The sequence below is a fragment of the Schistocerca nitens genome, chromosome 10, assembly GCF_023898315.1.
Source record: "Schistocerca nitens isolate TAMUIC-IGC-003100 chromosome 10, iqSchNite1.1, whole genome shotgun sequence".
NCBI lineage: Eukaryota > Metazoa > Arthropoda > Insecta > Orthoptera > Acrididae > Schistocerca > Schistocerca nitens.
In genome coordinates this window covers 120,370,182-120,442,270 of record NC_064623.1, presented here as the reverse complement: position 1 = coordinate 120,442,270, position 72,089 = coordinate 120,370,182, and the positions used below count along the sequence as shown (strand labels likewise).

The 72,089-nt window shown below is 49.3% G+C and overlaps 1 protein-coding gene, 2 non-coding genes and 1 pseudogene across 3 annotated transcripts; 1 reads left to right on the top strand and 3 right to left on the bottom strand.

Annotated features, from left to right (window-relative positions):
- Positions 1–25,981: 25,981 nt before the first annotated feature.
- Positions 25,982–26,110, bottom strand: LOC126210875 (U4 spliceosomal RNA; annotated as a pseudogene).
- Positions 26,111–38,697: 12,587 nt separating this feature from the next.
- Positions 38,698–67,388, top strand: LOC126209924 (zyxin-like). The gene is made up of 3 exons (XM_049939043.1): positions 38,698–38,721; positions 53,074–53,568; positions 67,194–67,388. Exons 1-3 carry the CDS (start codon positions 38,698–38,700, stop codon positions 67,386–67,388), a joined length of 714 nt encoding a protein of 237 aa, XP_049795000.1.
- LOC126210863 (U4 spliceosomal RNA) lies at positions 41,895–42,034 on the bottom strand. The gene has a single exon (XR_007540827.1). It is a non-coding gene; the product is annotated as a U4 spliceosomal RNA (small nuclear RNA).
- Positions 66,251–66,390, bottom strand: LOC126210860 (U4 spliceosomal RNA). The gene has a single exon (XR_007540824.1). It is a non-coding gene; the product is annotated as a U4 spliceosomal RNA (small nuclear RNA).
- Positions 67,389–72,089: the final 4,701 nt, after the last annotated feature.

Genomic DNA, 72,089 nt, shown 5'->3' with positions numbered 1-72,089 from the left:
TCAAAGTAGTAATTTGGTAATTGTGCATAGGGAAATGGAGCGGGCGGCAAACAATGGCGGGGACAGTGAAACAATTAGTGAAGAGGGAAGCATTATCGATCGATCGGTCGGCAACAGCTCGCCTCAGGAATACGAAATGACAGGACACAATTTTGCAAATACTGTAGATTCAGGTTTTGGATCCTCACCGTTTTCTCAAGTAAGTCAAGACACATTTTCTGCTTGTCAAAATGTGAATGTTTCCGGTGCAAATTCACTGCCGAAAAGCACTGAGGAACATGTTCCAGACACCAGTGCATTGTTATTACAATTAATACAACAAATGGGACAAACACAGCAAAAGTTAGACACAATGGAACAAAATCTTCAAAAGTTAGACGCAATGGAACAAAATCTTCAAAATTTAGACGCAATGGAACAAAATCTTCCAAAGTTAGACGCAATGGAACAAAATCTTCAAAAGTTAGACTCATTGGAGCAAACTCTTGAACAAACACGTGAGGATTTAACTACTGAGTTACATCACATTGAATCGAAATGTCAAAAAGTCTGTAATGACGTAAAAACACAAATTTGTGAGCATTTCCAACCTATTTTTTCGCGTCATGAAAATGCACTACAGAATCACGAAGCAGCCATAAAAGAACTGCAAACTACTGTTCATGAAAATCATGAGACCTTGCAAGCTAAATTTGACTCAGTTGCATCTACCGATTCGGTTACGCAACTTGCAAAAACTCAGGAAAACTCGAAGGACACAGTAGATTCGATTTCAACACAAATGGACACTCTGAAACTTGGTTCAGAAAAACACACTGAGGAAATGTGTTCACTATCGGAGAAAGTAGCCGAACTTTCGGATCAGGTCACTAACTTATCTACAAAGGTAGATGATGATCTGATTGACACAAGACCTGTAGCCTTCACTGACACAGAAGAGTATGAACAAATTAGAAAATTCAAACAACATCAAAATCAAATCAATACACAGTAAAAAAGAGAAATCCGGGAAGTACAAGATCAGTTGACGCAGGTAATACAAGAATTACATATTTCAGAGGACACTCGCGCTCCAGTACAGGAAGAGGGACATAGAAATACGGAACAGCCACAAAATAATAACACAGCGCATTTCGGAAATTATGAAAGAAATTGGCAAGGTGCACCGAATTTTGAAGTGGAACCGCCGACACGATGTAACAATGACTGATATGCTACTCGCCGACACGATGGTTTTGACTATTATTCATTAAAAACAAAAAAAAACAAAAAAAAGAGGGGGGGGGGGGGACAGAATAACTTCAGACGCAACAGTTCAGCGCGCAGTTACGATTCAGGGAGAAATTCTCCACCACTTAACCGACAAGGAAGAAATTATGAAATCTACCGACATACCGACAGACCTGAATTTCATCAGAACTGGCGGGATTTAAACAGGGCTGGGCCCTCTGGGCAACGTGAATTTGTAGAAGCTAGGCCTCCTAATCCCAATAACGACGCGCGCCAACAAAGGGACAGACAATGACGCGCTCCGCAGGCAGCTGCGTGCGCCAGCTGGCTCAGAGAAAAACAACATAGGCGCTAACCTTGAGAAAATCTCCAGTATTCTTTACCGACGTATACCGCACGTTAATTGCATTCAAGTTCACACTGAGTACTATGAAGAGTAAAGGATTGCACCACATTTCACATGTAAAACCGTTTATTGAGAGATGATCTGCTTTTTAACTTAGTCTTTGCCATAAAATTTTTCACTTTACATTACTAGTATGCTTTGTCAGACTTAAGAAACTGTTAACATGCAACAATGTTTGAAGTTAAATATCCAGTCTAGAACCTAGGGAACATTTTTAAACAGAAATTACGAATGCATTGTTATAGTGAACAGACGACACAGTGTTGTATTTGTACATTCTTGCTTGTTAGTTGCACGATTACATAACGACTATCAGGCTTACATACTTAGGACACATACTGGTACTGCTAATGAGATTTTAATGCAACATTTTGGTTTACTTGAAAATACATTCAGGATTTAAAGTACTTTCCGTGAGATACCAGATGACACAGTGGTCAGTTTATGTGACAGCTACACGATTTTATCACGACGCTACTAATGAGTGACAATTTACAATGTTGCTTTTGCAGTGTTTCTGTTTTATATCTGCACAGTTTTCTGAATTCTTCTGGAAAGTAAAACATGTTTTAGTAGTAACTTTTGTGGTATAGCAACAATGAGACAGCCTTTTTCGTGGCACAAGAATACGTTACTGTACAGTACTTTCTTCATCACGCCAATAAGCATAATAACTACGATATCTATACGCAAAGCATTTCACTTTTGTTTATCACGAGGTAAGTACATTGACTTCTGCAGAACTTAGCTTTCGGAGGACGATAATTACGACACTTCCACAGAATTATCTTACAGCAAGATGCACATTTAGCGCTATAGGACACGTATCTGAGTGATTAATTTCGCACTTAAAACATTTAATTTTTTTTAAGATATTTGAAGTACAATGATACAAGGGTTTTCCGTGATATATTTCATTCCATTGCTGTAATCTGTAACACCTGAGGGTATAATTACATTAATCCTCAGCAGGGTAGACGCCTACTTTGTGTACTATGTGTTTGGCAAGCACAAGGGGCCCTAGCTAATATGGTATTTTCTTATACAACTTTACACATCGGTACCATATTTCTCTAACACATAAATTACACAGCTATCTGATTATTTAACAAAGAAACAAACATTTTTTTTACTACCTCAGTGACAGATGTTTACGTAATTATACCGTTGGATAACTTCACACTTACGAAATTGTATTTTGTCTGTACTTTGTGAAATGCTCATATTTTTCTGGAACCATTGTGGTACTATGAGAGCTTTGAATGATGTATTTGGTAAGGAAGCATGATTTTTAAAGTACGTTTGAGGTAAATGACACTACTGACATGAGCAGAGAATTTTTCTTAGGTTTTGAAATTATTGGTGGAAGCTACGACAAGTTTGAGTATTGACTGAGATGTTATGATATTTTTACGATGACGATGTGTATTATGCTGTTGAGGTATGTTTATGATCAATAAGATGATGCTACCGTATATGAGGAAATATTGAAGAAGTGTCGACGAATATGTATATGAATAATGAATGGAAGTTAGGGACTATGGTTTGTAAAAAAAGGTTGTTGGAAACCAAGAATCGTACTTTAAGAGTTATGAAATGTGTGTATATGCGTGAATGTATCACAATGCTGGCGAAAATTTTTTGGACGCTCTTATATTTATAGGATTTTGTTTCTACAGATTTGCAACGCTAATTCTTGACCTGTGAAATATTTTTATATGAGGCTGTCGCTGTAGCGAAAACTGCTGTCGTAAATATTTCGTTAAGAAAGGTAAGTGACCGTGAAGTAATTCGTTGTGAGCGGCCAGGTGTGCCAGCCGCCTTGAGAAAAAGCCATTAGGTGGTAGGAAAAAAAAAAAAGGAGGCCATTATCCTCGCTATTGACATTCCTTTGTAGAAAGCATCGTAAATACGACACGCTAATAATAACTTGGAAACATTTTTACATCTGCACACCTCATTATGACAAGCGTCTTTCTAAGAGAGTTGAGAGATTTTCTGTACTACCTTATGAAATGCCCTATGGCTAATGAATGATGTTTCATGCCTTCCTTTGTACATATTTACTCATTTTGTTTAATATCTAGTTTCTAGCTGCACTGCAGCATTGGTTAAAATTTAATATATGTACTAATATAGTTATTTTATGCCTACAGATCGAGTGAATTTATGATCTACTTCCAAGAAAACGAGGGCACATAAATAGACATTTCCCTTCACAGGAATTGCATAAATAATTTCTTTACGATTTGTTAACTTATCTGCTAGTGTACGTTCTCGTGATGCATCACTCTAGTGTTAAGATGTGACATAGGTATTAGACATGGCCATTTTTAGTGTAATACTTTTTCTGCTTGAACTTTGTCATGTTTAGGTATAAGTTATGCTGTTTGCCAGGCATAGTGCTACTGAATTTTAATTTGTGTTACTCTGCTAAGCCAGATTTATTTTTCTTGTTTGCTGCACATTGCCTTACATAAGGTGTAATATTGCAATTGCTTCGCTAATTTCTAAAATGCTGCTTCCTTTGCAAATCTGCACTTTTTGTCATTGCTGTTTGCGTTAATTGTTTTATGTGCTGCTGCATTGCCTCGTCCCTTAGTTTAGCATCTGAGCTCAGTAGATTTAAGTTAGCTTAAGAGGGGGTAGACTATTTAAGAAACTAGTTGTGATGAATGGAAAGAAATGCATTGAAGGTATATGAAAACGCTTTGGGCCAAAATGAGTATTGTACAATGATCCGTAATTATTTTGAAAGAAATATGGTTAGAATACAGAAAGGAGGTATAGATAGGACTTTTTGAGAATAATGATGAACGAAGGGAGATCTCCAAGAACAAAAAAAAGTTTTGTTCGCAAGATACTGCAGTAAAACAAACCCTGTCCTTTCCCTTTCTGTTATTCCGCTATGTGTTTGTGTACTCTTGTACATTTGTGTTCTTCCTGTCTTTATGTATTTATCTGATGAGTGTTGTAGAATTTTTTCTGATAATATGTTATTTACCTTGTAAAGATGCTTAGACATTATTTATTCTGTTTTGTTTTAATGCTTATGTGTGAAGTTGATGTTCCAAAAGTTATTCTGATATTTTATGTATTTACTTACGTCATAATTCCTGTAACATTGATGTATATGTTTATTTCTGTTCTGTTGTAAAACCTGTACTACAAATGTTATCTGTATTGTTATGTTTTTAATAATGTATTTTGTACCTTTGTAATTGTATTCTCATGTTATAATATTGTAATTGACACCAGTTCTTCAAATTAAGTATCATTTCACTGCACACGTTTCTGTTGGTCATAGTATATGGACAATATGTGAGAAGTAGGGACTGATAGTGTTTGCACGTGTGTTAATAATTCAGCAAGGGACTGGATAAGAGCATTGCTGGTTCTAAGAACAATTCCAAAAACTTTGTCAGTGCACAAGTGGTGGTTATGGACTTGCTATATTATCCGCAAGACTCTTCAATGGTGATTGTGCACCTGCATAGTCACAACAGATGGCTGCTGGCCATCTCTACAAGGACTACAGTGGGTCTGCATCTTTGATGACCCACCAATACCATTATTTCTATAAGGACTACAGTGGGTCTACATCTTTGATGATCCATCAGTACCATTATTTCTACAAGGACTGCAGTGGGTCTGCACCTCTGGTGGCCCACCAATACCATAATCTCTACCAGGACTGCAGTGGGTCTGCTCTGTGATGACCTACCAAACGATATTCTTCAAAACTTCGATTGACTCCGCTGTGGGTATGCTCTGTTGTGGCCCATTACCTGTCAGCATGTCAAGAGTCAGCACTGTCTTTCCGTTGGAAGGACAACACTACTTCTTCAAGACAGCATGGAAATCCACTACTTCCGTGTGCATTTTCTTTTACTGCTCAGACTTTGAGAAAAACACTACAATGTGATGAATGATCAGGACTGTCTTTATGGACTATGAGAAAATTTTAGCTTTTCACCAACATTGTATCAATAAGTGTGTGCATTTGATTTCTTTGTTACTGTAATTACGATTATGAAAAATTTTAACAAATATGTATTGGCCAGTGCCCAAAAAAATTTGTAAAATTTTTTGTGGGGAGCATGGGGGCTATGTAAGTAGGCTGTTTAGGTTTTTTATTGGTAACGCCACCTCTGTATGAAAATCACTGGCTGTGCTGTGTGCAGTCTGTGGCTGCTTTGCATTGTTGTAATACTCGCCATTGTAGTGTTAGGCAGCTGGCTGCGAACAGCGCGTAGCGTTGCGCAGTTGGAGGTGAGCCGCCAGCAGTGGTGGATGTGGGGTGAGAGATGGCGGAGTTTTGAAATTTGTCATGAACTGCTATATATATATATATATATATATATATATATATATATATATATATATATATATATATATATATATATATATATGATGATATCAAGGTAAATACATTGTTTGGTCTCTATTAATATCTCTCATTTGCTAACTATCCCTATCAGTAGTTAGTGCCTTCCATAGTTTGAATCTTTTATTTAGCTGGCAGTAGTGGCGCTGGCTGTATTGCAGTAGTGGGAGTAACCAAGGTTTTTGTGAGGTAAGTGATTTGTTAAAAGTACAGGTTAATGTTAGTCAGGGCCATTCTCTTGTAGAAATTATTGAAAGTCAGATTGCGTTGCGCTAAAAATATTGTGCGTCAGTTTAAGCACAGTCTCATGTAAAATTGTTCAAAAGGGGACGTTCCACCCACAGTTAATGCAGGTGGGAGGCGGAGCACATGGAGCATTAGGATGCGGAGGTCGTCCACAATCACGACACGTGGGGCTGGCAGTGCACCTGGAGGACATGTGTCCGAATTTCCAGCACTGGAAGCATCGCATAGGGGGCGGGACATAGGGCTTGACATCGCACCGGTAGATCATGACCTTGACTTTCTCGGGCTAGCAGTCGCCCTCGAAGGCCAGGATGAAAGCACCGGTAGCGACCCTATTATCCTTCGGCCCCCTAAAGACACGACAGACAAAGTGTACACCTCGTCGTGCCAAGTTCTCACGTAGCTCCTCATCAGACTGTAGCAGAAGATCTTTATGAAAAATAATCCCCTGGACCAAATTTAAGGACTTATGGGGAGTGACAGTAACGGGGATGTCACCGAGCTTCTCACAGGCGAGTAATGCCTGGGACTGTGCAGATGAAGCTGCTTGTTTCAGAATGGCCCCGCTTCTCATTTTGGAAAGAGACGCCACTTCCCCAAACTTATCTTCGAGATTGTGCACAAAGAAAAGAGGCTTAGTCCCCAAAAACGAATCCCCATCAGTGCAGCTGCATACAAGGTATCGTGGCGAATACGGCTCCTGTCTGTCCGCAACCCTACGTTTCTCCCATGGTGTGGCTAGGGAAGGGAACGATTTCGGGTTATATGTCACAGCGTTAAATTCCACCTTACCATGCTTAGAGACATTGGCGATCGGGCGACCACCAGATTGAGATTTCACCCGCTTCATTGCGGGGCATCCGCCCCGATGCCACCTACTCCGACCAGGGGCTCTCCCCACGGGCGCCACCCAGCCTCAGCAAAGGCCACCTGGCAGGATGGCCGTTGCCGGGAGGCCCGATGCCCCAGAGAGACGGGCATCTACTCCTTGGCTTACGTGGGGAGGTGTCAGCTCAGGCATCGGCAGTACGATCCCTGTGTTGTCAGGGGGCTACAACCTAGAGGGTACATGACGACCCCACCACAACGGGCGGGCTACCGTGCTGGATTTTGGGTGATCCATAGTGATCGTGGGTGCAGATGGTGACGCACTAAGGGCGTGACGTACACAACCCATCAGGTGTGTATTCCCAAAATGAGGGATGAAGGGTGCAGTGACGACGCCAAGACGATCAGAGTGCCAAGGCCTTAGGGCACAGAGGACTGATGGTGCATGACGTAAGGTGTCCTTCCCCAAGAGGCTCGTACTTCTGTGGAATTTGGAAAAATGGAGGTCAAACCCTAATGGGGACCATCACATTAAAGGCCGAAACGTTGGAGACTCCTTTTAGTCGCCTCTTACGACAGGCAGGAATACCGCGGGCCTATTCTGATCCCCGAACCCGCAGGGGGGGGGGGATATGAGGTGCAATGAAGTCCATGGTCTTCGTCGGTGCAGGAAACGACACTGTATAGTGCGTGGTGGAAAATGCATCCAGGAAGGTGTTGTCGCCGTATAGATAAAGAATGAGTGGGACTGCAATGCAACGACGAGAAAGATGGCTAAAGACCTCAATGCATGATGGACATGATGAACCATGTAAGGTTCTTCTCCCTAATTGTTTCACTCTTCGGGAAAATTTTGAAGAATGGACAAAACCTACATGGGACCATCACATAAAGGCTGAAACGTATGAGACTCCTTTTAGTAGCCTCTTACAACAAGCAGGAATACTTCAGGCCTATTCTTACCCCTGGATCTGCAAGGAGGGCGGGGGGGGGGGAGGGACAATGTGAGATGAACACATGTAGGGAAACACGAACACAAAGACAAACAAATGGAAAGAAAGGGTTACAAAGTTAAAACAGGGGGGGGGGGGATGGAGGGAGGCCTCAGAGAGAAGGCCAAATGCGCACCGTCAGATGGCATAATATAGAACCCCTTCACGAATAAAACTTGAATCTAAATCTGCTATTGAGGCATTGACACGCAACACCAAAGTTACAGTGCTGGGAAGGTTAAAACTTCTCCACAGAGCAGCTAAAGTTTGGCAGTCCAGCAAGGTGCAGTGAGAAGGGAGCCACAACGACACTGACGTGGGTCCTCGCAGGTATGTTTGCCAGCTCTGCATTGGCCATACATGGCTAAGTACAACATATTCCCTGCAAGTGGCTCTCATAGATGACCCCGCCCCCCCCCCCCCCAACATTCGATGTCTCCTTGGTAGCATGGAGTTTATTCAGTGTATTCAGGGTGCGCCATTTAGTATCCCAGACCTCAAAAACTTTGCTATGTAAGACCGCTCACAAATCGATGTCCAATTGGCCAATCTCCAGAGATGCTTCACTTGTGGCCTGTTAGGCCAGGTGGTGAGCAAGTTCATTGCCCAGTATCCTGACCTGCCCTCGGTTCCAAATGAAGGTCACTATCCACTGGTGCAGAGGGCATAAAGAGACTCCTGGGTTAACAGTACCAAAGGATGCCTAGGGAAGATCTGGTCGACAGTTTTTAGGCTGCTTAAGGAGTCACTAAAAATGACAAACGACTCACCAGAGCCAGAGCAGATATGATCAAGAGCACGATAGATGGCAGCCGACTCTGCAGTGAAAACGCTGCAGCCATCCAGGAAGGAGCATCGTTCAATATGGCAGACATGAGCATAAGCGAAGCCAACAAGACTGTCGACCAGTGATCCATCTATGTAGATTATTTCTGAGCCCTCAAACCCGCCAAGTAGAGAGAGAAAATGCTGGCAGAGGGCCGCAGGTGGGAGTGAGCCTTTGGGACCTTGCAATAGATCCAGCCAAAGCTGTGGCCGAGATATGGACGATGGAGTTGTACAGAAGTGGTCCTGCAGGAGAAGTGGTAAGCGGGAAGCGTCGATTTCATGAAGTGACCAGACAGAGTATGTGGGTGGTATAATTTGCGAGCAATAGTTTCTGGCCGGCCGGTGTGGCCGAGCGGTTCTAGGCGCTTCAGTCTGGAACTGCGCAACCGCTACGGTCACAAGTTCGAATCCAGCATTGGGCATGGATGTTTGTGATCTCCTTAGGTTAGTTAGGTTTAAGTCCCAGAAAGTGGTAAGTCTCCATAACATTTAGTAGTTGGACATCAAAGCAAAGTTCTGGATGTGGGTGGACAGTACATCGGTGACATAAGTGCATCACCAAGGTTCTGCTAAGTAAAAATTGAAAGCCGTGAGTTAGTGCCACGATTGCGAATTCCATATATTTCCTTGCAGCCGGCGTACAGCTACAACACTAGAAGAGGAGCAGAATGAAACACGAAAATCATAGGTGTGTAGGAGGGGAGAGACTGACGATCCTACTGTTAATGCGAGACCATTGATGGCAATTAAAAAGAGTGGGACACTCAGAACAGAGCCCTGCACAACCTCGTTCTCTTGTATATGGGGTGCACTATGGGATGCACCGACACGAACTCAGAAAGTGCGGTGTGGCAAAATGTTCTGTATAAAAATCGGGAGTGGGCCCCAGAGACCCCACTCATGCAGAGTAACGAGGATGTGGTGTCACCAAGTGGAATCCTAGGCCTCCGTCAGATCGAAAAAGACGGCAATAAGGTGCTGTCGCCGGGAAAGGGCTGTTCGAATAGCAGACTCCAGGTACACCAAGTCGTCGATAGTGGAGCGTCCTTGGCGAAAACCGCCCTGGGACAGAGCCCGAAGATTCCGAGACTCAAGGAGCCAACACAACCACCGGCGCACCATATGTTCAAACAGCTCGCACAGAACGTTGGTGAGGCTGATGAGACGATAGCTGTCAACGTCTACTGGGTACCTCCTGGACTGTAGCACTGGAATGATGACACTTTTCCGCCATTGCGATGGGAATTCGCCATCGCTCCAAATGCAGTTTAAGACAGCAAAGAGGCGACGTTGGGAATCCGCTTACAGATGTTTCAGCATTTGCGAATGGACGCGATCTGGGACAGCAGATGTGTCGTGACACCCAGCAAGAGAACTGAGAAACTCCCACTCACTGAAAGGAGCATTATAAGGCTCAGGGTGGCATGGAGCGAAAGATAGGTGAGGTCGCTCCGCCCTCTCTTTGAGGAGAGAAAAGATGGTGTGATAATTCTCTGGCGCAGAGATGCAAGCATAATGTTCAGCAAGATGCTCTAAAGTTATAACTGGATCGGCACATACAGCTCCATTTTTGGAAATTCCAGGTGCACCTGCTGAGTTCTGATAGCCATAAAGTTGGGAAGCTTGGTCCAAACCTTAGAGGGTGAGGTTAGTGTTCCAACAGTGGAGACATAGCGTTCCCAACACTCCTGCTTCCCTTGTTTGATGAGGAGGTGAACCTGTGCTCGGAGCCATTTGAAGGCAATAATGTTCTCCAGGGAGGGGTGGCGTTGGAGGGCCCACCTATGGTCTCTAATGGCTGCACCAATTTACGGTGACCACCAAGGCACTGACTTCCGCCAGGAGCAACCAGAGGAATGAGGGATTGCTGATTCAGGTGTAGAACAATGGTAGTAGTGAAGACATGGATCACTTCATCAATGGTGGCATGCAACGGATACTCAGTGTCTGTAGCGAATATGGAAGTGTTCCAATCAGTCTTGGGAAGAACCCACCTTGGCAAGTGTTGAAATGTGGGACGCTGCGGTAAGACAGGATGAGTGGAAAGTAGTCACTACCACAGAAGTAGTCATCTGCTGTCCAGTGGATAGATGGGAGAAGGCCAGAATTGCAAACTGGCAGATCAATGGCTGAATATGGGCCCTGTGCCACACTGCCTCCTAAATTCAGGTGCCCCCACACATTCCAAAGGCTGAGGTGAATTAGTAGGTCCCTAACATCTTTGTCACAAGCATTAACCCTGGCTCTATCCCACAAAGTGTTACGGGTGTTAAACCACCCAGAAGGAGAAAAAGTGGAGGAGTTGAAAAATGAGTACAGCCAAAATATGGGGTGGTGCTTCACCATCTAGAGGGAGGTAGATGTTACGGATGATAGTTCCCTGTGTTGTCCTCATCCTGTCAGCGACGGCTTCTAAAGGTATTTGAAGGGGTACAGGTTCGCTACAGACAGGGAAACGACGTAAAATATATACTCCACCTGACAGTCTGTCAGAGACAGGACAGTTTTTGTAATATCCCAGTAGCCACAAAGGACAGGGGTCTGCATGGCAGGAAACCATGTCTCTTGAAGGAAAATGTGAAAAGCAGGTGTAAAGCTTAAGACTTGACATAGCCAGGTGGGAGAAAAAGCCGCTGCAGTTCCACTGGAGATTGGTGCTTTCTGTAGTCTGAAGAGCCAATTAGACCTCAACACCAACTGTCGCCACTGGGCATCCAGTCATCCAATACCATTGCATTCGAGGCATCAGCGAGATGTAGGTCCTCAGGGGACACCAGAATCGCCACCACCTCCTCAGATGCGGGGCCGGAGGGGGGGGGGTAGGGACTGCTGGCATAGGAGACACTAGAGACTCCCGTTTCTTAGCGGACTTTTCTTTGAAGTTTTGCCCTCTCGTCATTCCTTAATGGTTTACTGGGAGGGCTTCTCAGAAGTAGCTTCAGGGACGGAGGAAGACCCATTCCACCAGTAGCTAGTGGCTCTTTCAACCAATGGCTGGTGTCCACTGGACCAGTAAGGGGGAACCAAGGATGGTAAAGTCCCAAAGGACATCCTTCTGCATAGGAAGAGCCAGAGGAGGCCATTGCTTCTCTAGATGGGGAAAAGACCGATGTCACTGGCATGTTAGGAGGCAATGCTCCTAAAGTAGAAGCACATCGATTATTCAGTTGCCACGAATGTCCTCAGTGTCCACATGTTGTACTGCAAGGGCAGCAGGAGGAGATGTGCCCAAATTTCCAGTACATAAAGCATTGCATAGGGGGAGGGACATAGGGTTTGACATCACATTGGTTAACCATCAACTTGACCTTTTCAAGATGATGATGATGATGATTATTATTATTATTATTAGTGTTTTAGGGCGCACAACAGCGAGGTTATCAGCGCCCGTTCCCAAAAGTTCAATTCAGAGCCGAATTGTGAGAGAATTGGTATTGTTCAAATTGCAAGATGGGACACAGCACATCAAAACAGGGAGATAAAACTAAAATTAAAATAGCAGTACAAACAGGGAAAAATAATTAACGGTGGCTGAGTGACCACTTACAAATAATGGGTGACCAAACCACTGGACAGCACATTAAGACTTCAATCCCAACATTTTGGGAAGAAGGCCAGACATCACACAAAAATGTAAAACTCTAGCGACACTCGCCTCATTATTAGTTAAAAGAGAGGGTAGGTCTGGTGAGAAACTGAAACCGTCCCTCAAACCCGCGTAGAAAACACACTCAGTTAAAATATGTCGTATCGACAGCTGTGTCCCACATGTCTGACACGTTGGTGGCTCCTCACGACGTAACAGAAAACCATGTTTCAAAGGACAATGTCCTATTCGAAGCCGTGTAAGGGCTACTTCCTCAGCGCGTCGGTGGCGGAAGGAGATGAGCCACGGTCGGACAGAATCCTTCACCGCTCGCAACTTATTATCCCTCACGTCCAGCCACTGAGCCTCCCACCAACGCATGACCTTCCGAGTCACGAAAGACGTAATGGCCTGCAGGGGGACGGAACAGCGAGCAGGAGGTGGGATGGAGCAAGCCTCCTTGGCAGCCGCATCTGCAAGTTCATTGCCAGGAATCCCTATGTGCCTTGGAACCCAGCAGAAAATTACATCCTTACCCAGCTTTTGCAAGAGCAGGTGTGTGTGTCCTGCACTTCTTGCACCATCCGATCTGCTGGGTACATCTGTTCAAGAGCGTGTAGAGCACTTTGGGAATCGGAGCAGATGATGAATTTCGTGCCACGATGTCGGCGCATATGCTCTAATGCTTGCACAATGGCAAACAGTTCTGCATAGTAAACTGAGAACTGCTCTGGGAGCCCTATCCGATGGACAGTATCGGGAAACACAGCAGAGCAGCCCATAAAATCACCCTGTTTAGACCCATCCGTGTAAACAGTAATAAAATCGTAATGGCGTTGTAAAATCTCAGTAAGTTTAATTTTAAAAAGGTGGTCTGGGGTACAATACTTCCTGTAAGTAGCCAGATCAAGAAGTAATCTTGGCCTTTGTAGTCGCCAGGGAGATCCCCTACTCTATCCCTGGTGGAGTACCTTAATGCCCTCCAGGTGTACTAACTCGAGACTCTCCTTCGCACGGATGCCAAACGGCTTTGGTGCCTTCGGACGGTGGCGGAAGAGACGTTCCAATGCCGGCTGGGAAAAAGTGTTGGACGCCAATGAAAGAGGAGTGGACTTCGCCCTGTACACGTGCCGTACCACGAGGAGAAGACGCCGAATGGACAGCGGAGGCTCTCCCGCCTCGACACACAGACTAGCAACCGGACTCGTGCGATAAGCCCCCGTTGAAAGCCTAATACCCTCATGGTGAATCACGTCCAACATTTTGAGGTAGGAAGGTCTGGCAGAGCCATAAGCTTGACATCCGTATTCCAGTCGAGGTCGCACAAAGGCCTTATAAAGTTGGAGCAGACGTGCCCTGTCAGCGCCCCAGGATCTATGACTGACGCATTTAAGGACGTTTAATGCCTTGAAACAGCGGACCTTTAGATCCTTTAAGTGTGGCAACCATGTGAGCTTCTCATCAAAAATAAGCCCGAGATATTTCACTTTTTCCATAAAGGGGAGAACAGTGTCTCCTAGTTTTAAAACAGGGAGATTAAAAAGAGAACGGGAACGGTTAAAATCTACACAAACGGTCTTCTCCAAAGAGAATTTAAAGCCCGTGGTCTTAGACCATTCCTCCAATCGCACGAGTGTCAGCTGTAATTGTCGTGTAGCAGCTGTGAGGGAGGAAGACGCACAGAAAATGGAGAAATCGTCCACAAACAAGGAGCACTGCACGGGCCGTCGTACTGTGGACGCAATACTATTGATGGCAATTGCGAAAGCTGTCACACTGAGGACACTTCCTTGAGGGACACCGTTCTCCTGCTTAAAACGGTCAGACAGGACATTCCCAACCTTATACTTAAAATATCTGTCCGACAGAAAGGATCGGATGAGTGTGGGTAAACGCCCACGGAAACCCCACTCATAAAGCTGCCGCAAAATGGTATGCCTCCAGGTAGTATCGTACGCCTTCTCCAGGTCGAAGAAAACCCCGATAAGGAGTTGCTTACGTAGGAAAGCATCTTGTATCGCTGTTTCGAGTAGGAGCAGGTTATCGAGGGTGGAATGATACCTCCTGAACCCACACTGGCAGCGGGTAAGTAAGGATCTGGATTCGAGAACCCACACCAGGCGCCGATTGACCATACGCTCAAATGTATTTCCGACGCAGCTCGTGAGACTAATGCTACGGTAGCTACTGGGTTCGGTCCGATCCTTCCCTGGTTTTAAAAGGGGAATTAAAATCGATTCTTTCCACGAACTAGGAAAGTCGCACGTCTTCCAAATTTCATTACAAAGTTGAAGGAGGACTTCCTTCGACCGCAGATCCAACTGCTGCTGCAGAATGCTATACGATATCAGATCTGGACCAGGTGCTGTATCCCGAGATACGGACAGAGCAGAGTCCAACTCCCACAAAGAGAAAGGCTGGCTGTATTCCTCAGCGTTCTTTGAACGGAAATCAAAACCAGCCCTCTCCTGTGTACCCCGATAGCGCAGAAATTCTGGGTCCTGGCTAGAATCGGCCGTAATAGTTTGAAAAGATTCTGCCAACGCCCGGGCGATGTCTCTTGGAGATGTTAGGAGACACCCCCGCTCACGTATAGCTGCTATTGGCGGTCGAGAGTATCGCCTTGAGATCCTCCTAATGGCTTCCCATACTTCGCTTGAAGATGTGGACCTATTGATGGAGTTCAGGAACACACGCCAAGACCTCCGTTTACTCTCCCTAACGATTTGTCTCGCCCGCGCCCGTGCTATCCGGAAAGTTGTCAGATGCGCAGCAGTGGGGCACCGACGGAATCTTCTCAAAGCCGCCCGTCTATCTCTGATGGCGGTACGACAGTCGTCATTCCACCAAGGGACAGGCTGCCTCACAGGTGTTCCCTTTGACTTTGGTATGGATACATCAGCGGCATGGTGCATCACCGCCGTAACGTGATCCACCCAATCCTGGACGCCTTCACACCGTTCAAAAACAGCCAACTGCCGGTAGAGCGTCCAGTTTCCCTTCCGGAACAACCATTTCGGCGGCTGTGCGACACGACCCATTTCAACTGGCAGATGAAGCCAGATAGGAAAATGGTCGCTGCCATGAAGGTCGTCGTCTACGACCCACTGAACAATGTCCGCAAGCACAGGCGAACAAATAGAGGGGTCTATGGCAGAAGACGAACCTGAAGCGGTGCTAAAATGTGTGGCCTGACCTGTGTTCAGCAGTATGATGTCGGAAGTCCTGATCAACTGCTCAATCATCTGGCTTCTGGGGCAGGTTTTGTTGGAACCCCATAATGCATTATGAGCATTAAAGTCTCCTAAAATGATAAAGGGTCGGGGTAGCTGATCAATGAGCCGTGCGAGGGCTTCACTGTCAATGTGCTCAGCGGGTGGTAGATACAGGGAGCACACTGTGTCATCAACCTGGGCCAGGATCCGAGCTGCAACCGCTTGTAGCGTTGTGGTTAATGTCACAGGTGAGGAGTGGAACGTGTCCTTAATGAACACGGCCACCCCACCCTGAGCCCTATTACCAGTCAGGTCGTCTTTCCTGTACACGCGATATCCTGGAAGTACAGACGTATCAGTCTCTTTAAAATGTGTCTCTTGCAAAGAGATGCAAAAGGGGTTTGCCTGTACTAACAGCCGCAATTCTGCAAAGCGAGGTCTGACTCCATTCAGATTCCACTGAAGAATGGGAGCCATATCAGCGTTTCGGTTTAGATTTCCCCCTGTCTTTGCGCCGCGCTGGTGAGGCACTTGTAGAGCGAGTGGCAGCAGAGGGGCTGCCAGGTTCTGGGGAAGAGGTATAAAAATCCATGACGATTTCCTCCTCATCAGTCAGGGATGCCATGACGACATCCGATGGCGCCTTCGGCAGGTTTGACGTCAAACGCCGTGCCCCTTTCCCTGGTCCCGTTTTCTTTGTGGAAGTCGGGGATGGGGGAAGTGGAGAGGCACTCTGTTTCTGGAGGGCCTTCGAAGGCTTCACTGGAGCTTTCTCAGCAATAGCGGTTGGTGCAGGTGGAGCAGCCTGAATAGCTATATCGTTAGTGGGAGTGCTCTGGCAGGTACAGGTATTGGTGGAAGATACTGCGACGCTGGACATGGTCTGCGTCGAAGCGTCTACTTGCGACGCACGGTTGTGCACCAAGGAGGCATAGGATGTGGCAAAGACAGGGGGTTTTGTAGCCCTATACTCTTTTTTGGCTTCCACATTAGGTAGCCTCTTTGTCACCTTGATCTCCTGAATTTTCCTTTCTTCCGCAAAGACGGGGCAGTCTCTGCTCCAGACGGGATGGCTCCCAGAGCAGTTGATACACAGCGCTGGAGATGTGCCGTTGGTCCCAGCTTCATGAGCTGCCTTGCCACATATACCGCAGGTCGGTTCACCCCCACAACTCATTGTCGTATGGCCAAATCGCTGACATTTGAAACAGCGCATAGGGTTAGGTATATAAGGCCGAACCCTAAGTCGGAGGAAACCAGCCAGAACGTATTCAGGTAAGACAGGCGAATTGAAAGTCACAATGAAGGTGGCAGATTTCTCAAGAACTCCATTATTCCTACGTGTCCTTTGTTCCACGTCTACAATCCCCTGTGTTGCCCATTCTTGCTTCAGCTCGTCGACATCGATATCCATTAAATCACGGCAGGTGACAACGCCCTTACTGGAGTTGAGGGAATTGTGCAACTCGACAGTAATATCATACTCGCCTAACTTGGTTGACTTTCGAAGCAGCTCCACTTGCTTTGCCCTAGTAGTCTCAACTAACAGGGTACGATTCCTCAGGCGTTTGATAGATTTCAGTGTACCTGCGAGTCCTTTTAAACATTTATGTATGTAGAAAGGAGACACTTTTTCAAATGAGCCCTCCATCTTAATCACGATGAAAACATTGTTATTTATGACTCCATGAGCCCTGTTACTCTGTTCTATCTGCATATCTGAAGGACTAGCCTCCCTCATGCGTTTTACTGATTGCGAAGGTGGTGAGGGGAAATACGTGGTTGCCATGTGCGTCCCACGAGCAGCTAGGGAACGAAACGTCAGCCCAGACAGAGCCCCGCATGCCTGGGTAAGCCTTATACAACTGAGGTGCGGCAGGTTCCTCAGAGGTCGCCCGCTAGCGACTGTTCCACCTCAACAGCCATGCATCTTATCGGCGCGCAGCACACCTTAAGATTGAAGGGTTTTTTATAGAGGTATGTACCATCCTCGCGATCCAGGCAATCAAGCCAAGATCCCCGGTCCCTGCGACACACAACGTTCCACCGTTGCGCCACACGGTGGTCGCTGAAGCATGCCCACAGCTTACGGTGTCAGAGGACTGGCAGCGCACACCAGTCCACAGCTCGGGGATCCCGGGTTCGCCAAGCCCGTACCCAGCAAATAAATGCTGAGTCCCCTGATGGGGACCTTTTCAAGTAATGAATCACCCTCAAACATGATGATGATGATGATGATGATGGTGTTTCGTTTGTGTGGCACTCCACTGCACTGCGTGGTCGTCAGTGCCAGTATGAAGTCTCAATTTTTACACAGTCCATGTTATTTTCACAATCCAATCTAGTCACACTCACAAATTAGGATGATGATGAAATCACAAACACCCAGACCCCAGGAAGAGAACATCCTCAACCCTGCCTGGAATCGAACCCAGGATCCTGTGGTCCAAAGGTGGCAAAGCTAGCCCATAGACCAGAAGCAGTAGACAAAGAATAATATGAAGGCACCGGTGGCAACCCTATTGTCTTTGGCTCCCCTCTAAATGCGCCTGGCGAAAGGAACACCCCACCATTCTAAATTGGCACATAACTCATCATCGGACTGGAACAGGAGGTTATGGTGAAAAGTAATTTCCTGGACCACAATGAGGCTTGTGTCAGGAGTGACCGAAACAGGAATATCACGCTACTTGTCACAGGGGAATAACACTCAGTTCTGGGTTTTGGATGCTGTCTGAATCAAAGCTGACCCTTTGCGCATTTTGAACAGCATTGTCACTTTCCCAAACTTATCCTCCACGTGCTCAACAAAAAACAAACACTTTGTATCCTGAAACGACTTCCCATCACTTCTGTTACACACTTAACATCCAGGTGAATATGGATCTTTTCGTTCTGTAGCCCTACGTTCCCCCCCCCCCCCCCATGGTGTTGCTAGGGAGGGGAATTATTAGGGTCATAGCGATCACCATTATAATCAACCTTCCCTTTGTTAGAGTCTGCTGGGGCTATTTGGTCAACAGTAAAAGGTGATTTGGTCCACTTCATTGTGGGTCATCCGCCCTGATACCATCCACTCAGATTAGCGAGTCTCCGAAAGAGTGCCATCCAGCCACAGCAAAGGCCATCTGTCATGATAACCATTACTGAGAATCCTAATGCCCATAGAAGATGGGCATCTAATCCTTGGCATCTATGGGGAGGTTGTAAGTCTGGCAACAGCAGTGCAATCCCTGTGTCGTAAGGGGGTCACCACCAAATGGGTACATGACGGTTCCACCACAACAGACTCGCCATCATGTTGGATGCTGGGTGCTGAGAGATCCAGTATTGCCATAGGTAAAAGAGGGCAGTGGACTATGGAAGTAGATGATGTACCCCATGTTGCATCCTTACCCAGATAACTGGATTGCTGGTGGAAGATCAGATCCAGGACCATGAGGTGTAAAAGGTCAAACTGCACACTCGATATATGGCGCACCACATAAGGCATCGATCCCCAAGTGGCACACACTTTGGATAATTTTGAAACAGGTGTATGTGAAACACTGAAAGGGGGCCATAACTGACTTGACCGAAAAGTTGGAGACATTTTATGACAGGCAGGAATACCTCACGCCTTTTGTAAGCCTGGACCCACAGGTGGACATGTTGCATTGATGGAGGAAACCTATGTGGAACAGATTAGAAACCCTGGAACCATAATGAAATGCCATTTACAAAACCTCTCATGTCACTGGGTTAGGTTGTTTAAATGAGTTTTCCTTCTAGAAAAGTAAAACTAGAAATCCATCAGTAAATTGGTTCATAGTGCTGGGAACACATGCTGCAGTCTTAAATATACATGATACATGCTTATTCCATATGGTGACAAAAATACCAGCGGAAAAATGTCCAAAAAGGATCAAACATGCATCCAGTGATCAAGACACAAATTACAACACTGATAGTGCTGTGTAAATGAATTTACCCTTTGACCATTGGAGATTTGTAAAGTCGTCATGGCCCGCCCTTCCCCTGGCGTTCCCGACGTGTGTAGGCGCATCCCTTGGTTCTTCTCTACAGCGTTGACGCGCACCGCGCCACCGGCCTTTCCACCGCTAGAGACGAATTTATGCGCACTGCGTCACAGCTATCTGAGCTTTACAGACGTGTAAACATGCAGAGCTGTCTTTCCGCCCTGCTCTTCCAGTAGCTGTTCAGTGTTCTGACTCTATAGTTCGAGAGTGCATATATGTTTGTTGCTGCATTCCCTCTTTGCAGAATTCCACTTCGATTCCCGTATTTTCGTCAGTTATCTTATTCTGAACGTGATAAATGTCACGTCACCATGGTTGCACAGAAAGAAATCGTGGATATGCTCACTAACAGCCACAGTGAGTGTGAACATCTGGCCGGCCTTTGTGGACGAGCGGTTCTAGGCGCTTCAGTCCGGAACCGCGCTGCTGCTACAGTTGCAGGTTCGAATCCTGCATCGGGCATGGATGTGTGTGACGTCCTTAGGTTAGTTAGGTTTAAGTAGTTCTACGTCTATGGGACTGATGACCTCCGATGTTAAGTCCCATAGTGCTCAGACCCATTTGAACCATTTTTATAAACATTTGACGTGACGTTGCGAGCAGTGATGAGTTTTCAACAAAATCTCGAAGCTGTAGTCCTCAGCCCTTTACATCAGAAGGGAGAGCAACAATTACAGTCAGCAGTTTCTCTGAATCCGAGGAATAAAAGTGGCAGTGAAAAGGTTCGGAAAAGAGCGCGCTTAAGTGGCAGATTTGACTGGAAAGTAACGAATTTCCAGCCGTTAAACCATTACTTCGATGAGTTCAGGACACAAATGTCAGTTACATACTGATCCAAGCATTCTTTCAGTTTTTGTGGTATTTATGTCTCAAGAACTGTTTCAATTTATTGCAGGCAAAACTTGTCATTTTTACGTTTACACCAGAGAAAATACTACAGAATCTGAATTCTCGACTGGCAAAGTAGAAAGACACTGGATTTGGTCCAGAGATATACTTTTGGACACACCAGTTTTCAGCGAAATTGTGCCCCGAGACCGTTTTTGTCTACTTATGAGAATCTTACACTTCAATGATAACTCTGGGGGTACTGGAGGCGACAGTCTGTTTAAAATTAGGACGATTGTTGACAATGTTCGTAAGGCGATTCGTAATTCATTTCGCCCACATCACAAGATTTGTATATATGAAACTCTTGCTGTTCAATGGACGATTTTATTTTAAGCAATTTATTCCAACCAAGCGAAGTAGATTCGGAAGAAAGCCATTTGTACTGTGTGACTGTCAGAGTGGGTATGTTTTGGATTTTATTGCATATACAGGCGCAACAACAGAAATCGGTTTCTGCAATTTGGGAAAAGTGGCAACGTAGTTGCATCTCTTACGGGACTGTATTTGGAACAGGGTCATATTCTATTTGTCGATAATTGGTACTCCAGCCGGACCAGCTCCTCTGGCTTCACAAGCATGGAACAGCCGCATGTGACACTGTTCGTAAGAATAGGGGTAATATGCCAAAACTGCAGAAGAAATTAAAACGAGGAGAAACTGAGTTTGCCGGCCGGAGTGGCCGTGCGGTTCTAGGCGCTACAGTCTGGAGCCGAGCTACCGCTACGGTCGCAGGTTCGAATCCTGCCTTGGGCATGGATGTGTGTGATGTCCTTAGGTTAGTTAGGTTTCATTAGTTCTAAGTTCTAGGCGACTGATGACCTCAGAAGTTAAGTCGCATAGTGCTCAGAGCCATTTTAGAAACTGAGTTTAAGTTCTCTGACAACGTCCTTGCTATCAAGTGCTGCGATAAGAGAGAGGTGTGCATGTTGACCACAAGACACATAACAGAAATGGTTGAAACTTAGAAGACTGACAGAAATACCGGCGAAAAAAAACAGGAAAAAGAAAAAAGAAAAGAGGCAATGTATTGTCGATTACAATTCGATTATGGGTGCAGTTAACCGTTGTGACATGTTACTGAGCTCAGTTGGATCAGTGCGTAGGACGGAAATAGTATAAGAAGTATTTTTTTCACATTCTGGACTTGTGCATTCTTAATGCTCATGCTCTCCACTTGCCGGTAACAGGGCGAAAAATGGCACTCGCAGAGTTCCAACTTTCTCTCCTAAGGGAGACTGTAGAAAAATATGCTACAAAACGGAGAAAAGCTGATAGGGGGAGGCGCTACGATCACGAGAATCCTCTGCGGTTCACAGGGGGACATTTTCCGGCTGTTATCGTGAGTGAACATTCGCAGAAAAGTAAACTAATGCCCAGATGCGTGGTTTGCACGAAACAAAGTGCGCCGGGAAACTAGATACCGATGTAAAACTTGCAACATTCCATTATGTGTTGTACCCTGCTTTTAGACATATCATACAAAGAAGCATTACTAATCATTGTAAACTAAATCTGAGAAAATTTATGGATACTTCTGAATGAACTACTAAAAGAAAAACGCAAAAATCTAAAAAAAAATATAAATCTATTTTTAACTTCGCCAGTGTCGATCCAAAGCCCAGATCAAAAAGAAGCATGGGAAACAGATGCAAAAGGTGTAAGATTATTCAGACAGTGTCTGACTTCATTTGTAGCAGTTTACTGGCAAATGAACGGACTTGGTGATTTATTATTTTTTTTTCTCTTCCGTATTGAGTTTCGATTCCCCCCGAAGGGGGCGGCCTGGCAGCAGCTTAGTATGCCGCCCTTCGGCCTACAGACTTTCGTTTAAAAAGATGAAGAGAATAAAGAATCAAAACAGGCGATAAAGTCGGAGACTTAAATGGTAACATGGCGAAAAAATCGTGGAACTTGAAACATAGAACAAGGGGATGATGATGCTAATAAAATACATATGAAGCAGACAGGTAAAATAATAGACAGACAATTAAAAAACACGGTGACAGTCTGGTTTCTGTTCGCAAAAGACATAAAATTCACACCCAGCGACAGCATGGATTCTGTTTGCAACACTTTGGAAAGACGAACGACACTGAACATTCACTTGAACACTACACTAAAAATTAGGCAAATATGACATACTACAGCCGAGACCAGGTAGGGGGAAACTGGACAGATGATGGGAAAATAAAAAGGGAGGAAGGAGAGGAAAAACGAAAGGGGGGAGGGGCGAGAGGAGCCGATGGAGGATGAGGACCCGTAAGAGGGGTGGGGGGAGGGTGCTGGGCACAGGGAGTGGGGAAGGCTGAGGAGGGGAATACAAAAGGACTCGGTGGGTGGGTGGGGTGGGGCAGAAAGGTGGTAGGGAGAGGTTAGGCGGGGAGAAAACAGATTGGAAGGGGGGGGAGGGGGAAGAGGGAGCCCAGGGAAAGGACGGAGGAAAGTGGGGGGGGGGGGTGAGAATCAGAGTTGAGGGCTCGGTGATTCAGATGGCACAACTTCTGCACTGTGGCAAAAGTAATTACGCGGAGTACACTGCGCCAGTGTAACAAAAGCCATATATTAATCTACATACAGTACATTTAAATTATTAAAACGTAACATAGACAGCTACACAAGGGCGAGTCAAATGAAAACCTTAAATTTTTAATAACAAATCAATATTTCACGGCGTTATCCTGTAAGTTGGTAAGTGTGCTGCAAACAGCGTGCAGAATGGCCTATAGGAGGCAGCGTAGTGCAGATGCACACATACCGTCGCAGTATCAGTATAAAGATGGCCGCCCCACTTGCGACTTGCACCAGGGAAGAACAGCGTTCTGTTATTCGGTTTTTGAATAGTGAAGGTGTGAAACCTATAGAAATTCATCGACGAATGAAGGTTAAGTACGGTGATCCATGTCTGTGACAGCACCCAGTCTACGAATGGAGTAGGAAGTTCGCAAATGGTATGACTTCAGTGGAAGATGCTCCTCGTCCAGGTCAGGCACAACGAGTTGTGACTCCACAGAACATTGCACCAGTTGAACCCATAGTGAAGGAAAACCACCTAGTGATACTTAATGACACTTTAGCATGTTTACAGATCAGTCATGGGTCAGCACACCACATTGTGCATGATGTGCTCCAGTTTCACAAAGTGTCTGCAAGATGGGTGCCACGGCAGCTGACTCCTGAAATGAGAGAACGACGTGTTGATGCTTGTGAAGAATTTCTTCGGCGCTTTGAACGAGAAGGTGATGGCTTCCTTGCAAGAAACGTTACTGGGGACGAAACCCGTGTTCACTTCCACCAACCAGAAACGAAGAAAGAGAGCAAGGAATGGCGCCATTCCTCATCATCAGAACCAAAGTAGTTTCGAACAGAGCCATCAGCGGGGAAGGTTATGCTGACCCTTTTGGGAAGAAAAAGGCGTCATTTTGGAGCATTACATGCATAGAGTGATCACTGTTACCAGTGCATCATACACAGATCTCCGAAGTATCATCTGCGGCCTGCAATCAGATCAAAGCGACGTGGATTGCTGTCAACAGGTGTCATTTTGCAACATGAAAATGCAAGGCCCCACACTGTCAGTACAACAGTTGCAGCAACCACAGACCTGCATTTTGAGTGTCTTCCTCATCCACCATACTCACCAGACCTTGGCCCAAGTGATTTCCGTATGTTTGGACCACTCAAAAACGCAATGAGAGGAAATAAGTTCCGTTCTGATGAAGAGGTACGCCACGCGGTGGGTGCATGAGTGGTTGTGCGGACTACTAGAGGAATTTTTTTTCTAATGGAATTTATGCATTTTGTAAGCGCTGGAGGACTTGCATTGAGCGTGCGGGAGATTATGTTGAAATGTGATACAGCTTTGTACCACTTCTGCTCCATAATATTTAAAAAATATTTAAGGTTTTCATTTGACTCACCCTCGTATTCTTTTACCCTTAGTAGTACAAATATAGATCACATTCGATCTACTTGTATAAAACATGTTTTCCATAACTGATTTAAACGCCATTGCTCAACGAACAACAACATGCCAAAGTTAAAACTCTTATCTCACTGCGATTTTACTTGCTATCTTGCCTCTTGTTAGCCAATATTGGAAATTAAACTCATTCTTCTAGGGTGTTTGGGGAGTCGTAAAATTTGTTGCTCGAATGAGACTGGCTTTTAAGCATTAATAGAAAACGGTATTTGTAAAAGAAGTATCGAATATACCCTGCTATCATGTTTACATAAAAATCGACATCTTTTCAACTAATTTGTAGATTACTGGAAAATGGTAAGTGAATAAAAAGTTTTATTCCTTATCGTTGTGCTGTCAATCTATTGCACTCTAAATTTCATTTTCATCGTGCATTCACTCTATTAGATATACGAAACCAAAGTTTACAGTGTTTTCGGGCCTGATTTTCGCGCCCAACTTTCATTCCAGTTATACAGCTTGGTATGTTTTACAGAGCATAGTTTTTTTAGCAAAATCAGAAACAATATACCGCATTTTTTACGCTTTTACAAAATCTTTAATTTTGCGCGCAATTCAGTCACTACTGGAAAGTGCTATGAAAATGACCAGCAAGACGGCAAACTTCCAAATTTATTCGGGTGACTATTTTTTTGGCCGATTTACCTATTACTTTCTGGCTCAATATGGCTACTAAATTTTGTTTCATTATTATTCTTAATAGAACGCAGACAGTTACACAAGATGGCCAAATTCGATTTCTTTGCAAAACTATTGCCCGCAGTATAACAGTTCAAAGTCGCCAAAAATTCACGCTGCCTTCGCACGAGCTGTAATCAGCCGAGCGAAATTCAGCACAGGGTGGGTTGGACAGGGCGGGCCGAGCCGGTCCCGGCGGCGGCTCCGACGGACAGGAAAGCAGCTCAGGTAGCCGGATTACACCGCTGGTCGGGACGCCTCAGCGCTCCCAGCGGATGGTGCGCCTCCAGCAGTCAAAGGGTTAAGTACAACACAAGCCTCCCACACACTCACCAACTCTCACTGTACTGCGCTTGTCTCCTCCACTAAATTCTGACAGAAGTTTTGTCAAATCCTACATTTATCAGTAACCACTGCATGTGTGTACCACAAGCATGCAATGGAACAAGAATTGCCACTAGACAGAACCACATTTCAACTGTCCACATTGGCGCCTTTATTCACACATAGCCGTTGCCCAACATCTTACACTGAGGAGAACGCTTCTCACCAGCTCTCAGAGACCGTATATAATTCATCAGCGAACAGCTAGGTGGTGTGCATGGTCCCTAACAACCATCAGCCAAACACTTCCACAATAACAGACTGAGCTCACAGATAATCACACCTTGAAGCACTGTTTTCATTAGAATTACACCCCATTAGAGGCTGCCAAAATTGCCACAGAGACGGTACTTCACGTCTCTCTGGCGGGTTATTGGTAAAAGGTTTCAACTAGCAATAATCTGCACCTCATTGGTTACGATATTTCCACTGCGCAAAGAGTGTCTACCTTGCTTGTTTTTCCTTTATTGTAATTTCATTCTTATGCCCCATATAGGCAGGAGAGGACTGGCAGTGGCACTGTCCATTGCTCTTCAGCGAAGTGGCTTTAACAAAAATACAAGGGGAACTCTTGCATAGAAGCAGGGGTAAAAAGGTGACAAAAATACAGTAAATGGAGGTGATGCGAATTAAAATACACTAATACAGGGACATTGGGGGACAATTAAAGAATCGAAAAAGGCCGCATTTAAAAGAACACAGCTAGTAATTCGTTACCTACTTAAAATCACTGAAGTCAAGCACAAGTCAAAAGGCCGCAACAGTATAAAAATCTCACAGAGCGAGACACTTAAAAAACAAAACCACTGGAAACGACGGAACACTCACGAAGAATAAAAACCACTATAGGGACCTGCCGACGGACTGGAGGTCGGGGTGGAGGAAAAAAGAGGGGACGGGTGTTGGGGAGTGGGAGGAAGAGGAAAATGGGCAACGAGAGCGCATCTAGACAGGCAGGGTGGTAGATATTGTAGGGGTGTGTGCAGAAACATTGAAGGGGAACACAGGAGATGGAGGGGGCATAGGAGGGGGAAAGGTGCTCATGAGAAGGGAGGGGGAGGAAAGGGAGCTGTGAGGAGGAGGAAGATGGGGTTAGAGTTCGTAGGAAGGGTAGATGTCAGGGTGAAGCTCATCATCTGGGAGGGGTAGATGCTGGAAATGGCATTGGGAAGAGGGTGGGATACAAGTGTAAAGGCATGGTCATGCGCTGGGGGTGAAGAGAGACATCAGTGGTGAGCGGGGTCGAGTCAGCTGACAATATACAGAGTGTGAATGTGTTCAAGGAAAAGGAGACGGAGAGAGTGGGGAAAAGAGATGACATTGTAGAATATGCACGTGGGGGATGGAAAGCGGGTGCAGAAGGCGACGGAGTGCATGGCATTTGAGGACCTTATAGAATCTGGGAGGGGTGGAATCCCAAGCAATGCTGGCATAACAAAAGATGGGGCGGATCAAGGATTTGTAGGTGTGAAGGATGGTGGAAGGATGCAGTCCCCATATCCAGTCAGACAGAAGTTTCAGGAGGCAGAGTCTGTTGAGCTTTGTGATTGATTGTAAGGAGATGGAGTCCAGGTGAGGTGGCAGTCGAGGGTGAGGCCAAGGTATTTGAGGGTAGGAGCGAGGTGGATTGGACGGCTATATATGGTGAGGTGGAAATCATGGAGACGGAAGGACCGGGTGGTGCACCCTATGATGATTGCTTGGGTCTTGGAGGGGTTGATACGGAGGAATCACTCGTTGCACCAAGCAGTGAACTGGTCAAGGTGGGTTTGGATGGTACGTTGGGAATGTTGAAGGGTAGGATAAAGTACTAGTAAGGCGGTGTCATCAGCAAATTGGAGGAGATGAACCGGAAGGGGAGGTTTGGGGATATTAGCAGTGTACAAAAGATAGAGGAGAGAAGAAAGGGTGAAGCCTTAGGGCACGCCGGTGGAGGGATAGAAGGTATGGGATTTGAAATTTTTTGTTATGGTTTTACGGCGCAAAACTGTTACGGTCATCAGCGCCCGGTCTGTGACTTAGGAAAAGGTAAAAAAACCAAACTGGAAACCAGCAGCAATGGGAGCAAAACTAAAAAAAAGTGGAGAAACAAAAAACAGAAAGAAAACTTAAAAAACCACTATAGAAGGGGGTTGTTGGTCACCAAAAAGAGCTTCAAATGTCTGACGTCATCTCACTGACACTAAACAAACTCGTGAACGCGATTGGCTGAGCGCATGTCATCTGCTATAATGGAAATCAGGCGACAGCTGTAGATGGGCGCGTAACTGGGTAAAATAGGGGCACTCAAGTAAAAGGTGTCTCACCGTACACAGTTTCAAGCAGTGGGGACAAAGCGGTGGATGATCAGCACTTAAATGGTGTCTATGGCTAAAAAGACAGTGCCCTATCCAGGGTCTAGTTAAAATTACCTCCTCCCGACGACGAGTTCAGGAGGACGAGGTCCAAGAACAGGGAAGAGCTTTCACGTCCCAAAATTTATTACTGGGAGGTGTCGACCAATGTACGTGACATAAAAGAGCAACACGACGACATAAAGCACTCCATATACCGGCGAAGGTAACCATTCGAACAGCAGGTTGAAGAAGAGAGACTACAGCCTTGGCTGCTATATCGGCCTCCTCGTTTCCACAGATACCAACATGTCCTGGTATCCAGAGGAACGCCACAGAGACGCCTGTCATGTGGAGCAAGTGGATGCAGTCCTGAATCCGGTGGACCAGAGGGTGGACAGGGTAGAGAGCTTGGAGATGAGGAGAGAGCTGAGCGAATCTGAGCATATAATATACTGTATCCACTGATGGCGATGGATGTATTGGACAGCCTGGAGAACAGCGTAAAGCTCCACAGTAAAAACCGAACACTGGTCGGGAAGCCAAAATCGTTTAGGGGTGCCGCCAACAATATAGGCACTCCCAACACCAAACGATGTTTTTGAGCCATTAGTGTAAATAAATGGGGCATGCTTCATTTGTGCGCAGAGAGCAGCAAATGCCCGACAAGTGAAAGGGTACCATCCTTGGGAAACTGACAAAGGTCATGGAGCAGGCAGGTCCGGGGCCGGAACGAGAGCAGTGCTGTACCCCAAGTTGTCAAGAAAGTTTTAGGAATGTGGAAGGAAAGAGAACATAGCAGTGGACGGAAGCGGGTTCCCGGAGGTAGTAGAGAGGAAGGGCAGCCTGCATACCCTAAATCCAAGGAGGCATCGAAAAAATGTCATGGGCCGGATTAGCAGGCATGGAAGACAGATGGATAGCATAACGACTCAGAAGGACAGCTAGCCGATTGGACAGCAGAGGTTCAGCAGTCTCAGGATAAAGGCTTTCCACAGGGCTGGTGTAAAAAGCTCCAGACGCTAAACATAATCCACGGTAGTGAACAGAGACGCCGAAGAATAGACGGCCGAGTAGAGGAGTAAACCATGCTCCCGTAGTCCAACATCGAGCGCACTAAGGTGCGATAGAGGCGGACAAGGACCACTCGGTCCGCTCCCCAGGAGGCACCATTCAGGACACGGAGGGTGCTGATGGATCGCAGACAGCGAGCCGAAAGATAGGAAACGTTGGAAGACCAGCACAGTTTTCTGTCAAACATAAGACCCAAGAATTTAGCGACGTCCGCGAACGGAAGGTTGACAGGGACTAGATGTAAGGAAGGCAAAAGAAACACTGTATGACGCCAAAAATTGACACAAACGGTCTTACTAGGAGAAAGGTGGAAGCTGGTTTCGATGCTCCAAGAGTGGAGGCGATCGGGACATCCTTGAAGACGTCGGTCAAGAAGGCTGGTCGGTTGAGAGCTGTAGTAGATCGCAAAATCGTCCACACAGAGGGAGCCATAATTGGATTTATGGCGATGGCAAACAGTACAACACTTGGCATGGATGGTGGTGGTGGTGGTTGTTGGGAAGTTTAAGTGGGACTAAACAGCTAAGGCCATCAGTCCCCCATTCCAAAAACAGGCGAGACATAAAGTTGCGGAGCAGGTAAAATCCCAAGGTTGGTTGGTTGTTGGGATGTTTAAGGGGGACTAAACAGCGAAGGTCATCAGTCCCCCATTCCAAAATCAGGCGAGCCGAAAATCGACAGAGCAGGTAAAAACCAAAGGGGGAGGAGACGTCCCCCCAGGCGCTAAAAGAACACAAATGTAGCAACAAACACCACAGACAAGAACAGGACAGAGAAACACCAGACAGAAAGAAAGAGAAGAAAGTAAGATGGCCGGAGACTGGTTGGCTGACCACGAGAACAAAAATGGGAAAGAGCCAACCATCTCACGGCACACCAGAACAGCAACAGACAAGGACAAAAGACACAGAAAGGGAAAGGTGCAGGACCCCCCTAAATCGAACCATAAAACGGACTACCACGGATAAAATTTAAAACGTCATCAGCCATGGAGGCATCGTCGCATAAAACCTAAGGCAAAGTGCCCGGGAGATTAAAGGACTGCCGGAGGGTGCGCAGTCGGGGACACTCCAGCAAAATGTGGGCGACCGTCAGCCGAAACCCACACTGACACAGTGGGGGATCCTCCTGATGCAAAAGATGGCCGTGCGTCAGGTAGGTATGGCCGACGCGGAGTCGACACAGGATGACAGAGCCCCTCCGAGAAGCCCGCAGGGACGAGCGCCACACATCGGTCGTCTCCTTAACAGCCCGCAGTTTATTCGGGGATGTCAGGCCACGCCACTCATCAGCCCACATCCCAAGCACCTTACGGTGCAACACCAACTGCTGATCACGAGCCGGGAGGCCGATCTCCAAAGCTGGGGCGTCTATTGCCCCTTTGGCCAGCCTGTCAACACTTTCGTTCCCCGGGATGCCAACGTGACCTGGCGTCCAAACAAAGACCACCGAATGACCAAAGCGGGTAATGGCGGAAACAGACACCCGAATAGAGGATACCAGGCAAGAAGAGGTATAGCAGCGGTCGATGGCCTGGAGGCTGCTCAGGGAGTCACTGCAGATGACGATGGACGTACCTGAGCAGGAACGCATATGCTCAAGAGCGCGCAATATGGCCACAAGCTCTGCAGTAAAAATACTGCAGTAGTAGTAGTAGTAGTAGTAGTAGAGGGGTTTTGTGGGCGCACGACAGCAAGGTCTTCAGCGCCCGTTCAGTATCATAGGGAGACGGGTGTCAAGAAAAAAAACTCAGAACATTGACATAAAACGGGACATAAAACACGGGGAACAATCATTGAAAAATATGTGCTCACCCACACCGAAGCGTGGTATGAAGCAGGGCGTCAGCAGTAAAACATGGACAACACAGGAAGAAAGTGGTAGAGGGAGCTAATACAACATAGCAGGTGGAAGTGGCTGGCTGACCGCAAGGAAAAAAGGGAGGAGTCAGCCACTCTGCAATACACTAAAACCTCCAGCCTAAAAGTTTAGGCCAGAGTCCAGACATCACAAAACTTAAAAACCCTACACACACACGTCTCATCGATAGCTAAAACACAAGGCAGATCCCCATCAACTTGTGCTTCTGCCCGTGCATCACGGTATAAAATGCAGTCTGTTAAAATGTGCCGGACAGAGATTGGCACACCACAAGCATCACAAAACGGAGGATCCTCCCGCCGTAATAAATAGCTATGCGTCAGAGGACAGTGCCCGATCCGAAGACGTGTGAGGGCCACCTCTTCCCGCCTGAGCAACCGGCAGGAGGAACTCCACGGCCGAGTGGTTGACTTTACCAACCGCAGTTTATTGGCCGTCACCGCCAGCCATTCGTCCTCCCACAACTCCATGCACTTCCTGTGGAGTGCAGCGATGACTGACCAAGGGGATAGGACACTGGACCACATCCTGCTCTCTGCAGGCCTCCTTGGCAGCCTGATCAGCCTGTTCATTGCCCCATATGCCGACATGACCAGGCACCCAGCAGAAGGATACCTCTTTACCCCGCCCTTGGAGCAAGTACAGTTGGTCATGTATCAGCTAGACCATCTCCTCAGTTGGGTATAGGTTCTGCAGCGATTGTAAGGCACTAAGAAAATCGGAGCAGAGAAGAAATCGATCGCCCCGAACACGATTCATCTGCTCCAGTGCCTTCAGAATCGCGTGGAGCTCCACTGCGAAAACGGTATATTCAGCAGGGAGGCGAATCCGGGTAACATGATCAGGGAACACCACATAACAGCCAAGGAAATTCTCCTGTTTGGAGCCATCAGTATAAACGACAGTGAAACCGTGATGCACATCTAAAATGTTAAAAAACAGAGATTGGAACGTAAAAGCTGGTGTGCCATCTTTCTGAAAATTAGTCAAATCTAAAATAAGTTTGGGTCTCCGGAGGAGCCAAGGTGGAGATCTGCTCCAACTGCGACGTAAATCACGAAGACCAGCCATAGACATCGCACCGAGGCAATCCTGTGCGCGAATCCCATAGTGCTGCGTCGCACGTTGCCGGTTATGAAACAATCGTAACAGAGGAGGCTGAGCAACGGTGTGGTAAGCAGGGGTGTGTGGTGTGGACAAAGTTTTATACGCCTGGCGCACTGTAAGTAGCCGTCGCCGCATATGAAGTGGCGGTTCACCAGCCTCTGCACAGAGGCTTGGTATGGGGCTAGTTCGGAATGCCCCAGTGGCCAACCGAAGCCCTTCATGGTGCACAACGTCCAAAATCTTTAAATAAGAAAGCCTCGCAGACCCATACACCGTGCACCCATAATCGAGCCGAGATCGCACAAACGCCCTGTAAAACTGGAGCAGACAAGCCCTGTCAGCTCCCCATGTACTGTGGCTAAGACATTTTAAAATACTTAAAGCCTGAAGCGACCGCCGTTTCAGGTCTTTAAGATGAAGTAACCACGTGAGCATCGAGTCAAAAATATGAGCCTCAGAAATCTCACCGTGTCTTTAAAAGTAAGAATAGTGTCCCTCAACCGCAACTCAGGAAAGGTTAAAATCGAACGAGAACGATTAAAAAGAACACATACAGACATCTCGGTGGAAAACTTAATACCACTCTTCAGCGCCCAGTCATCCAAACGCCTAATCGTAAGTTGCAACTGACGAGTTGTCGTTGCAAGGCTTGAAGAAGAGCAGAACAAAGAGAAATCATCCACAAACAAAGATCACTGGACAGGACTTTTCACTATGGACGTAATGCTATTAATAGCGATGGCAAAGAGAGTCACACTTAAATCGCTACCCTGAGGGACACCATTCTCCTGCTCAAAGCGATCAGACAGGACGTCACCAATTCGGTATCTAAAATAACGTGGCGAGAGGAAAGACTGAATAAAAAGAGGAAGACAACCACGAAAACCCCATTCATGAAGCTGCTCCAGGATGAGACGCCTCCAAGTGGTATCGTAGGCCTTCTCGATGTCGAAAAATACACCTAGAAGGTGATGACGGCTCAGGAATGCCTGTTGTATAGCCGCCTCCAGGAGGGCAACGTTATCGAAGGTGGAACGAAACAACCTGAACCCACACTGAAAGCGACTAAGTAGTTGCCGGGATTCTAACATCCAGACAAGGCGGCGGTTGGCCATCCGCTCCAAGGTCTTCCCTATGCAACTAGTGAGGGCAATACAACGGTAGCTACTTGGGCTCGTGCGGTCTTTCCCAGGTTTTAAAAAAGGGATTAAAACTGCCTCACGCCACGCGTCAGGAAAGTGACCCGACGCCAAAATGGCATTAAAAAGTGCGAGGAGGAGTTCTCTGTTGCGCATTGCGAGGTGCCATAGCATACTGTAATGGATCCTGTCGTGACCAGGGGATGTGTCACGAGCACCAGACAATGCAGAATCCAGCTCCCACATAGAAAATGGGCAGCTGTAAACTTCATGAGAGGTGGGCTGGAAGTTCAGACTACACCTCTCAGCAACCGCTCTATGGCGCTGGATACCTGGATCCTGACTGGTTGTTGCAGTAACTGTGCCATAGTCTGGGCAATGTCTCGCGGCTCCGTGTGCAGAGTGCTATTCGTCATTACAGCAGCTATGGGGCACCTCCCTCCTCTGCCAGAAATACACAGTGGTACTTTTGGTGGAACGATTAATGGTGTTCAGGAACGTTTGCCACGACCTCTTCTTGCTCTCACGAATAATGCGGCGACATCTTGCCCTCGCCACCCGAAAGGCGGCAAGATTCTCAGCTGTCGGCCGACACTTGAACCGACGCAGAGCCGCACGCCTGGTCCTGATTGCAGAGCGACATTCGGCACTCCACCAAGGCACAGGTGGCCTCTTCCGGTGGCCTGTGGACAGTGGAATGGATGCTGCAGCGGCGTGGTGGACCGTTTTGGTAATATGATGCACCCACACCTCAACATTCGCACAGTGTTCGAATTGGGCCAACTGGCTATAAAGTGTCCAGTCAGCTCCACTGAGCACCCATCGTGGTGGTCTCCTTTCGGGGCCCACGCCATCTGGCAGGTGAATCCAGATTGGGAAATGATCACTGCCGTGCAAGTCAGCGACCACTTCCCAGTGAGCACTGGCGGCAAGAGCTGGAGAGCAAAGCGAGAGATCAATGGCAGAGAACGACCCAGTCGCCGTGCAGAAATGAGTACTCTGTCCTCCATTGAGCAAGTAGGCACAGGATGACAGGAGAAGCCTCTCAATGGCTCCACCCCTGGGGCAGGTAATTGCAGAGCCCCAAAGCACATTGTGGGCATCAAAATCACCACAAATAATGAATGGCTGGGGGAGCTGTGTAATAAGGTCGGTGAGGGCCGCTTCATCAAGAGCATCATGTGGGGGCAAGTAAAGTGAACATACAGTCAATGGATGACGCACGTGCACGGACACAGCGACGGCCTCTAAAGTCGTCGTAAGTGGGAGAGGCGAGGAGTGGTAGTCCGTCCTGACGAAAATACCTACACCTCCTCTAGCGCTCTCTCTCCACACAGGTCGTCCTTTTTGTGGAGTGTATAGCCTCGTATCTCAGGGGAGTATGATGGATGGAAATACGTCTCCTGGAGACAGAGACACAGTGGTCTACCCTGAGAAAGTAGACGAAGTTCCTCCACATGAGTCCTGAGCCCTTGCAAGTTCCACTGGAGTATGGGAGCCATCTATGTTGGGGGTAGCACCTTCATCCTTTCTCTCCGACGGGGTGGGGAGACCGCAGCAGGTGGAGGGGCAGGCGTGGGACGAGATGATTGCCCCACACATACATCGTACTCCATCAACTCTGGGGAGGAGTCAGATGAAGCCTCGCGTAAAACAACATCCGCATGGTCAGATGGTTTACCACGGGATTTGACTCGCTGTTGCTGCTGCACAGTAGCTTTCTGTGGCTTGGTGGACTTTTGGGGAGCGGATGTGGGAGTGGTAATTGGCGCACTGGGCTTGGGAACAGCCTCAGCTGTTGGAGACGGCAGGGGCTAGCCCAAGTTCGCCACTGTTCCTTTGTCTGCCGTTCGAGTAGGGGCTACTGGCTCTGAAACACTGGCTGCGTTGCAAGTGCACTGACAGCTGCAGGTGTTAGTGCCAACACTCACCACCATAGTCTGTGTTGAGGCATCGACTTTTGGAGTAGTCTTCTGAACCAGGGATGCAAAAGATGTAGCAAATGTGGGAGGCTGCATCGACTTATAAATCTTCTTGGCCTCACCATAGGGGATACGCTTGGTTGTTTTTATTTCTTGGACCTTGCGTTCCTCTAAAAATATGCGGCAGTCCCTACTCCAAATAGGGTGGTTCCCAGAGCAATTAATACATTTAGCCAGAAACGAGCAACCAACTCCTTCATGAGCAGCCTGACCACAGATTCCGCAAGTCGCTTCGCCTTTGCAGCCTAAGGTGGTATGCCCAAAACGCTGCATTTAAAACAGCGCATTGGGGTCGGGAAATAAGGCCTCACACTAAGGCGAAGGAAGCCAGCTTTAACATGTTCAGGAAGTTTTGTGCTACTGAAGGTCAGAATAAAGGAGTCGGATTTGACAAGAGTGCTATCAAATCTTTTCATGATGTGTTGGACATCAACGATACCTTCTGGAGCCCACTCACGTTGCAGTTCTTCCTTGGGGATGTCAACTAGATCCCGGCATGTCACAACACCTTTGCTGTAGTTCAAGGTGCTGTGCAGTTCAGTATCTATGGCATACTCTCCAAGGCATTTAGCAGATTGGAGGTTAGTTGCTTGCTGGGAAGTGGACGTTTCCACTAGCAAGGTCCCATTACGTAAGCGCTTCACCGATTTTATGGAGCAACAGGTTCCCTCCAATCCCTTTTGTATATAGAAGGGCGAAACCTTCTCGAAACTACCCTCCTTCCGTTTCACAATGAGAAACACATTCAGATTACAAGAATGCATTCTGTTACCTAAGACTGGACTTTTCAAAGAAGTGCCGGAGTCAGGGGGACTGACTGAACGGGCCCTCTTAAGAAACTGGGTGTTAGAACCTTCCAGCGGCCCACCCTTTCCGCTGGGAGGAAGAAAAGAGGATTTCGAAGGATCCATCTCTGTCCCACGAGCAGCTAGGGAACTAGAAGTCCCCCTAGACAGAGCCCCGCGTGCCTAGGTATGCCTTATACAACTGAGGTGCGGCAGGTTCCCCAGAGGTTGCCCGCTATCGACTGTTCCACCTCAACAGACATGCATCTCATCAGAGCGCAGCATACTTTGAGATTGAGATTTTTTTTTATAGAGGTTTATTCCATCCTCGCGATCCGGGCAGTCAAGCCAAGATCCCCATTCCCTGAGACACACAACGTTCCACCGACGCGCCGCATGGTGGTCGCTGAAGTACGCTCAGAGGTTACGGTGACGGGGGACTTGCGGCGCTTACCAGTCCCCAGCTCAGGAACCCCGGGGTCGCCAAGCCCGTACCCAGCAAATGAATGCTGAGCCCCTGGGGGCCACAACTTCAAAGAGGTGGCCGTCGAGGTAAAGTTCAGGATGAGGGTGGACTGTCCGACGCCTGCAGAAGTGCGTAACTCAAGTCTTGGCTGCAGAGAACTGAAAACCATGAGTCAGATCCCATGATGCTGCCTTGCGAACGGCGACTTGTAGCCTGCGTTCGGCGACTCCCGTAGTCGTTGAGCTAAATGAGATGCACAAGTCATCGGCATACAAAGAAGGAGACACTGACGACCCCAAGGCTGCAGCCAGATCATTAATGGGCACTAGAAATAGGGAGACGTTCAACACCGAGCCCTGTGGGACCCCATTTTCCTGTATATAAGATGAACTAGAGGCGGCACCGACTTGCACCCGGAAAGAGCAGCGCAATAAAAAGGTTTGAAGAAAAGCTGAGAGCTGACCACGAAGACCCTTACTCATGCAACGTAATAAGGATGTGATGCCTCCATGTGGTGTCACATGCCTTCCGCAGATCAAAAAATACAGCAACGAGATGCTGACGTCGGGCAAAGGCCATACAGATAGCAGATTCCAGCAGCACCAAATCGTCCGCAGCAGACCGGCCCCGACGGAAGCCACCCTGGGATGGAGCGAGAAGACCGCGCGACTCAAGGGCCCAACACAAACGCCGCCCCACCATACGTTCGAGCAATTTGCACAAAACGTTGGTGAGGGTAATGGGACGATAACCGTCCACCGCCAGTGGGTCCGCACCGGGCTTCAAGATGGGGACAATAACACCCTCTCGCCATTGCGACGGAAACATGCCCTCGCTCCAAATGCGGTTAAAGATGGTGAGGACGTGTCTCTGGCAGCCCCTGGAGAGATGCTTCAGCATCTGCGCGTGGATGCAGTCTGGTCCTGGTGCTGTATCTGGGCAATCGGCGAGGGCAGCGAGGAATTCCCTCTCGCTGAAAGGAGCATTGTATTTTTCAGAACGACGCGTGTGGAAGGATAATGGCGTCTGCTCGGCTCGCTCCTTTAGAGAGCGAAAGGCAGGGGGGGTAAGTTGCAGTCGCAGAGCTCGTAGCAAAGTGCGCGGCAAGGTGTTCAGCAATGGCGGCAGCTTCCGTGCAAACAGCGCCGTCCAGGGAGATCCCAGCGACACCCATAGGGGTCCGGTATCCATAAGTCCGCCGGATCCAGGACCACACGAGCGACGGAGAGACACGGGAGCCCAAGGATGAGACATACTTCTCCCAGCACTCCTGCTTACGCCGTGCAATAAGACGACGGGCCAAGGCAGGGATCCTCTTTAAGACGATGAGAGTATCCAGAGACGGGTGCCGCCTATGACGCTGGAGAGCCCGCCTACGGTCTCGAATAGCTTCAGCAATCTCCCTCGACCACCAGGGTACAGCCTTCCTCCGAGGGAGACCAGAAGAGCGGGGGATGGCAGCCTCGGCCGCAGAAATGATTGACGTGGTCAAGACACGGACCACCTCGTCAATGTCACCCTGTGGGGGAGATGCAATGGTGGCAGCAGAAGTAAAAGCCGGCCAGTCAGCCCTGTTGAGAGCCCAGCGGGGCAGGCGCCCAGAAGAATGACACTGGGGCAGTGACTGCACCTTCCTGATGACAAATGCAGGTGGGACAAGATCATCCAGGAGCACAGATAGCTGGGACTGCAGGCGTGTGCCTGCCCTCAGATAATGCAGGCCCTCACGTGGAGACTACTCCTCAACACCATCAGGGGACTGTGCAGTTGCCACGCCAACCCACGTCTGAACCTCCACCAGGGAGCGTCTGTCATTAACACGACGATCTTCGCCTAGGTGTGGTATGTCGCCCAGCGGCTGACAGCCCCGAAACTTCTGGGAAAATTGATTATGCAAGCAGTTTGCTGGCTGCTGTGGCGACACTCCATCTTCACAGTGCGAGCCACCGCCTGCGTCCACTTGGAGGAGACTGGGCCTGATCGACTTCCAGCGGAAGTGCACGGCACTCCTCATCCACCGAACAGCGACGCTGCATACCGACCATCCGAAAGGGTCGACGGCAGCCATATTAGATCGATACCGGCCACAGTCACAATGAGCTCCAGTTTAGGTAGCGGGCACCCCCTTCAAGATGTCCTACGTCAGCAAATTTTATCTAGCACGCAGTTATGTCTAGGAAGCGGCTACAGATCTGAATACAGCTCGACGGATCTATGAAGCTGTTCTAGGCTGTCCACCAGCGCACAAACTGGAAATACGGATGCCAACGGTCGTCTGGAAGCAGGTATGTGCTAATATTAACAACCCATTCCTGCCGCAAGACATCAGTTCGTTGTGGTACCGTGTCGTCAATGGCACTTTTTCCCACTGAGCAGCGTCAAGCAGACATCCACTTCAGCCAAAAAAAATGAGTGCAGCCAGTGTGGAGCTGCCTACACCAGAGACCACCAACCCTATAGAGTGCCGCTACGTGTGACAGTTGTGCTGAATGATGGTGGGGCTTACCAAACAGACTACACCTTCCAGCGTGACACCAATGTAGATTATCCTTCCTGACTTTAAACTGCGCCCAAACAACGCGCAAAGCCATAGACTGGCTACTGGGACACACTGCCTACGCCATTTTTGAGTTACAACTCAGTGACGCCGTGCGGTACACGGCGTACCTGTGGGAATATCATCAACCATTGCATTGTTCAACGAAGTACCGCGAACATTTTGCCAACACTTTATCTGTTGCGTAATTGTATAGATATCAGAGAACACTTCACTTACAGTGAATAATTTCGCTGGAAGTATCCCTTTTGTTTCTCTTTTATCATTTTTGTTTCCCCTTTTAACTTAGTTTCTTAACTGATCCCATACCAATACCCATCGTTGTATTGAGAAATGCTAGTGAGTGTATTATGTTTCAGTGTTCTTTCCGACACTAACTTTATTGGTGTTCAGTTAATTATTTATATTAATTACCTTGTTACCTTTTTATATTATCGCCATCGAGTGTATGCACCATTATATCTTACAGCTTTTCAATTAAACAGAAATGTGCAGAGGTCACTTTACTTTGAAGGGAAAAAAAAGGCGGTTCCTCGGGCGTGGGGGTCTTCCATTGCACTTCGGTCGAGCTGACCCCCACGATTACTCCAAATGCAACTCGGGCGCATTATTTTTGGTAGCTGGGACTGTGTTCGCGCTGTACCGGTGCTTATTTCAATTCCAAACGCAGTATTTTGTGATAGCATTTGGTAACTAGTGCGTCTCAGCACTCGGCCAGCAGCGTGCTCCGCAAGAGACTGCCAAACGCAGCAGCACTCGCGCCAGGTGCGTACTACACGTGTGCGTCGACCTGGCGTCAAACCCAGAGCCAGCACACTGTCTGTTCGATAAGCGTGGGGGACGCGGGCCAGTAGTTGCAGCGGCAGCCGCGAGATGGTCCAAGCGATCTAACTCTGGTACGACATCCCTATTAATGGTCGAGAGGCGCGTTTTGGCTTTCTCTGACCATCAACGGAATGCACAAGAAACGCAATTGGACGGCGCGGGATTCCCTGCACGCACAGCTACCGCGGTGGCGCGAGCCGGCGTACACGTAGCGTCACCCAGCCGAACGCTTTGTCGCCCGTTGCCAAGTACATGAGGGGCCGGAAGCAAGCGTCTATCGTAGCGTCTCGAGACTTGCAGACTTGCGGCACTTGAGGGGATGTGAAATGACGTGCTCAACTGTACCGAAAACGTTAAAGATGAATACTAGGCTACAGCACATTGTGCTTCCAAGCGGCCACACTAACGACGGATAGCGCCGCTTAAAATTAGGCGAAAATTATTTTAAAAAAAAAAAGAACTATTTGTTCGCAGGCACGGAGAGAAAGCTGACGTAGAGGAGACAATACTGGAGACGTGACAGGACGTGGTAGGAGAAAAATCTAAGATAAGTGAGAGGGGCTTGAACGAGGCGAGAGTGTCGAGGTGGGAGAAACTAAAGACGGCCGAGTTGTGGAAGAAAGTGGCGTAGGTATTTAAGTCGCAAAACAGAGCGGCTAACAGGAAAAACTACTTTTTTGAGGATATGGGGGGCTGGAAGGGGTGGTTGTTATCAACATTGCGACTGGCGCTGGTATTTATATCTGACGTTTGTTCCGAACACCTATGGATACTTCAGTAGTCGAAGGAAATACTGACAGGTAGCCATGGTGCAAATCATATTGGAAGACACCAATACATAACGAAACGCAAAATAAAGAAAAAAATAAATAAATAATGCACGAGTCCTGCTACAATTCTCACCTACACTTGCTCTACCACTGTGCTTTTCATTGCATTCTTTGATTTATATTCACAGAGACAGTCACAAAATTTACCCCACAAGCAATGGTTCCCTCTCTTCAGTATTCCACATGCAATACATTCTCATAGCACACTGGACCATCATTAAGCTCACCATCCCATTTAAACTATCACACTGTATTCTGTGTCACATTTGCACAGTAAATCCACAGTTCAAGGAATACACCAAGAAATGCACTAATCACGCTGTTCAAAATGGAAATGCCATGGCTGCAACCCACCAAATTCTACTGCACAATCACTGTTATCACTGCATGAAGGAGATTTTCCACCAGTAGCCTTTAGATGAAACATGTAAGCTACATAAAGGTTCAACAAAACCTCATCATCAGGGACTGCATTAGCTACCATCCAAATAGCTACTAGCCCTTACCTTTCTTTCAATCCCTCTGCTCTGCACACTACAGCACATGTATGTATTCTCAAAATGAGGCAAAGCCTTGCACAACATTACAGTTCTTCCTGTTTCGTGTAACACACACCAGATAGGACACTGTCCTCAATGTGAGTGCCCTTACTAGGCACTGTGCAGCCTAACACATCAATCATCTCAAGTCAACAGACTCATTGCCAAATATTATCAACAGCAGTTCCATGGTCATAAGTTCTAATTATCAAGGTGTACACACAGCAGTGTCCAAAAAGGATCAAACATGCATCTAATGATCAGGACACAAACACAAATTATAACACTGGCAGTGCTGTGAAAATGAATTAAGTACAACACCTGCCTCCCACACACTCACCAACTCTCACTGTACTGCCCTAGTCTCCTCCCCTAAATTCTGACACAAGTTTTGTCAAATCCTACATTTATCACTAATCACTGCATGTGTGTACCACAAGTATGCTATGGAGCAAGAATTGCCACTAGACAGAGCCACATTTCAACTGTCCACATTGACATCTTTATTCACACATAGCAGTTGCACAACATCTTGCACTGAGGAGAATGTTTCTCACCAGCTGCCTAAGACATGTACACAATTCATCAGTGAACACAGCCTGGTCTGTGTACATGGTCCCTAACAACCATCAGCTAAACACTTCCACAAGTGCAGAATGAGTACACAGATAAACACAGCTTGAAGCATTGTTTCTATGAGACTTACACCCCCTCAGGGGTTGCCTAAAATTGCCACAGAGACGGTATTTCACGTCTCTCTGGCGGAGTATTGGTAAAAGTTTTCAACCAGCAATAATCGCACCTCAGTTATACTTCATTGGTTACAATATTGCCACTGCGCAAAGATTAACTACCTAGCGCCTGGCACTGCTATTTATACCTGACGTTCGTTCCAAACACCTACAAGTACCTGCATCATTGATACCTATCAGTATTACCCTACACTACTCAAGTTCCATTGGGGGAAACAAATACAGAAATATACAGAAGAAAATACAGTAAAATACATTTTATTACAGGCAAACTTTCTGTTCTTTGCTGCTTGTGTCTAATAGTTGCTTACACGCCTACTCACCGCCATCTTAAACGCTCAAAACTGCACAGTAGTTCTCCCCTTGACCGTCAGGCGCGCTACTGCTCACTCGCCTAGCCCCACACAGACGAAAGTAGCACAACCTCATTTAGCAAATACCGGCACACCCATTAAGACTCATCGTTAGATTTTGTTATTTTGTGGCCGCTGGTTAGTACTAGACACCAAGAAAACTGCCAACTGCATTTACATTAACTTAACAAACCATACACTTCTCAGCAAAAGCTGTTTGACGTACTGAGCAATAAAATGCTAGTTTTACTCGAATCACACTTACCTCAGGCGAGGAACGGAGCGCAGTTCTATTCTTGCTGTGTCAGGTGTAGTTGCTGTTTGAGTGTTTGATAATCGAACATTTGTAATGGCTGACGGCAATGACTGTCCATGCTGTAATCTACCAGAATGGCTGGAGATATTTGTGCGATTTTTACACTGTGTCAGAATCTAAATTACTCTGCCACCAAGCCAACCCAAATCTGTGTTTGTCAGCTCAAATGCAGCCACTTGTGGTATGTACAGAGAATGAAGTGTGCAGACGAGGTCATCAATTCTGCAGAGCAGGCTGGAAGCAGTACGTCTAGGATGTACTGCTGAGGGCTTGGTGGAAGTCAGTGCAAGAGAGACACAAAAATACTCCCTGAATCCGGAGGCTCCAATTTTTGTGAGTGCACTCAGCGAGACAGATGGACATCCAGTGTACCTTTATCCAGTCTCAAACTTAAATCCATGGGCACCAGTTTTCCACGGGTAAATTGTGGCATCTGTCAGTGTAAAATGTATTTTGGATTCTCCACCCACACTGAAGCAGAGAGGATGTGGATGAATCTCTGTCATGAGGGATTTTTGCCACATTCTCTAGAGCGCATGTGAAAGGAAAGTACTGACGAAGGATGTTCATCCTGAACACATAAGGTGCCAGCCAGCCAGCCAGCAGCCAGCAGCCAGCAGCCAGCGGTCACCATCCAGCGGCCAGCAGCGGTCCCGCCACCAGCGGTTGCAGCCAGCGGTCAGCGGTGGTCCTAGCTGCCCCCAGCAGCAGCAGCAGCAGCAGCAGCAGCAGCCGGCCAACCGGCCAACCGGCCGGGTCGCCCGCCCCCAGTGGCAGCAGAGTGGGGCTTCGGCCCCAATCTCCGTCATTCCCCGTCCCTCTCTTCTCTGTGTCTCTCGTTTGTTCCTTTGTCTAGTACTGTGTTTTTTTTCCCTTATCATCATGTCCACCCCCACCACCACTTCTACAGCCACCACCACCGCCATTATCTACACCTCCCCCTCTGCTGCTGCCACCACTATCACGTGGTGTGCCGCTTCCCTCTCCCCTCAGTCCATCCCCCCACTCCTCACTCTCTCATCTCCCTCCCTCTTTGTCACCCCATCCCCTCCTGCGCCTCCTCTGATCCCTTCCCTCCACTCCCTCCCCCTGCTCCATCCGTTTCTGCGGCCCCCGCCAGGGTGGTCGCCCGGCGGGCTACTGCCCACGCCCCACTCTCCCCTTCACCTTCATCGTCTTCATCGTCGGCTTCACCATCGCCTTTGCCATCGCCATCGCCCTCACCGTCTCCGGCGCCGACTCCAGCCCCGGGACCTGCCACTCCCCGCCACATTCCAGTTGTTCCCATTCCCCACACCTCCTTCACCGCCGTCAAGCGCCCCAGCGGCTCCCCTGCCTCCTCTGCCCCCAAAAAGGCTCCGCCTCGTCCCCCTTCCCCCACCCTTGATGTCATGGATGTCTCCCCGCCCGTCCCTGCCCCCTCCTCCTCCACCCCCTCTTCCTACTGCTACCTCCTCTCCGGATCCCTCCCTCCTTGAAGCCCGGAACCTCACCCTCTTCCTTCGCCAGCATTGTCCTGGTGCCCCCATCTCCCTCCTCCCTCCTCACTCCTCGCCGTGCTTCGGAACTCATCTCCTCCCCAAGCCCTACCCTCCACACAGACCTCCTTTCCCGCATCCCTGTCACCCGCTTTGGCCCTCATGCCTCTCTCACCCCTGCTCCTTCACCACCTCCCTCCCGCCAACCCCAACCTCCGCGTCGCCCGCCAACCCTCACCGCCGTGATCACTCGGCTCAGTCTAGTGATCACGGATGAGGAGGTGTTGACGGAGCTTCAGGCCCATCCCCATCTGGAGGTGCGTGCGGTTCGCCGCATCCATAACGCTGCCGGCCCCACCCGCCTTATGCGCGTTTTTTCTGAGCACGCCCCCTCCATAGACCGTCTCCTGAAGGAGGGTGCCCTCCTTTTTAACCAGCGCTATAAAGTTGACCCCTCCCGTTCCCCTCCTCAATCCCTCCGCTGCCAAAGGAGCTTGCGATATAATGCGCACACAACATCTGAGTGCCGCGAGGCCCCCACCTGCCCGCACTGTAGGCAAGCCCACTTTTTACGGCACTGCCCCAATCTCCAGTCCCCCCCCCTCCTGTAATACTTGTAACCTCCCTCATCCCACCTACTCCCAGAAGTGTAAGGCCCGACCCCCTCCTACCACTCCTGAACTCACTGTTCCTGTCCGCCCTCTGGACGCCCCCACTACTCCCGGCAACTCCCTTCGCCCGCCCCCTACCGCTGAGGACATCATCCGATTCCTCACCAATGTCCTGCAGAATGTTCATCCTTTTCAGCGCCCACACACCCTCCAACAGATCTCCCTCGCCGCCCGATCCGTTTTCCACCTCAAAATGTACGCCACCTACTCCAACAACCAGGCCCATTTCACCTTCTCCCGTCTTGACACCCTCGTTTAAATCCCTGTCATGGCGCGACAGCAACGTATCCTTTTCAACAACATCCGCTCCCTTCCCGCCAACAAGAACCTCTTCCTCCACACCCTTGCCACCAACCGCGTTGATGCCTTTCTCCTTAATGAAACCTTCCTCCAACCCCACCACACCGTCCACACTTCGCCCTACCTCCTCCACAACTCCGATAATCCCCTCCCAATTGCGCGTGGCGGAGTTGCCATTGGGCACCATCGCCAGATCCCCGTTCGGCTCCAACCTCTCCTTCCCGACCCCACCGAACACCTGATCCTTAGTCTCTTCTTCCCTGGCCTTACCGTTACCTGCGCCACCATCTATGTCCGCCCCAACGCCCCTATTCCCTTCGACTTCCTCTCCCATGTCGACCGTACCTTCTCCTCCTACGTGATCGCCGCCGACCTCAACATCCATAGTCGTTCCGCTGCCCAGTTACGGCGGTGGCATCGGTTCCTCTCCTCCCTTCATGGCGACCTCATTCCCATCCCCCAGCACACCCATCCCAAATCCGACTCCACTCCCGATGTTATCCTCTCCTCCCCCAACCTCCTTGGCCGCATAACGGTGGATGTCCTGGAGCCTATTGGTAGCGACCATCTCCCTGTCCTCCTCACCGTTTCAGACGGTCGTCGCCCCCGCCCCGACCCTCGTAATGACCCTCCCCCTAAGTATGTCCATGACTACTCCCGTGCCGACTGGAATGCCTACCGTGATACCCTTTCCAACCAGGTCGATAGCCACCCCTTCACCTACCACCACCCTGACGATGTCACCCATGCCGCTTCCTTTCTCCAGCAGACCTTGTCTGAGGCCGTGGAGGCCCACGTCCCTACTGTCGCCATCCACCCCCACCGTCCTACCTTACCCCCACAGGCCGTCCTCCTCCTCCTCCGTGAATCCCGTAGTCTCTACCGTGCCTTCCTCCGCACGCGTGACCCGGACACACTACGACGCCACCGGCAACTCCAGCGACACATTCGTAATTTGCTCGCGGCTAAGAAACGCCGGGACTGGCGACAGACATGCACCCATTTAAATGCTACCCTACCAATAAACTCGTCCAAGTTCTGGTCGGCCTTCCATCGCCTTACCGGAACTAAACCCTCCCCTTATTATCCTCTTCTCCATGATGATCACCCTTTCCCTGACTCCCTTAGTAAGGCCAATCACTTTGCCTCCTACCTCTCCGATGTATTTTCCGTCCCCGATGATCCGCAGTTCGATTACTCCCTCTTCCCGGATATCCGCGATCGAACTGACACATCTGTCCCTCCCCTCGCTCCTGGTTTCCAGTACTTGGACAACATTACACACACGGAACTCAATGCCCCTATCACTACACAGGATCTCATTACTACCCTCCGCACAAAACGCAACACCGCTCCTGGTCACGATCGTGTCACCTACCGTCACCTTCGTGACGCTCCTGTCTCTTTCCTCTCCACCCTGGCCAGGCTCTACAATGTAGTCCTGTCCACCGGTTACTACCCCGACCTGTGGAAAACCTCCTGTATCCTCATGTTCCTTAAACCCGGCAAACCGCCGTCCGCCGTCTCCTCCTACCGCCCCATCAGCCTTACCTCGGTCTTCAGCAAGGTCCTGGAATCTATCCTCACCCGCCGCATCCACCAGCATCTCCGCCAGCTCCGCCTCCTTCCCGTTACCCAGTGTGGCTTTCGGCCGTCCTTCTCTTCCGACGACCTTCTCCTTCACCTCACGCATCTCCTTTCCGACCAGCTCAATTCCCGTCGCTCCGCAATCTTCCTCTCCCTGGACCTCGAACGTGCCTATGACCGAGTATGGCATTCCAATCTCCTCTTCAAGCTCCAAACCTTCGCCCTTCCCATTAACTACGTCCGTCTGATCGGCTCCTTTCTCTCCCGCCGTCCTTCCTATGTCACCATCCATAACGCAGATTCCTACACCTTTTTCCCCCTCCGCCGGTGTGCCCCAAGGCTCCGTCCTCTCCCCCCTTCTGTACCTTTTGTACACGGCGGACATGCCGCCGCCGTCACCCCCCGTCCACCTTCTCCAGTTTGCCGATGACACCGCCTTCCTTGCCCTTGCCCCCACCCTGCAGCGCTCCCAACACCTTCTCCAATCCCATCTTGACCGGTTCACCGCTTGGTGCAACCAGTGGTTGCTCAAGGTCAATCCCTCCAAAATCCAGGCGATCATTGTAGGCAAAACCACCCCTTCCTTCCGCCTCATTGATTTCTACATCACCATCTATGGCCATCCTATCGCCCTCACTCCAACCCTTAAGTACCTTGGCGTCACCCTCGACCGTCGCCTCTCCTGGACTCCCCACCTCCGGACAATCCAAGCCAAGACACGCTCCCGACTCAGTCTCCTCAAACTCCTCTCCGGCCGCACGTGGGGTCTGGACCCCTCCACCATCCTCCACACTTATAAATCCCTCATCCGCCGTATCCTTTGTTATGCCCATCCGGCTTGGATCTCCGCCCCCCCTCCTTTTACAAATCCCTCCAAATCCTTGAACGCCATGCTCTCCGCCTCGCCTATCGCATCCGTCTCCGTCTCCCCTCCCCTACGCGGATCCTGTACGATCTCATCCCCTTCCCCCACCTCCTCCTTTTCCTTGAAAGGATACGGATCCTGTACACCTCCCGCAAACTCGATCCTACTCACCCGCTCGTCTCCCCAATCCTCTCCCACCCCCGCCCGCTGCCGCGCCTGTATGCCCACGTCCCACCTGGTCTCCATCTCTCCACCCTCCTTACCCTCTCCCAAGGTGGCTTCCGTCAGCTCCCCCTCCCTGATGATGTCCTCCTCCCCTCCATCTACCCCTCCTATCAACTTTGACCCTGCCCCACCCCCCACTTCTGGTGTCCTTTCCTTTAGGCACCCTCCCTCCCTCCCTTCTCTTCCCTTCCCTTCCCTTCCCTTCCCTTCCATTCTCTTTCCTTTTCCCCCGTCCCCTCCCTCCACCCCTCTTCCCCCGGGCTTACCCTCCCACTTCCTCCCTCCCCCCTTTCTCCCCTGCCCGTGGCGTCTCTGCTCTCCCCTCTCCCTCTCCCACTCCCCTTCCTCCTCTTCCTCTCTTGGCAGGTCCCCAGACCCGCACACCATAGTGAACATTCGCGCGCCGGAGATCGTCGCCATCAGTGTCTAGTGTGTGTGCTTCGTTTTGTGTTTCGTGCAGTTACAACTCAACTGTTCACATGTGCCGTCGCCGTTCTCCGTGTTTTGTGCGCCGTATCAACAAGTGTTAGTGTTTTTATCGTCCAACGTGAACGGCTTCTTGTTTATTGTTTTTTGTATCTACTTTCTTTGCACGCCATTTTTTGTATTGTCTGTATCACCTGTATCATGTTATTGTACCCCATAAGGCTGAAGAGCGGCGTCTAAAGCTGCTGCCAGCCCGCCTTGTATGAGGTGATTAAAATTACAATAAAGGAAAAAAAAAGAGCGCTAGGACAGTTCTGTATTCGCCGCTCAGTTGTATACTCGCCACCGAATTGTGTACTTGCTAGTCAGTTGTATACTCGCCACCGAATTGTGTACTTGCTAGTCAGTTGTGTGTCGTCAGCCGACGTTGACCTAGCCGCTTCGACTAACTAGACAGATTTCTGTAGACACGGAGTTCTCTACCGTGTTTCTGTATCTCCATTAATAAAGATAAGTACCGACTTTTATTTAATCAGAGTGTTTGGGTTTTCATCTTTCTGTTCACTGCTCCAGCGGACCGGTCGGCCCGCTATTAAAAGTGTGGCGGTGACTTCGTAAGCAGTTTCTACAGCGAATTGTTTGTCGCTACGAATGCCGCCACAAAACTGGCGACGAGGGCTTCCGAACTCGTGTGCAGGGCTGGTTCAACTTGTTTCTGGTTATACTAATTATAGCGATAAAATTTTGGGGGCTGGTTTAATTTGTGTTCACTATGTCTGCCGAATTACAACATTTGATCTTGTTACAGAGTCAGCAAATACAAAGTCTGGTGGAAGCGATCGCCAAACAAGCGGCTAATCCTCCAACACAAAAGGAACAAGCACAGGCAGCACCACCTTTCCGTGCTTTTGATGCATCAAGAGAAGAATGGCGAGAATATTTCGCGCAGTTGCAGGCGCACATAACAGTCTACAAACTCACGGGTACTGAGCGGCAGCTTTATTTAATTTCCACTGCAGGCGTGGAAGTCTATCGACTACTTTGTAAGTTGTTCCCGGAATCCAAGCCAGAAGCTTTAGACTATGACGTTGTTGTTAACAAGCTTGCGGAGTATTTCGAGTCGCGAGTTCATGTGGCAGCGGCCAGATTCAAGTTCTTCAGATTAAAGAAACTGCGACATCAATCTAAAACAGTGGTTAACAGATTTACGGGGCCTCACCCGTCAGTGCCGATTTCATTGTGTGTGTGGAGCTTCCTACAGTGATGTCATGTTACGAGACGCTATTACTCAAAACATTGCAGATTCTCGTATTCGTGCTGCTATCTTAAAGTTGCCTGACCCGTCATTAGAGACTGTGATGAACATCATTGAAGCCCAAGATACTTTTGACAATGCTGAGTGTGAGTTAGATCAGCCATGTATTTCTCAAATTGCCTGTGCTAAGCAAGTTATGTCACGCCCGCGGCCCCACCGGCAGAGTCAGACTGTAAATACTAGCCGGCCGCGTCATGTTAAACACATTCGTCAGCCGCATGTGCAAAATGATAGACTTAAGTCTTGCCCTAAGTGTGTTCTTGCTCATCCTCGTGAACGTTGCCCGTTACGAAACGCGGTTTGTCACTTTGGTCAAAGGAAAGGACACATCCAGACTATTTGTTTGCGTAAACGCAAGAACAATTCTAGTGCTGCCCAGCCCATGGATATTTATGTTCTTCAAAGCCAGCCCGCCCAGAAGGTCGCGTTTAAAGACTCTTCCACGGTTCGTGTGGGTAATAAACTTGTTCGCAATCAGCCACCCACCCAGCCCTCTGCTATGCGACCCAAGCGTAATTCAAACGCTGTAAAATGTAATGTACAGACTGCAAGTGAAGCGGGAGTTGTTGTTCCACCCGCCCAACCCACGAGTTGTCGTAAGCAGCGAACACGCGCTAAACGCGCTGATTTTGTGTCTTCCGCCTCCACTGCCCCGATCCAGAGACAGTGTAATAAACTATTTGTGAAGCTACGCATCCAGGATAAGACCTTCAATTTTCAATTAGACACTGGTGCGTCTGTGACTCTCATAAATAGTGCTACGTATGCTGCTATCGGCCGCCGTAAACTTTCAGCGGCAAAACATTCTTTGGCTACTTATAGTGGAGAACAAATTCCTGTGTTAGGTGTATGTAGCGTGCCAGCCACATTTCGTGGCATTACAAAAACAGTTTCATTCACAGTGCTCCGCGCTACAGACAGTGTAAACATTTTCGGATTAGACTGTTTTGACTTGTGTGGCCTGTCTATCCAAGACAATGTGTTGCAAATTAATTTTGTTGTTGTTCCTCAAGACAGCATAACCGATTTGTGTAAACAATACAGTGACATATTTAAAGACGTACTAGGTTGTGCTGCGAACTTTGCCGCTCATATTACGTTAAAAGATAATGCTCAGCCTCGATTTTTTCGTGCTCGTCCAGTGCCTCACGCCCTCCGGGCACCTGTAGCACATGAACTTCGTCGTTGGCAAAACAACGGTGTTATTCAACCCGTTTCAGCGAGCTAGTGGGCTTCTCCCTTAGTTATTATAAAGAAACCGTCTGGCAAGTTACGTTTGTGTGCTGATTTTAAGTCGACAGTTAATCCTCATACTGTCATTGATTCTTTTCCTTTGCCTAGACCGGACGAGCTGATGGATAAGTTATGGGAAGCTCGTTTCTTTTCCAAAATTGATCTCCGTGAAGCATATTTGCAATTGCCCCTCGACGAGCAATCACAACAGTATTTTGTCATAAACACGTCGTTGGGGTTGTTCCGTTTTCTGCGTTTGCCTTTTGGTTGTGCGTCAGCTCCAGCTGTTTTTCAGCGTTTTTTGTCACAACTTCTGGCTAATGTGCCATCGTGTTGCAACTATTTAGACGATATTGTTGTGTCCGGTCGGACGCCTGCTGAACATTTCCGTAATTTGGAGTGTTTGTTTACAGTGTTGTCTCAGGCAGGCCTACGTTGCAACATCGATAAATGTTCATTTTTCCTTACGGAGATGGAGTAGCTGGGACATGTTATTAATGCTCAAGGCATTCATCCCTCCCAGTCACATTTAGCAGCTATTCGTGATTTGCCCGCCTCTCGCAATCTGCAGGAATTGCAAGCAGTTCTTGGCAAATTGACATATTATATTAGGTTTATACCTAATGCATCACAGATTGCTGCACCGTTGCATCGTCTCCGCCGTAAGAATGTTCCGTTTGTGTGGTCAGCTGATTGCCAATCAGCCTTTCAGCAGCTTAAAGAGGCTTTATTGAATGATCGTTGTCTGGTCCATTACGACCCTAACAAGCCTCTGGTGTTAGCTTGTGATGCCTCTTCTTTCGGCCTCGGTGCTGTGTTGTCTCACCGAGTCGGTAACACCGAACGTCCTATTGCGTTCGCATCTAAATTGCTAAACAAAGCTCAGTGTAATTATAGCCAATTGGACAACGAAGCGTTGGCTATTGTGTTCGGTGCCACAAAATTCCATCACTACCTCTATGGTAGACCATTATATTTAGTAACAGATCACAAGCCCCTGACGTCACTGTTTCATCCGTCTAAACCAGTTCCTCAGCGGACAGCTCAGAGACTACAACGTTGGGCTCTTTTGTTATCACAATACCAGTATGAGATACTGTATCGCCCTACAGCTCAGCATGCAAACGCTGACGCGCTTTCTAGATTGCCGATTGCTGCGGATGATGTCTTCGATTCCTCTGACGACTCTTGCCATCAGATTGACGCCGATGAGCATCAATCCCTCCGGGATTTTCCGATTGATTATCGTCAGGTGGCACGTGAGACAGCTACGGATCCTCATCTGAGTTTACTATTACGTTTTGTTCAACGTGATTGGCCGTCCAAGGCAAAGGACATATCGGATCTTGTGCTTCGTCGCTATTATCCGCAACGTCATCTGTTGTCTGTTTCGCACGGAGTTTTGCTGTTACGCACCGAGAATGACCAGCTTCGTGTAGTGGTTCCCCAAGTGCTCCAATCCAAGGTCCTCGACTTGTTGCATCAAGGTCATTGGGGAGTGGTCCGCACCAAGCAGCTTGCCCGCCGTCATTGTACATGGATCGGCATTGATAAGCAGATTACGCAGATGTCCACAGATTGTTCGACGTGTGCCGAACACCAAGCTGCTCCGCCTCAACGCTATTTTGAGTGGGCACGCCCTGCCGGTCCCTGGCAGCGAGTACATATTGATTTCGCTGGTCCATATTGGCATTCTCGTTGGCTCATCGTGATAGATGCATTTAGTAATTTTCCGTTTGTTGTGTCCATGCAGTCTACAACGTCTGCACAAACCATACAGGCGTTGACTTCAATTTTTTGTATTGAGGGTCTTCCAGAAGTTTTAGTGTCTGACAATGGTCCACAATTTACCTCTGCTGAATTTGAAAGTTTTTGTTCTGCCAATGGCATTCGGCATGTTCTTACTCCGCCGTTCCACCCTCAATCGAATGGTGCAGCGGAACGTTTTGTACGCACATTCAAGGATCATATGGACCGCCTTCGTGCTACGCACTCTCGTCTGCAGGCCCTCATCACGTTCCTGTCGTCGTACCGGACCACGCCACGCGACGGCCCTTCGCCTGCGGAGCTTCTCCACGGCCGTTGTCATCGCACCCTACTACGGTTGTTGCACCCCCCGGATCGACCCGCCGCTTCTGAGCATCGCACGCGTTTTCAGCGCAACGACGCCGTTTTTTTCAGAATTTATCACGGTCGCCGTCGTTGGGAACGTGGTACCGTGATAAGTGTCCAGGGTCGCGGTTTTTATACTGTTCAAGGTGCTACTGGGGTGCACAGGAGGCATCAGAACCAGTTGCGCCGCGCTGGCCGCCCGGATTCTGCCGCTCGTTCTTTGTCTACAGATTTGGTCCGCGGCGGGTTCCAGCCGCGCCTTCCAACTTCGCTGCCGCCCCCAGGGCAGCAGCAGCAGCCGTCGCCGCTACCGCGCCGACAGCCCGTCCCGTTGATGCCTCCCGCGCAGCTTCATCCGGGAGCGCCCCAGGTGGTCGCTCCGGCGCCTGCGGTCCCTCTTCAGTCGCCACCGCCTTCGGAGCTGATGGACGTCGACCCCTCAGCCGGGCCGCCTTCCCAAGCGGTGGCTGTGCAGCCTGTCCTGCAGCTGCTTTGCTTAGGCATCCCCAAGGAGTCTGGCACCGCAGCGCCTTGTCCGGCGCCCACTCAGCAGCCGTCGACGCAGCGTCAGGAGACGCTGCCTCTCTTCGTGCGTCCCGACGCCCCGTCGCGTCCCGTACCAGAAGCTGCGCCCATGGTCACAGGCGTGCACCCTGACCTCGGTTTTCAGTCGGTGTTTCCAGAGGCCCCCCGCAGCCAATGCTGGGGTGCGGACCGGGGACTGCCACCGACAACAGTCTCCGCCCCGGTCTCTTCTGCTACGCCTGCGGCCAGACCCCTCCCCCGCCGTCGACGCTCGCCACGTCATTATTCAACGACGGTGCGGCGATTTTGGGGGGAGGAGTGTTATATCCTACCAGTAATGCCACCCGAGCCCGCTGCCAAAAGGTTGGCAGCATCAAAGTCCGGACGCCGTCCGCATAAGCAGCGCCAGCGAGACAGGAAATCGCCACAAGTCTGCGCGCTCCACCGCTGGCTTCGGGTTCTTAAGCGCTGGAGTCGCGAGCGCTAGGACAGTTCTGTATTCGCCGCTCGGTTGTATACTCGCCACCGAATTCTGTACTTGCTAGTCAGTTGTGTGTTCATCGCAGCAGAGTTGTTGTTTGTCGTCAGCCGACGTTGACCTAGCCGCTTCGACTCTAACTAGACAGATTTCTGTAGACACGGAGTTCTCTACCGTGTTTCTGTATCTCCGTTAATAAAGGTAAGTACCGACTTTTATTTAATCAGAGTGTTTGGGTTTTCATCTTTCTGTTCACTGTTTCAGTGGACCGGTCGGCCCGCTATTAAAAGTGTGGCGGTGACTTCGTCAGCCGTTTCTACAGCGAATTGTTTGTCGCTACGAACGCCGCCACAAAAGTAGGAAAATGGACTGACATGATCGCCAATCTCTCTCCAAAGAAGCCTTTCAAAAATGTGCTTCGCAAAGTGCCCCCAGTCACAATTTATTACACAAAGGATTACGTTCACCTCAATGAAACGCTCAACGGACTTCTAGAGGGCAACCTTAAAGCTATATACCAAAAGGACCGCATCAAATACCACTTTGAGTCCTTCGAAGACCAAAGGCGTGCAATAAAATTCTTCACGAACCACAACTTCTCCTATTTTACACATCAAGCACCAGACGACAGGGAACTGAAAGTCGTTGTCAAACGCCTTCCGGCGGAAGTTACCGAAGAACAACTTTACTATGCCCTCAAGGAAAAACGCTTCAAAGTGTTACAAGTCTACCAATTTAAGGAACGCGACGAGAAGACGAAACAATTGATACCGCAACCTGTGTACCGAGTCACCCTCCCATCCGGCAAAGACAGTGACAAGATATTTGATGTCAAATACCTGCTCTACACACGAGTGATAATCGAAACCTATAATAGTAAAGAAGGGCCAGTCCAGTGCCGACATTGCCAACGTTTCGAGCATACAGCGAACTACTGCAGCATGCCAGCACGCTGCGTCCGCTGCGGTGGATCCCATAAATCATCGAATTGTACCCATCCTAGGACGGCGCCCCCAAAGTGCGCCAATTGTGAACAAGAACATCCAGCGACCTTCCGTGGCTGCTCCAAATTTCAAGAACTCCTACGGAAATATACTAGAAGGACACCAAAGAAGTCGACCCCACAACGGCCTATAATTTTTACGAACTCGGCCATGGCAGCGATTCCGGCCACCCAACAACAAGCGGTACCTCTCCCTGTGGAAACAATCGCCTCTCGACCACAACCAGCACCCAGAGTGACTCTACGACAGACAAGACAGCAGCAATCGTACTCCGAAGCACTACATGCCCATCCGCCGACTCCAACACCAGCGGAGACGTCATCTGCCTGGTCGACCACCTTTACACCAGCGTTAACAGATATTCTTCAACTACTCACCGCCCTCCAGCAGAAGCTGACGTCTATCCTCTCGCTTGTAGAAAGCGTACTGACAGCTTTTCAAACACCCTAAATGGATAGACGGCATCACGCGAGGAATCTTAATTCTGCATTTGGAATGCCACCGGCCAGAAACTGAAGAAAATAGAATTCACGGACTTCTTACAACGCCACAAGATAGACGTAGCATTTGTCTCCGAAACACATCTCCGCGAGTCAACCGACCTCCGCTTGAGGAACATGCACATCTACCGGACGGACAGACGGGACCAACGGGGTGGAGGGACCGCAGTTCTGATCAAAAAATGTGTTCGTCACCACCAAGAACGTTTACCCCAACTCCAGACTTTAGAAGCCATGGCAGTAACAATCCACACGACGCTCGGAAACATTACCTGCATTGCGGCTTACCTTAGCCCAAAGAAGCCTCTCCACCCAGAAGATCTTTACTCCGTTACAGAGGGTTACGACAAGATCCTCCTTGGAGGGGATCTTAATAGTAAACATGTTGCCTGGAATTCTCGTAAGACTAACCCAAAAGGACATATGTTGTTTGCACTGGCTGAGAATTTACATGTTTCCGTCCATGGACCACGGGAACCGACGAGGATACCTTACGTCCAGACAAGACGCTGATGTTCTAGACATCGCCATAATCAAGAACATCAACCCGAATCTCCATCTGCGGACGCTGGATGATTTTTCGTCGGACCACAGACCGGTGTTAGGACTCATACAGAGGGCTACTTTGCAACTCCCACCGCCGACGACAAGAACTTACGACTGGCAGCAGTTCCAAGCGTACCTCAACAACAATGTGCGACCAACCCACGTTGTTACTACCAGAGAAGCGATTGATGTGGCAGTCGCAGTACTCACGAAGAAGATTACCAGTGCGAAACAACGAGCACTCACGGAGCACCCGCAACCAGAAGTCAATTATGACGAGTTTCCACCACCACTGCAGGAGCTTAAGACAAGGCGCAATCGCTGTCGGAAACGATGGGTCCGTTACCGCCATCCCGACGATAGACGGGAAACTCACAGACTAACCCGAGAACTCCGGCGGAAGGTTCAGGACTGGAAGCAACACACGTGGGAACTCAAAATGGACAACTTTCTATGACGCACCAAAGATGAATGGCGAATAGTTAAAAGTCTCAGACAGCAACAGCCCCCCAAAAGGGCAATTCGAGGACCCCATGGCCTCTTGTACGACTCACTGGCGCAGGCGGAGCTGTATGCGGATACATACCAACAACAGATGACTACTCCCCCCACGGAGGATGGAGATGATGCACTCCACCGTGCAGAGGAGGACACGGCGGCGGAATGGGAAGCTATTCGGGACGCCCCGACTAACACTATGCCCCGGCTGACAACGCCGGAGGAAATTCGGAGGATTATCAAGTATAGCAAACACACCTCACCTGGAGCAGATAGAATCAGCAATACGGAATTGAAACACCTCCCGCGAAAGCCTGTTGTGCTTCTCACCCGGATAGTGAACAGCTGCCTCAGGACTGGATACTTCCCAGAGGCATGGAAGATTGCCAGAATAGTGCCAATACCAAAACCGGGCAAGGATCTCTCTCACCCTGACAGCCACAGACCCATAAGTTTACTGCCGACGCTGGGAAAGGTACTGGAACGTGTCCTACTGAAACGCATGCTGGACATCCTTGTGGCACACAACATCATCCGACCGGAGCAGTTTGGCTTCCAGGCGAAGCTATCGGCTGAGTTACAACTACTGCGCATCACGGAATCTATCCAAGACAATTTCAACAAGAAACGACATACTATTGGAGTCTTTCTCGATATAGAGAAGGCTTACGATAAAGTATGGCGACGCAACTTGATCGTCAAGCTCCGACGTACCACTCCCCTACCAGACTGCTATTTAAAACTTCTCGACAATTTTCTTCAGGATCGCAGATTATATGTTCGCATTGATGACAAGAATTCAACAACACGGCCTGTCCTTGAAGGCCTTCCACAAGGATCGGTCATCTCTCCACTGCTGTTTAATTTATATATTAACGACCTCCCGACGGTGCCACATGTTACTGCCAGTTTCTATGCCGACGACACAGCGCTCCTGACTGCAGGCACCAGAATGGACCACCTCGTCACACGGATGCAGCGCCAACTAGATTTAGTGGACCACTGGAACCACATGAACAAAATAACGGTCAATGCGGTAAAAACCAAAGTTATTGTCTTCACACGTCGGAGACCCATCGTCAATGACCGCCTGCGGATATCGGACCAGCCACTCCCCTGGGCAACAACTGTAAAATACCTGGCAGTGCATCTAGACGCCAAACTGTTGTATAGTCATCACATTATGGAGAAGAAGACGTCTGGCCTCAAAATGCTGGGAGCTCTCTTCCCCTTTTTGAAGAGCTCATACCTCAGCCAACGCACGAAACTCCAGTTGTACCATGCCACAGTCGAACCATCTATTTTGTATGGATCGACCTCTTGGGGTACTACGTGTGCCACTAACTACAAGAAGTTACAGGTTGTACAAAGCAGATGCCTACGATGGATCACAGGATCCCAATGGTGGATCCGAAATCATGACATTCATCGAGCCTTAAGCGAATCTTACCTCTCAGACAAGGTCAAGGAGAAGGCACGAACCTTATTTCAGAAGTTGGACATGATACGTGTCAGTACACCAAAACTCACCACAGTAGGTACGGTAGAACCCTTACGCAACCACAAATATAAAGTACCAAAGGCGATAGTATTTGAGCCTCCGTAAATGATATCCCTACGTAATTCTCCATAATTTAAGGACATATCGTCCTTTAGCACTTCTACACACATGTTTTCAAACACACACCAAAAGCAGCGAGTTAAAGGACCCTTCTGTGTGCCCAAACTAAAGCTGAAAGAAGAATAAATAAATAAAGATAAAATTTTTACCCCTTCCATTCCCTACAGAAGTAAAAATCAACGAAGTTGATCAGGCTTCAGCACCACCACACAAAAAAAGGCCCACACAGACGAAAGTAGCACAACCTCATTTAGCAAATACCGGCACACCCATTAAGACTCATCGTTAGATTTTGTTATTTTGTGGCCGCTGGTTAGTAGTAGACACCAAGAAAACTGCCAACTGCATTTACATTAACTTAACAAACCATACACTTCTCAGCAAAAGCTGTTTGACGTACTGAGCAATAAAATGCTAGTTTTACTCGAATAATGCCGTGAAACTGATTAATGTCGATGGGTGAAATATTTGCGTAACAGATTAGGCACCCTGGAAACACAATGAAATGAGATTTACAAATCCTCTCATGTAGCTGGGTTAAGTTGTTGAAATGAGTTTACCTTGCAGGAAAGTAAAACTAGAAATCAGTCAGTAAATTGCTTCAATAGCGCTGGGAACATGTGCTGCAGTCTTAAATATACAAGATACACGCTTATTCCACATTGCGCCAAACAACCTGCACAAAAATATATATTTTGGACTCCTCTACTGTTGTTTATGTTCTTGTCCAAGAAGAATCATAGAAAGCTAACAGTATCCAAACCCGCCTGCTGTCTCATTGGCCCCAGCTAATATATTGCCTGACAAAAACGAAAATATCTGAAATTGTGCTAAATAGTATCTCGAGTGCCAACCATTCATAACAGATCCAAACAATAAGACATTTTCTATGGGTCCATTTGTGCTATAGTAGGCAGCAAATTTTGCTCACCTTGCATATAGGAAGAGTCATATTCTCAAATGAAGAGAGACAGAAAGAATGAGCCATGACAAGCTAACTAGTTATATATATATATATATACATATATATATAAAATAAAATAAATGCACGACTCCTGCTACAATTCTCACCTACACTTGCTCTACCACTGTGTTTTTCATTGCATTCTTTGATTTATATTCACAGATACAGTCACAAAATTTATCCCACAAGCACTGGTTCCCTCTCTTCAGTATTCCACATGCAATACATTCTCATAGCACACTGGACCATCATTAAGCTCACCATCCCATTTAAACTATCACACTGTATTCTGTGTCACATTTGCACAGTAAATCCACAGTTCAAGGAATACACCAAGAAATGCACTAATCACGCTGTTCAAAATGGAAATGCAATGGCTGCAGTCCACCAAATTCTACTGCACTATCACTGTTATCACTGCATGAAGGAGATTTTCCACCAGTAGCCTTTAGATGAAACATGTAAGCTACATAAAGGTTCAACAAAACCTCATCATCAGGGACTGCATTAGCTACCATCCAAATAGCTACTAGCCCTTACCTTTCTTTCAATCCCTCTGCTCTGCACACTACAGCACATGTATGTATTCTCAAAATGAGGCAAAGCCTTGCACAACATTACAGTTCTTCCTGTTTCGTGTAACACTCACCAGATAGGACACTGTCCTCAATGTGAGTGCCCTTACTAGGCACTGTGCAGCCTAACACATGTGTGTGTGTGTGTGTGTGTGTGTGTGTGTGTGTGTGTGTGTGTGTGGAGGTTTACAGGCGCTAAACAGCGGGGTCATCAGCACCCAAACGCATAAAAAACGGTAACACATGCAGTGAAGGGGCTAAGACGGACAGTGAACAAGGAAAACGGCTAAAAGACACATATCCGACGCAGTTTCAAACCCTTAAATACAGAGGCAAAACAAGGGGAGAAGGAACACACGCAAAAGAAAGGTGTGTGTGTGTTTGTGGTTTACGGGCGCTAAACAGCGGGGTCATCAGCGCCCAAACGCATAAAAACAGGAACACATGCAGGGAAGGGACGAAGACGAACAACGAACAAGGGGAACAGCTAAAAGACACAGACCTGCCGCAGTTCCAAATCCTAACATATAGAGGCAAAACAAGAGGAGAAGGAGTGCACTAAAAAAGGAAAGGAAACACAAGGAAGGGAGGACAGAAACCGAAGGGAAACAAGGAGGTATTTGTGACTGGCTCACCCAGGTTTTAGGTAAGAGGTCAGCCAGTCAGCCAGCAGCAAATTAAAACCCACTCCCTAAAATCCGAGGCAACAAATTGGACAGGACACAAAACCGTAAGGCCTTAACTACAGTCGTTGCGTCATCTTGTAAAATAGAGGGCAAATCCGGTTGCAAACAAACCACCGCCCTCTGGTCAGAGAATAAAAGACAGTCAAGTAAAATGTGGCGGACAGTAATCTGGACGCCACAAGCACTGCAGATTGGGGGGTCTTCCCGCCGGAGTAAAAAACCATGCGTTAAGGTACTGTGCCCGATGCGGAGGCGAGTGAGGAGAACCTCATCCCGCCTGCATGACTGGTAGGACGTACGCCATGGCCGCGTGGTGGCCTTTACCAGACGCAGCTTATTCTCACCGACTGCCAGCCACTCCTCTTCCCACTGACGCAGAACGCGAAAACGCAGGAGGGAGGTAACAGCATGGAGGGGGACGGCACATGCAACAACGTGAGGGAGGGAACACGCATCTTTGGCAGCCACATCTGCCAGTTCGTTTCCCCTAATACCCACGTGCCCCGGCACCCAGCAGAAGGAAACCTCCTTCCCCTGCCGTTGCAGGTGGAGTAGGGCATCATGGATGTTCTGGACGACCGTATCCGCTGGGTACAAGTGTTGCATGGTCGGAAGGGCACTCAGGGAGTCAGAACAGATGAGGAACTTACGACTGGGAACACATCTCATCTGCTCCAATGCCCGCAAGATCGCAAACAATTCGGCATCAAAGATGGTAAACGCCGCAGGAAGCCGTAACTTGACGACTCGATCAGGGAAAACAACAGCACAACCAACAGAGTCCCCCTGTTTAGAGCCATCCCTAAAGACTGGGACATGGTCGGGATGCTGGTTTAAAATATCAAAAATTAAGGAGGTAAAAACAAACGCAGGAGTGCAGCTCCTCCGGTACTCCGACAAGTCAAAAAGGACGCTGGGCCTCTGGAGCAACCAGGGAGGGAGACAAGTAAAACCCAGTCGTTGGGGGGCCACACGCTCCACACCAAGGGACTCAAGCAAATGCTTGGCACGAATCCCAAATGGTCTCGTTGCCCTGGGACGACTGGAAAAGAGACGTTCCATAGGCGGTCGGGCAACGGTAGGGTACGCAGGGGAGGTAGGACAGGCAAGGAATTGACACACCCGTCGCACCATGAGGAGCTTCCGCCGGATGGCGAGCGGCGGTTCCCCTGCCTCAGCACAAAGGCTGGGGATGGGACTGGTACGGAAGGCACCAGTGGCCAGCCTGATACCCTCATGGTGTACTGCGTCAAGAATCTTCAGATACGAAGGCCTTGCTGACCCATATACGGTGGAACCATAGTCAAGACGCGATGGGACGAAAGCCCTATAAAACTACAGCAGACGCGCCCCATCTGCTCCCCAGGACCGATGGCTCAGGCACTTCAAAATATTCAGTGCCTTCAGTGCCCGCACCTTGAGGTCTTTAAGGTGAGGCAACTACGACAACTTGGAATCAAAAATGAGGCCCAGGAACCGCACAGTGTCGCTAAAAGGAAGAATGGTGTCCCTCAGACGCAGTTCAGGGGAGGTAAAAGGACGTCGAGAACGATTAAAATGAACACACACACATTTGTCTGCAGAAAAGGTAAAACCCGTCTTCGCAGTCCATGCCTCTAATCGCTGTATCGTAAGCTGCAACTGCCGACTAGCAGTGACAAGACTGGAGGAAGAACAGAAAACAGCAAAATCGTCCACAAACAAGGAGCATTGGGCAGGACTCCGGATAGTGGACGTGATACTGTTAATGGCGGCGGCAAAGAGGGTGACACTTAAAACGCTTCCCTGAGGAACACCATTCTCCTGCACATACAAATCAGAGAGCACATTACCAACCCTATATCGAAAGAGGCGGTGGGAAAGAAAGGACCGAATGAAGATGGGGAGACGGCCACGAAAACCCCACTCATGGAGTTGATTGAGGATATGGCGGCGCCAAGTAGTGTCATACGCCTTATGAATGTCAAAGAAGACACCTAGACAATGCTGGTTACGCAGGAAGGCCTGCTGGATGGCCGCCTCAAGCAGGGTCAAGTTGTCTATAGTTGAACGACATCTCCGAAAGCCACACTGCGAGGGGCTAAGGAGCTGCCTGGTCTCGAGCAACCAAACCAGGCGACGGTTGACCATGCGTTCTAACGTCTTCCCGACACAGCTCGTCAAAGCAATACTTCGATAACTGCTGGGATGCGTTCGGTCCTTCCCCGGTTTGAGGAGGGGGATCAAAATCGCCTCCCTCCACGAGTCAGGGTACGTGCCAGAACCATATCATATTGAAAAAATTCAGGAGAACTTCCTTGGAAGGCAGTAACAAGTGCTGCAGCATGCTGTACCGGATTTGATCATGGCCAGGCGCAGTATCATGAGCCACAGACAGCGCCGAATCCAGTTCTCACATTGTGAAGGGGCAGTTGTAGGGTTCAGAATTTGGAGACCGGAAGTCCAAGTGACCCCTCTCGATGGCAGTGCGGTAGCGGCAGAAATCTGGAGCACAGGTAATAGTAGCGGTAGATTCCGCAAAATGCATGGCCAGTGTCTGGGCAATGTCTCTCGGCGCCGTGAGGAGACTTCCCTGATGCAGCAATGCTGTGACAGGTAGCTGGCCGAGTTTCCCGGAAATCCTCCTGATGGCTTCCCATACTTTCGTAGAATTAGTGGAACAGAAGATGGAGTTCAAGAACGATTGCCATGACCGTCGTTTGCTCTCTTTAATCACTCGCCGCGCTTTGGCCCTTGCCACCCGAAAGGCCGCAAGATTGTCAGTGGAGGGACGGCACTTGAAGCGGCGCAGCGCTGCACGGCGGGCTCGGATGGCTGAGCGGCACTCAGTGGTCCACCAAGGGACAGGACGCCTCTTGGGATGACCGGATGACCGTGGGATTGACAATTCAGCAGCATGGGTGATCACGGCTGTAACATGGTCGACCCATTCGTGGACGCTGGCACGGTGTTCCAAAACAGCCAGTTGGCTGAAAAGTGTCCAGTCAGCTCTGCAGAGGTGCCACCGAGGCGGCAATGGTAATGCCACAGCCTCATCCAGGAGGCGAATCCAAAGGGGGAAGTGGTCACTAGAATGGAGATCGGCTGCAACCTCCCACAGAGCAGAATCCGCGAGTGGTGGAGAGCAAAAGGAAAGAACAATAGCTGATGACGACCCAGAAGCAGTACAGAAATGAGTGGGAGCACAGTTCTTCAGACATCATGAGGTTTTCCAGAATGCGACCCCTGGGGCAAGTAGTGGAAGAGCCCCATAAGACATTATGAGCATTGAAGTCCCCCAGAAGAAGAAATGGGCGGGGGAGTTGGCTAATAAGGTCTGCGAGAGCCTCAGAGTCTATCGCAACCTGAGGTGGTAAATAAAGGGAACAGACTGTGAGCCTCCGACCCACAAGAAGGTCAACTGCAACTGCTTGCAAGTCTGTAACGAGAGGGAGCTCAGATGAGGGGTGCATGTCACGGACAAAAACCACAACACCACCTTTCGCCCTTTCCCCTGTCAGATCATCTTTCCGATATACGGTATAGCCCCGTAAAGAAGGAGCATCAGTGGCCCGAAAATGTGTCTCTTGGAGACATAAGCACAAAGGGCACTCTCGTACAAGGAGTTGTAATTCGGCCACATGCGTCCTGAACCCATTCAGGTTCCACTGTAATATGGGAGCCAGTGATCAGGGTGGCTGAACTCTCGCCCTGCCTCTGTGGTTTGGAGGAGAGCCCATACTGGCCGGAGATTTATTCCTGGGGCGAGAAGATCGCCCCCGCTCGACGTCAATGTCCATCAGCTCCGATGACGACCCACGGGAGATGTCAGACAGTACAATGGCCTCGTCATCGGACCGACCCTGACTAGTCTCCGCAGGTGGCAAAACCTTCAGCTTCGGCGTCTTTGTCTTGGGGGGCTTAGAATGCGGAGCCTTGTCAACAGGTGGAGCAGTACTCGCCTGGGCAGAAGGCCCCATATGGGGAGAGGGAGGAAGTACCCCAATGTCAGCAACCACAGCGTTGTCCGACGTTGCGGGGAGATCCGCAGGATGCAAAACAACCGCAGCAGCACAAGTGCACTGGCAAACGCAGGTATTAGTGCTAACACTAGCAACCTCCGTTTGCGTAGCAACAGTGGCCATTTGTACCGGTTTTTTCAGAGCGGAAGCGAAAGATGTCGTAATCACAGGAGGTTGCATGGCCTTAAAGAGCTTCTTGGCCTCACCATAGGGGATGCGCTTAGATGTTTTGATCTCCTGGATCTTCCGTTCGTCGAGATAGACGGAGCAGACCCGGCTCAAGACAGGGCGACTCCCAGAGCAATTCACGCACTTCAAAGGCGATGAACAATCGGCTCCTACATGGGCAGGCTGACCACATTTACCAGAAGTGGCTATCCCATTGCACCCCAACGTAGTATGCCCAAAGCGCTGACATTTAAAACAGCGCATTGGGTTGGGGAAATATGGCCGCACTGGCAAACGTAAGAAACCCGCTTTAACATGCTCTGGGAGTCTCGGGCAATTGAACGTGAGAATAAACGAGTCGGATTTGACTAGGTAACCATCGACTCGTTTCATAATATGCTGCACGTCGACAATACCTTCTTCAGCCCACTCAGAGATTTCAACTCGTCCTTGGGGATATCCACCAAGTCCCTACATGTCACAACACCCTTACTATAGTTCAAAGTGGAGTGGAGCTCGGTCTCGATAGCGTACTCTCCGAGACAGGTTGCTTTCCTAAGAGAAGTGACTTGACGGGAACTAGAAGTTTCAACTAACAGAGTCCCATTGCGCAGACGCTTCACAGATTTCAGTGTTCTTGCAATTCCCTCAAGACCCTTGTGGATGTAAAAGGGTGAAACTCTCTCAAAGCTACCTTCCTTCCGTTTGACAATCAAAAACACATTCTGGATATCAGCATGTGCTCTGTTACGACAGTCTGATAAATCTCTAGTAACACCAGGTGCTAGAGGACTCCCAGCACGAAGTCTCTTTTTCGATGGGGTGTGTTTTCCTACCAGTGGCCCACCCAAGCCACTGGTAGGGGCAAATGTGGAGGTCGAAGGGTCCATTGCGGTCCCACGAGCAGCTAGGGAACTAAAGGTCCGCTCAGACAGAGCCCCGCGTGCCTGAGTAAGTCTTATACAACTGGGGTGCGGCAGGTGCCCCAGAGGTTGCCCGCTTGCGACTGTTCCACCCCAACAGCCATGCATCTCATAGACGCGGAGCACACCGGAAGATTGAGAGGTTTTTATAGAGGTTGTCCTTCCTCGCAATCCAGGCGGTCAAGCCAAGATTACCATTCCCCGCAGCACACAACATTCCACCGCCGCGCCATACGGTGGTCGCTGAAGCATGTCCGGGGGTTACGGTGACAGGAGACCGGCGGCGCCGACCAGTCCCCAGCTCAGGACCCCGGGGTCGCCAAGCCCGTACTCAGCAAATGAATGCTGAGCCCCTGGGGGGGCCTAACACATCAATCATCTCAAGTCAACAGACTCATTGCCCAATATTATCAACAGCAGTTCCATGGTCATAAGTTCTAATTATCAAGGTGTACACACAGCAGTGTCCAAAAAGGATCAAACATGCATCTAATGATCAGGACACAAACAAATTATAACACTGGCAGTGCTGTGAAAATGAATTAAGTACAACACCTGCCTCCCACACGCTCACCAACTCTCACTGTACTGCCCTAGTCTCCTCCACTAAATTCTGACACAAATTTTGTCAAATCCTACTTTTATCACTAATCACTGCATGTGTGTACCACAAGTATGCTATGGAGCAAGAATTGCCACTAGACAGAGCCACATTTCAACTGTCCACATTGACATCTTTATTCACACATAGCAGTTGCACAACATCTTGCACTGAGGAGAATGTTTCTCACCAGCTGCCTAAGACATGTACACAATTCATCAGTGAACACAGCCTGGTCTGTGTACATGGTCCCTAACAACCATCAGCTAAACACTTCCACAAGTGCAGAATGAGTACACAGATAAACACAGCTTGAAGCATTGTTTCTATGAGACTTACACCCCCTCAGGGGTTGCCAAAAATTGCCACAGAGACGGTATTTCACGTGTCTCTGGCGGGGTATTGGTAAAAGTTTTCAACTAGCAATAATCGCACCTCAGTTATACTTCATTGGTTACGATATTGCCACTGCGCAAAGATTAACTACCTAGCGCCTGGCACTGCTATTTATACCTGACGTTCGTTCCAAACACCTACAAGTACTTGCATCATTGATACCTATCAGTATTACCTTACACTACTCAAGTTCCATTGGGGGAAACAAATACAGAAATATACAGAAAAAAAACAGTAAAATACATTTTATTAGAGGCAGACTTTCTGTTCTTTGCTGCCTGTGTCTAATAGTTGCTTACACGCCTACTCACCGCCAACTTAAACGCTCAAAACTGCACAGTAGTTCTCCCCTTGACCGTCAGGCGCGCTACTGCTCACTCGCCTAGCCCCACACAGACGAAAGTAGCACAACATCATTTAGCAAATACCGGCACACCCATTAAGACTCATCGTTAGATTTTGTTATTTTGTGGCCGCTGGTTAGTACTAGACACCAAGAAAACTGCCAACTGCATTTACATTAACTTAACTAACCATACACTTCTCAGCAAAAGCTGTTTGACGTACTGAGCAATAAAATGCTAGTTTTACTCGAATCACACTTACCTCAGGCGAGGAACGGAGCGCAGTTCAATTCTTGCTGTATCAGGTGTAGTTGCTGTTTGAGTGTTTGATAATCGAACATTTGTAATGGCTGACGGCAATGACTGTCCATGCTGTAATCTACCAGAATGGCTGGAGATATTTGTGCGATTTTTACACTCTGTGTCAGAATCTAAATTACTCTGCCACCAAGCCAACCCAAATCTGTGTTTGTCAGCTCAAATGCAGCCACTTGTGGTATGTACGGAGAATGAAGTGTGCAGACAAGGTCATCAATTCTGCAGAGCAGGCTGGAAGCAGTACGTCCAGGATGTACTGCTGAGGGCTTGGTGGAAGTCAGTGCAAGTGAGACACAAAAATACTCCCTGAATCCGGAGGCTCCAATTTTTGTGAGTGCACTCAGCGAGACAGATGGACATCCAGTGGACCTTTATCCAGTCTCAAACTTGAATCCATGGGCACCAGTTTTCCACGGGTAAATTGTGGCATCTGTCAGTGTAAAATGTATTTTGGATTCTCCACCCACACTGAAGCAGAGAGGATGTGGATGAATCTCTGTCATGAGGGATTTTTGCCACATTCTGTAGTGCGCATGTGAAAGGAAAGTACTGACGAAGGATGTTCATCCTGAACACATAAGGTGCCAGCAGCCAGCAGCCAGCAGCCAGCAGCCAGCAGCCAGCAGCCAGCAGCCAGCAGCTGTCCCGCCACCAGCGGTTGCAGCCAGCGGCCAGCGGTGGTCCTAGCTGCCCCCAGCAGCAGCAGCCAGCCAACCGGCCGGGTCGCCCGCCCCCAGCGGCAGCAGAGTGGGGCTTCGGCCCCAATCCCCTTCGTCATTCCCCGTCCCTCTCTTCTCTGTGTCTCTCGTTTGTTCCTTTGTCTAGTACTGTGTTTTTCCCCCTTATCATCATGTCCACCCCCACCACCACTTCTACAGCCACCACCACTGCCATTATCTACACCTTCCCCTCCGCTGCTGCCACCACTATCACGTGGTGTGCCGCTTCCCTCTCCCCTCAGTCCATTCCACCACTCCTCACCCTCTCATCTCCCTCCCTCTTTGTCGCCCCATCCCCGGCTGCTCCCTCCCGCGTCTCCTCTGATCCCTTCCCTCCACTCCCTCCCCCTGCTCTATCCGTTTCTGCGACCCCCGCCAGGGTAGTCGCCTGGTGGGCTACTGCCCACGCCTCACTCTCCCCTTCACCTTCATCGTCTTCGTCGTCGGCTTCACCATCGCCATCGCCATCGCCCTCACCGTCTCCGGCGCCGACTCCAGCCCCCGGACCTGCCACTCCCCGCCACATTCCAGTTGTTCCCATCCCCCACACCTCCTCCACCGCCGTCAAGCGCCCCAGTTGCTCCCCTGCCTCCTCTGCCCCCGAAAAGGCTCCGCCTCGTCCCCCTTCCCCCACCCCTGATGCCATGGATGTCTCCCCGCCCGTCCCTGCCACCTCCTCCTCCTCCTCCTCCTCCTCCTCCTCCACCCCCTCCTCCTACCGCTACCTCCTTTCTGGTCCGGATCCCTCCCTCCTTGAAGCCCGGAACTTCACCCTCTTCCTTCGCCAGCATTGTCCTGGTGCCCCCATCTCCCTCCTCACTCCTCGCCATGATTCGGTACTCATCTCCTCCCCCAGCCCTACCCTCTACACAGACCTCCTTTCCCGCATCCCTGTCACCCGCTTTGGCCCTCATGCCTCTCTCACCCCTGCTCCTTCACCACCTCCCTCCCGCCAACCCCAACCTCCGCATCGCTCGCCAACCCTCACCGCCGTGATCACTCGGCTCAGTCCAGTGATCACGGAGGAGGAGATGTTAGCGGAGCTTCAGGCCCATCCCCATCTGGAGGTGCATGCGGTTCGCCGCATCCATAACGCTGCCGGCCCCACCCGCCTTATGCGCGTTTTTTCTGAGCATGCCCCCTCCATAGACCGTCTCCTGAAGGAGGTTGCCCTCCTTTTTAACCAGCGCTATAAAGTTGACCCCTCCCGTTCCCCTCCTCAATCCCTCCGCTGCCAAAGGTGCTTGCGATATAATGCGCACGCAACATCTGAGTGCCGCGAGGCCCCCACCTGCCCGCACTGTAGGCAAGCCCACTTCTTACGGCAGTGCCCCAATCTCCAGTCCCCCCCCTCCTGTAATACCTGTAACCTCCCTCATCCCACCTACTCCCAGAAGTGTAAGGCCCGACCCCCTCCTACCACTCCTGAACTCACCGTTCCTGTCCGCCCTCTGGACGCCCCCACCCCTCCCGGCAACTCCCTTCGCCCGCCCCCTACCGCTGAGGACATCATCCGATTCCTCACCATTGTCCTGCAGAATGTTCATCCTTTTCAGCGCCCACACACCCTCCAACAGATCTCCCTCGCCGCCCGATCCGTTTTCAACCTCAGCATGTACGCCACCTACTCCAACAACCAGGCCCATTTCACCTTCTCCCGTCTTGACACCCTCGTTTAAATCCCTGTCATGGCGCGGCAGCAACGTATCCTTTTCAACAACATCCGCTCCCTTCCCGCCAACAAGAACCTCTTCCTCCACACCCTTGCCACCCACCGCGTGGACGCCTTCCTCCTTAATGAAACCTTCCTCCAACCCCACCACACCGTCCACACTTCGCCCTACCTCCTCCACCGCTCCGATAATCCCCTCCCAATTGCGCGTGGCGGAGTTGCCATTGGGCACCATCGCCAGATCCCCATTCGGCTCCAACCTCTCCTTGCCGACCCCACCGAACACCTGATCCTTAGTCTCTTCTTCCCTGGCCTTACCGTTACCTGCGCCACCATCTATGTCCGCCCCAACGCCCCTATTCCCTTCGACTTCCTCTCCCACGTCGACCGTACCTTCTCCTCCTACGTGATCGCCGCCGACCTCAACATCCATAGTCGTTCCGCTGCCCAGTTACGGCGGTGGCATCGGTTCCTCTCCTCCCTTCATGGCGACCTCATTCCCATTCCCCAGCACACCCGTCCCAAATCCTACTCCACTCCCGATGTTATCCTCTCCTCCCCCAACCTCCTTGGCCACATAACGGTGGATGTCCTGGAGCCTATTGGTAGCGACCATCTCCCTGTCCTCCTCACCGTTTCAGACGGTCGTCGCCCCCGCCCCGACCCTCGTAATGACCCTCCCCCTAAGTATGTCCATGACTACTCCCGTGCTGACTGCAATGCCTACCGTGATACCCTTTCCACCCAGGTCGATAGCCACCCCTTCACCTACCACCACCCTGACGATGTCACCCATGCCGCTTCCTTTCTCCAGCAGACCTTGTCTGAGGCCGTGGAGGCCCACGTCCCTACTGTCGCCATCCACCCCCACCGTCCTACCTTACCCCCACAGGCCGTCCTCCTCCTCCTCCGTGAATCCTGTCGTCTCTACCGTGCCTTCCTCCGCACGCGTGACCCGGACACACTACGAAGCCACCGGCAACTCCAGCAACACATTCGTAATTTGCTCGCGGCTAAGAAACGCCGGGACTGGCGACAGACATGCACCCGTTTAAATGCTACCCTACCAATAAACTCGTCCAAGTTCTGGTCGCCCTTCCGTCGCCTTACCAGAACTAAACCCTCCCCTTATTATCCTCTTCTCCATGATGATCACCCTTTCCCTGACTCCCTTAGTAAGGCCAATCACTTTGCCTCCTACCTCTCCGATGTATTTTCCGTCCCCGATGATCCGCAGTTCGATTACTCCCTCTTCCCGGATATCCGCGATCGAACTGACACATCTGTCCCTCCCCTCGCTCCTGGTTTCCAGTACTTGGACAACATTACACACACGGAACTCAATGCCCCTATCACTACACAGGATCTCATTACTACCCTCCGCACAAAACGCAACACCGCTCCTGGTCACGATCGTGTCACCTACCGTCACCTTCGTGAAGCTCCTGTCTCTTTCCTCTCCACCCTGGCCAGGCTCTACAATGTAGTCCTGTCCACCGGTTACTACCCCGACCTGTGGAAAACCTCCCGTATCCTCATGTTCCTTAAACCCGGCAAACCGCCGTCCGCCGTCTCCTCCTACCGCCCCATCAGCCTTACCTCGGTCTTCAGCAAGGTCCTGGAATCTATCCTCACCCGCCGCATCCACCAGCATCTCCGCCAGCACCGCCTCCTTCCCGTTACCCAGTGTGGCTTTCGGCCGTCCTTCTCTTCCGACGACCTTCTCCTTCACCTCACGCATCTCCTTTCCCAACAGCTTATTTCCCGTCGCTCCGCAATCTTCCTCTCCCTGGACCTCGAATGTGCCTATGACCGAGTATGGCATTCCGGTCTCCTCTTCAAGCTCCAAACCTTCGCCCTTCCCATTAACTACGTCCGTCTGATCGGCTCCTTTCTCTCCCGCCGTCCTTCCTATGTCACCATCCATAACGCAGATTCCTACACCTTTTTCCCCTCTGCCGGTGTGCCCCAAGGCTCCGTCCTCTCCCCCCTTCTGTACCTTTTGTACACGGTGGACATGCCGCCGCCGTCACCCCCCGTCCACCTTCTCCAGTTTGCCGATGACACCGCCTTCCTTGTCCTTGCCCCCACCCTGCAGCGCTCCCAACACCTTCTCCAATCCCATCTTGACCGGTTCACCGCTTGGTGCAACCAGTGGTTGCTCAAGGTCAATCCCTCCTAAACCCAGGCGATCATTGTAGGCAAAACCACCCCTTCCTTCCGCCTCCTTGATTTCTACATCACCATCTATGGCCGTCCTATCGCCCTCACTCTAACCCTTAAGTACCTTGGCGTCACCCTCGACCGTCGCCTCTCCTGGACTCCCCACCTCCGAACAGTCCAAGCCAAGGCACGCTCCCGACTCAGTTTCCTCAAACTCCTCTCCGGCCGCACGTGGGGTCTGGACCCCTCCACCATCCTCCACACTTATAAATCCCTCATCCGCCCTATCCTTTGTTATGCCCATCCGGCTTCGATCTCCGCCGTCCCTTCCTTTTATAAATCCCTCCAAATCCTTGAACGCCATGCTCTCCGCCTCGCCTATCGCATCCGTCTCCGTCTCCCCTCCCCTACGCGGATCCTGTACGATCTCATCCCCTTCCCCCACCTCCTCCTTTTCCTTGAAAGGATACGGATCCTGTACACCTCCCGCAAACTCGATCCTCCTCCCGCTCGTCTCCCCAATCTCTCCCACCCCCGCCCGCTGCCGCGCCTGTATGCCCACGTCCC

What these genes read in the sequence shown, in the direction of transcription:
- LOC126209924 (XM_049939043.1), top strand. Translation starts at nt 38,698, where the DNA reads ATGCCAACGGTCGTCTGGAAGCAG. An exon ending in CAACGGTCGTCTGGAAGCAG is followed by an intron (nt 38,722 to 53,073) that starts GTATGTGCTAAT and finishes GGCGGGTTCCAG; the next exon opens with CCGCGCCTTCCAACTTCGCT. An exon ending in CGACAACAGTCTCCGCCCCG is followed by an intron (nt 53,569 to 67,193) that starts GTCTCTTCTGCT and finishes TCAATTCTGCAG; the next exon opens with AGCAGGCTGGAAGCAGTACG.